The sequence below is a fragment of the Talpa occidentalis genome, unplaced genomic scaffold (assembly GCF_014898055.3).
Source record: "Talpa occidentalis isolate TD23 unplaced genomic scaffold, MPIMG_talOcc4v2.1 talOcc4.2, whole genome shotgun sequence".
In the NCBI taxonomy this organism is placed as follows: Eukaryota; Metazoa; Chordata; class Mammalia; order Eulipotyphla; family Talpidae; genus Talpa; species Talpa occidentalis.
Window position 1 is genome coordinate 70884653 of NW_023602073.1, and position 72089 is coordinate 70956741.

The 72089-nt window shown below is 42.7% G+C and overlaps 1 protein-coding gene across 2 annotated transcripts; it reads left to right on the forward strand.

The window, feature by feature from the left end:
- The first annotated feature begins 5741 nt into the window (after positions 1 to 5741).
- Positions 5742 to 33381, forward strand: TFAP2B (transcription factor AP-2 beta). 2 transcript variants are annotated; one of them, XM_037520913.1, is made up of 8 exons: positions 5742 to 5822; positions 10402 to 10860; positions 15583 to 15643; positions 23137 to 23356; positions 25360 to 25478; positions 27639 to 27780; positions 30759 to 31018; positions 33359 to 33381. In XM_037520913.1, the coding sequence occupies exons 1-8, from the start codon at positions 5742 to 5744 to the stop codon at positions 33379 to 33381; spliced, it is 1365 nt and encodes a 454-aa protein (XP_037376810.1). The 2 variants fall into 2 exon arrangements, with proteins under 2 accessions (XP_037376810.1, XP_037376809.1); XM_037520912.2 differs by lacking the exon at positions 33359 to 33381 and having other exon boundaries at positions 30759 to 31814.
- The last annotated feature ends 38708 nt before the right edge of the window (positions 33382 to 72089 follow it).

The following is a 72089-nucleotide window of genomic DNA, read 5'->3' on the forward strand; positions in this document are numbered from 1 at the left end:
CATGTGGGGGTGAGAGGATTCACCAGATGTGTGGGGGCCAGATGTGTGGGGGTGAGAGAAATAAATCTTTTCAAAAAAGATTTATTTATTTATGTATGCAATAACTGGGGTAGAGGCCAGATGTGTGGGGGTGAGAGGATTCACCAGAGACAGAGTGGGGAGCAGAACAGGCAGACTGACCGAAATACACTGCTGAAGGGAGCAGTGGGGCGAGTCAGGAGAGGTCTGCTGCGCCACGTGGATTGATCCCTGGCTGGCCAGGGATGGAACTGGTGCTGCAGTGGCTGAGGATAGCTTCACAGTTTACATCTTAAACCTTGCACCACCAGGGAGGCCCTAAATAAATAAATCTTTTTAAAAAAGTTGAAGAGAATGTAGGCCTTTGTGCAGTTTTTGTTTTTCATCCTTACAAGTGATATCACTTAAAAAAATCCATAAACGAGGGCCTCCCTGGTGTTGCAAGGGGTTAAGACTCAGCACTGTGAAGCTATCCACAGCCACAATAGCGTGAGTTAGATCCCTGGCCAGGGAGCTACCCACATGGCGCAGCAGACCTCACCTGTCTCACCTGCTGCTCCCCTCAGCAGTGTATTTCAGTCATTGCACCTGTTCTGCTCCCCACTCTGTCTCTGGTGAATCCTCTCACTCCTTCCCCCCGCACCTCTGGCCTATACCCCAGTTCTTGTTACATAAATAAATCTTTAAAAAAATACACAAATGTACCATTCATTTATTATGGTTAAAGTAAGAAATATTACTTCCTTTTCAATGTTTGCTTCAGTCTATATAATCATGACGAGTCAATCTAAAGATTATCTCATCCTCATTTAATTTTTTTAAGCAGTTATGCCAACACAAGTCCCTCCTATTTTGTTTCCTTATACACAATCGCTGAAACCTATTAGTATCAAAGCCCTAAAAATCCGAGGGCAGGTGCTTGAGATGTAGATTCATACATTTTCATACAATTTTTCCAAATTGCCACTGAAAATACATATTCAAGATTCCAGAAAACATGATCCTGAGAAAACTTCAAGATAGAAACAGGGCAGCAAAATTGAGTCAGAGTGTCGCAATAAAAAGTGCAGATGTCAGGTTTTATTAATCAATCAGTGAGTAATAATACTTCTGATGAGCAACAAGGGAGAACATTCTGAGCATGTCACAGTAAGTCAGTGCTCCCTACTCTCTCTTCCTTTGCCTGTTTATAAATCTGGACAAAAATAATTGTAGAAAAATTTAATAATCCAAAAATACTGAGCCCTGAATACCGGAAGGAAGAAAAGGAGGGAGGCAGGGAGGAGAGAATGAAGACAGCACTCTAGCGCTGCGGAGGAAAGCCTCAGAAGACAGTGAGGAGACCTAAGTTGGGATCCCCACTTCCACTTTCTTTCTAAGCAGGAGCTTGTGTAAGTCGCTAGCTGAAGGAAGCCTTCACTTTCCCAACACTCAGTTCTGCGTCTTGAGTCGACAATGAGAAATGAGATTGCTTTACAAAGTGACAATATCGAAAATCCTCCCTTGCATGTGTTATTTTTTTTATAGAGGCATGTTTTATTTATTTGTTTATTTGTTTATACAAGCACTGGGTACAGTCAGAGGTGCAGGAGGGTGAGAGAATTCACCAGAGCCAGAGCAGGGAGCAGAGCAGGCAGAAGGACCGAAGCACACTGCTGAGGGGAGCAGCGGGCGGCAGGAGAGGTCTGCGCGCCATGTGGGACCCTCCTCCAGTGGCCGGGGAGCAGCCGGGGATCGAGCCGGTGCCGCAGAGGACGCGCGCGCAGCTTCGCAACCCAGCGCTCAACCGCTGCACCACCTGGGAGCCCCCCTTGCATGTGTTATTTTAACGATTTATCACAACCCTTCCATTTCATAGCTCGGGACACCGAAGATCAGGCTCTTTAGTAACTTGGCCAGCCACCCAGAACGAGAAGGGTCAGGGTCCTGACTTGACACAATAATCCTTGTTGTAAGTCTTGGCTTTTCCCACTTTATTAGTTTTGTGTTTTGGAAAAGGGAAACCCAATTTCCCTGACTACAGGTTGAAAAGACAAGGTAGTCAGTCCATCAGGCAGTCATAAGGGCAGATAGTTTATGAAGCCTTAAATCATAAGTGCCAGGTTAGTAATAGGGGAATGAAGGAAGCCTGAGAAATTTAGGTAATTCATAATTAGATTTTTACAAGAAAGAAGAAATGTGGGCCTCCCTGGTGGCACAAGGGGTTAAGATGCAACCTGTGAAGCTAGCCACAGCCTCTTCAACATGAGTTCGATTCCCGGTCAGGGAGCTACCCACATGGCACAGCAGACCTCTCCTGTCTTGCCTGTTGCTCCCCTCAGCAGTCCTTTCACCCCCACACTTCTGGCCTGTACCTCAGTTATTATATGCATAAATAAATAAATCTTTTTTTAAAAAAAAAGAAAGAAAAAGTGAGATCTGAGAGTGCTAACAGTTGACCTTGACATAATATTTCTCAGCAACATTAAGAAGTTATTATAAATACTCCAAAAACCGCCAGCAGAGGGCTCCACTCTAGGTGCACTGGATTTGGATTAGTGGCTCTTACTTTTTAGATAGACCTTCTATCCGAGGTTGAGAAAAGGAGAGTATTATTAGCTCCCCACTCTGCCTTTATATACCGAAAATAAATAAAGGGAAAGAAGGAAATATAAGTATCTGGGGATTTCTCCAGCGGCGCTTCTATCTAGGGAAGCGTGTGTCGTCTCTGAGAGAGAAATTTGGGCACAAGGCAAGACGAAATGAAAAATAAAACAATGTTGAAATGCGTATTTTGCTTGCTTAACTTCCTCCGAAACCAGTTTGTTTTGCCTTTACGTTTGCATTTACAGATTCATTGCGGGAAGCTTTCCCCACGTCACGTGATTGGACGTTAACGCGAAATACAGCAACAAAAAGAGCAAGCGAAAACAGCTCAAATTAAGAAAATGTTCTCAGTAGAGATTGAGCTTTTATTTGCATCTTTTTTGAGGCTTTTGAATTTTTGAGATGCTGAGCCAGTTTCGAAAATGAGTAGATAATGATAAGACTTGAACTTTTAAAATGCTCTTAGCAGTTAACAGGTTTTCAAGAACCGAAAGAAATCGCTGTAAAGGAAATTGTGAGGCCGTGCAGGAACTACTTATGCAAAATCCCGACAGAGGGCGCTGTTGCCCGTTCAGTGACTTAAGAGAAGGCACCCTAGGAAATATCCTTTGCAATTTCTAGGATTCTTTGAATAATGCCCACGTTGAAAAATTGACTCGGGATTTAATTATCGCTAGGCATTTCTTTGGTTATAAAGATTATATATGTGTGTACATGATTTTAGATTCACGCTTCTTAATCAAATCAGAATTATTTCTCAGTTTTCCTGAAGAATTTATATAAATTGTTACAAATATTTCAAGACGTTTCTAATCTTAAAAATACCTGGTATTAGTATAACATGAGATTATATGTGCAAAAATTGAATTATACACCAGACTATACAATATTATGTATTTTTATGTTGTTTTACACATGTAAGTATCCATCGCAGATTCTTTTGTCAGGCTTTAGCATTTAGACTAATCAATAATATATCAAAAAGAGATTAAAAAGGCGTTAAAAGCTTTCAGAGGAAAAAAACAAGATTTTCCCATTTTTCTTTGGGTTGGAATGATCTTCATATAAAAAAGATAATGGGGTTATTGATTTGACAGGGGGAAGACAATTATTCCCATTAATAAATTTGTGTCTAGAGAATCTGAATTTCCAGGTCTGTAATATTTATCTTGCAAAGTATTGATCTGGGACTGATTTTAGTTCTTGAAAGGGTGGAAAGGGAGATGAAAACCCATTTCAAGTCCCACCACAAATAAAATTAGGAAGAATGCCTTCTCATGGCCAAACCAACTCTGAGGACAGAAAGAAAATGTTTGCTCGTGTCCCCGGTGGAAAAATCTGTATAGATCTTGTGTGATTTTAAGTGTTAATATTTAAAATCGAGGAAAGAAGAAGGAAGGAGGGATAAACGGAAGAGCAAAAGGGTGGGTGTTAAGGAGGGAGGGAAAGAGAGAATGAGAAAGAGAAAAGCGAACAAAAATTAGAACTGGAAATGGAAAAATGGTTTAATTTATGAAGTTCCTTCTGAAGCACCTTATTTTGTGTTCCTTTCATTTGGCTTATCATTAAACATTAAATTTAAAAATCTATAAAATTATTCATTCTGCCCTATATGAAGCGTCTTCTTGGTTTGTGTGGAGTTGATATCCACCACGGTTGTCCAAAGCCCTCTGCTCAAAGACCGTTGGTCTTTGCTCACGCGGCAGCGCTCAGCAGTCCTGAGATTTAAAGACAATCACCCTTTGCAGATTCACTCTTATCAGGTTTAATAACTTCCACCCAAATTGCCCGAGTTCCTCCTCATTCCCATTTGTCATTTATTTTCTGCCCCAAGGGCGAAGATACTACACTGGACTTCCCTTCTGGCAATAGGGATCCTTCCTTCCGCACCCTGAAAGGTACTAAAAAAAAGAGGGGTGGGATTAAAAAAAGAAAGAGGTGAGTTATAAACTTCGTTATAAAATTCAAAACCCTGTACCTTAAAGGGCGCCCATTTTCGAGGTTTGTTTAATCTTGTTCTTGTTTATTTTCTTGGAAAAAATTATAGAAATCACCTTATTAAGAAAAAAAAGACACCCTCAAAACAAACAAAACACATATACTAAAATATATTTTCCACTATCTCTTTGAAGAACATTCCTATTAAACCTTTCAAAGGTTCAGGTGACGATTTCTTGACTCTCTGCAATTAAACCCACTTCAAAGTTATAGACAACAGATGCAAATATAAAATAACCCTTGCCTTTGTAAAGAAAAGGCACAAAATTAACATTGTTTGAATGTGTGCCCATGTTGTTCTCAAAATCTGAAAAAAAATACTTCATAAAATGGAGACTCTAGCCAAGAATGGCTCATGGAATCCGACGAAAATACACATAAACAACCCCTAAAACCGACAAACAGTACAGACAGAGGTGTATATACAGTATTTAAGTTTCTCAATGCAGTGGCCAAAATAACTAGAAAATATTAGAAATGGTGACAGTGATGAGCTGGCTTCTTTTTGTCTTTCTACAGTGTCAGAAGTACAGTTAAAGAAAAAAGTTGTGTGGCCATCCACACAGAGATAGCCCTTAAAATCTCCCAAATTCAGCTTTCAAAATACCCTTCTGCTGAACACATTTGAATAGGAGCTTTTGTGTTTGAAAATTTCAGAAATAGTCCCCCTTTTAAAAGCTACATAGAAAATGGGGGGCTGTTAGCCCCCTAGTTTCTCATTATAACTGTAAAGACTTTCGTCAGTAGCAACAGTGATTCATCATTTTCAATATAGAGGTTTTTAAATGTGTATATTTGTATTAATCATACTGAACAACTGTCCTTTAAATGCATGTTTGGAGTCTGTAGACGGTGTGACCCAAGGGTGCTTATATAAGTAAATGTGGATGTCTGGGTGTAAATACGTGTTTATGATTTTTATAATATATATGTATGTGGGTTGCATCTAAGTCCTGTGTGTGTAATAATGTTTTTCTCTCTGCTGAGGCTTACTTCTCCAGCCTATTGTTTGAGACAACAGATATAAGTTGCGATGGGAGAGGAGCGTCGGATTTGGTGTGTATCCCCCATTTCCAATTATAGATGGATCATTACAGACAGCGGAGTCCTGAGAAGCCAGACATCTGCTCCTCACATGAATGCACTCACCTCCTAGAGACCAGGCTGCCATCATGCTCTGGAAGCTCGTGGAGAATGTCAAGTACGAAGATATCTATGAGGTGAGCCTACACCCCCAGATGCATCTTAGAGCTTTGCAGATAGAGAATTTGAGCTTCTTGACACCCCAACTGATATATATTTTAAAGATATTTACTCGCAGATTTCCGGCCGGGGTTTTTCAGCTTTCTCTAACTTTTAGAAAAGCTGGTTTGGGGAGACTTCGCTATTCTGGAAAAGGATTTTAAGGTTGAAATCTGACTACTTTAACTTAGGAGATTTCTCCTTTTTTCCTTTATTTTTCTTTCTCTCTTCCTCACCGCCCCCCCTCCCGCCCCCTTTTAGGCTCTGAGGGGGAATGTGGTGCTACTGAATGTGGGCAGAGAAAATAGAGACTTGATAAAGGCAGAAGCTCTCCTCGTTTTGAGTGTGGGAGAGAATTAGATTTTCAAGCCTCATTCGTAACAGACTCGGGCTTTTAATTTTTATTTTCAATAAAATCTCTGAAATCGATCACAAACGGATCCACGTAAAGGACGGAAAACTAGAAGGAGCGAGGTAGAGAGACGGATGGATGGATGGATGGCTGGATGGCTGGATGGAAGGACCGACGGATGGATGGATGGATGGATGGATGGATGTCGATAGAGCATAAGCCAAGGAGCCGTAGCAGCCAATTTTTTTCTTTTCTTTTTTCTTGTGTTTTGCTTCTTTGAGGGTCAGTGCATCCAAACAGAGGTCGCAACCGACTCGTGTTTGGGTGTTCTTAACGAAATTTTCTGCCCCCGTTCAGTGCGCACCGTTCTCGAGCGCCGAGGCGAGCGCAACTCCTCCTCGGGCCAGAGAGGTGGCCCCGCGCCCGCGGGCGCCCGCCGGCTCGGCGGGGCCGGGGCCGGGCCGGGGCCGGGCCGGGGCCGCGCGCGCTCTGCCCTCCTCGGTGTCGGCGCCGGGACGCGGCGGCGGGGCGGCTCCGCCGCTCGCGGGCCGGGCGGGGTCCGGGCGGGGCGCGCGGTCGGACCGGGAGGGAACAGACGGCGGAACCTCGCTCGGGGCAGAAGAGGGCCTGGGGACCCCGGATTAGAGCAGCCGCGGGAAGAGGGCTGGAGCTGGGGGGAGAAGACTCCGAGGAGACGTCGAGGACGAGAAGAAAGAAAGAAAGAAAAAGTTGGAGAAAGGCGAAAAGAAAGGCGAGGCAGAACTAGGGGGAGGGGGAAGGTGGAGGCTGGCGAGCCGAGCTCTGGAGCGCGCAGAGGAAAAGTTGGAGAGGCGGGAGGAAGGGAAACAAAGTCCCGAGCGAAGCGCAGAGGCGGCGCGGGGCCGGGCGAGCCGGGCGGCGGGACGCACGGAGGCTGCCCGAGCCCGTGGGGGTCAGGACGCGACCTGGCGGCCGCAGGATGACTCCGGAGAGCCCGCGGGGAGCCGCCTGGAGGATACTAGGAACCGGCTACGCGCGGAAGCGGCTGGGCAGCTGCCCCCGAAGCCGCGGGCCCAGCCCTGCCGGGCAAACTGGGCTCCGCGGAGGCTCGCGCGGGTCCCGCCGCCTGGCCGCGTCCGGCGCGCGCCCCAACCCCCCAGCTGGGCAGCCCTAAATCCTAATTTTGGGGTGCGGGGAGGCAGATAGAGTAGGGGCCAAGGAGGGGGGGGAGAGAAAGACAGAGAGAGAGAGAGAGACAGAGAGAGAGAGAGAGAGACTATGAATTCGTCTTTCTGCGGAACGATTGGGGTTTTCCTTTCCTCTTTGTGGTTGTGTATTCACTGTAACGAAGAGCCGCGCCTCCGCCTGGTGGGGTTTGTTTCGGTTCGGCCTCCTTTTCTTTCTCTAACAGGCGAGATAATGGTAAAGTCGAAGGCGCTAGAACTCCCTAAAGAATGTGAGCGCCCGACGTGGGCATGACACTGGCGGGGATGGGGCCCGGGTGCAAATAGCTCCGGGGATGCATAGAGGGATTTCAGTGGCTTCTAAAAAGTACGCTTGGCAAAAGTCGATCTTTATGAAAAGTAAATTGGTTTAATGGGAAAGGAGGGAGAGAGGGAAGAAGCGGGGAGAGAAGGTGAGGGAGGGGTGGAGGGGCGAGAGAAGGGAGCCCAGGAGGAGGAAGAGAGGCGAGAGTCAGAAGCTTGCAGGTATTCCGAGCCACCTAAATTTGTGCTCAAAAAAAAAAAAAAAAAAAAAATAGGAGAACCCTTAACCGGGGGAAAGGAGCCTATTTAAGTCGGGAAGGTTGAACTTTAACAGAAATGGCAGTCAAGCCAGTTGAACGGGTTCCTGAAACATCCAAAAAGGTTTTCTGTTGCCCCCGGCTTTGCCTGGAAAGGATCAGTTTAGTGTACCTGAAGATTGATTGGATATATTTTAAATCGAGGTAAAAATGGAAGAGGGTGCGAGCACTAAGGAGAGAAAGGCTGCCACGGGATGAAAAGCTCCCTGCTCCCCTCTGTCCTTTAATAAATAAGCATAATTTCCCATATTCAGTGGAAGTCTGCAAACGTCACTGTAAACAACCAGGCCCACTGGTTTACTTTTCTCTCCCCTCCAAATGATGAGGCAACGCCTTTCTATTTTGCTTTTTAATCTGCACACAAAGCACCTAGGGCGATCAATTCTTCCCATTAGGAAAGTCCCTCTCAGGAACAAGGACACCTACGTTCGCTACAAGCCCCCAGCGATGCTCTCCCTCACTGCCTTGTCCAAAGGAGCAGGGGCTGCTTTACTCGTGTCCCTGGCTCAGTTAATTGAAGTTCTGCCTCTTTCCTGCTAAACTTTTTCCCCAGTCTGCCTTTGCCAGCCCCCTCGTCTGATTACATCTAGTAATTCTCCACTGAATGAACGTCATTTACAATAGTAGGGGAGCTCTGCGCTCGCTGCTGCTTCACGCTCCATTTGTCCTCCATTCTCCCTTTAAAGTACTCGTGTAATATTAATAGTCATGAATATCAATTATTATGAGGCGGTGTAGGCAAGCGGAGGGAGGAAGGGGCGCCGGAGCAGTCTGAGCCCAGCTTCGGGTGGAAGAGGACTGCATCTGGAGCCCCAAAGAACAGCAGAAGAAAAGAGGCCCAAAAAGACAGCAAGAGACCGATGAACAGCTCTGTCTGTGTGTGACAGGCATCGCCAATCTTGTTTGGGGGTTGGGAGGGTAATTTTTTTTTTTTTTTTGATGGCTTGTCCTGGAAACACCTCAAGCTCGGCTCCTGTGTCCAGCTCATTTCTCTGCTGGACTCCTTGATTTTTTTTTTATATCATTGTTTGATTTTGAGCAGTAACCAGGCTTTTTTTTCCAGATGTTAGTCCACACCTATTCATCCATGGTGAGTTTGGATTCACATTGTACCAGAATTGCATGCTCCCTCCTCTTACTGTCTCTCTGTCTCTCCGTCTCTGTGTGTGTGTGTGTGTGTCTGTGTGTGTGTGTGTGTGTGTGTGTGTGTGTATGTGTCACTCTCTCGGTCTCTGTCTTCCTTTGAGCGCCTTTGGCTTGGTAATTTAGCACCATAATTGGACGAGGCTGCAGCTGCTTCTCTCTGCATTGTGTGTTCTCCTTCTGAGCTCCAGGAGTCAGCTGGGGAGGGGGGAGGCCGAACAGGAAAACTTTTTATTTGCCACTGCAGTTTGGAAATTTAGGTGACTTATTTCTCCAAAAAGAACCATGGGGGACTTTACCATGGCTTTTCCACAGAGGAGAGGGAGAAACTTAAACTCCCTTCGCACACACTTCATCTCCCCCACCTCCTTTCACTTACTTTACCACTCCAGATAGGACCAACAATAAGTTGTCTGAGCTTTTTCCCCTCTTGCAAGCCCAGCTCCTTCACTTTCATGCCCTGGAGTACAATGGCATTGGATATAGAAAAGCCACCTCAGAAATAACTCCTGTGAGCCACAGCTCAGCTCATTTTAACATGGGCTCAGGATATGATCTCGAGTGAGATCCTGTTCATTCAAACACGATTTAAATTATTTAATTCCTCTTGGGGAGGGAAGGATGACTGGAAACTCAGATCAGGCAGATTCCTGGGAACTCCCGAAATGATCAGGTTGTGTGGGGAGCTCCAAGTCAGCCCGCTGGGTTGCCAGAGGAGGCAGAAGTTGGTTTTGAACAAGGAGGAACAGCACACCAAATCGTATGAAGTTTTATTTGTTATGCTTTTGGTCCTCTGGAAGCATTAGGAGAAATAGTTTAAAACACTGAAAGGAGTAAGTACCATATGTAAGACTCCTGTATTTTTAATGAATTAAAGAATTAAAAAATTTCCTCCATCCACAGTGACTTTGCCCTCACCCATTTGCTGACTTTGCACTCCCAACAGAAAGCTCAGATGTTGGTTAAGTGGGTGATTCTCCCCATTCCCCCCACCCCCAGCCTCGAGTTTGGAATTACTGAAATCTTGTGCCCTCTGAGTCAACTTGGGAGTCTAAGTTTCAGCCTCTTGCTTCCCCTGTTCCAAGAAGAACCTACCGGCTTCTCCATTTGTCGCTTGTATTTTTTTTCCTCTCTCTCTCTCTCTCTCTCTCTCTCTCTCTCTCTCTCTCTCTCTCTTCTCTCTCTCTCTCTCTCTCCTCCCTCCCCCTCTCCCTCCCTCCCTCCCTCTCCCTCTGTCCCTCTCTCTTTCCCTCTGTTCCTCTCTTCTCTTCGCTCCCAGGACCGGCACGATGGCGTCCCGAGTCACAGCTCCAGGCTCTCCCAGCTGGGCTCGGTGTCCCAAGGACCTTACTCGAGCGCCCCGCCGCTGTCCCACACCCCATCGTCAGACTTTCAGCCGCCCTACTTCCCGCCCCCCTACCAGCCTCTCCCCTACCATCAGAGCCAGGACCCCTACTCCCACGTCAACGACCCCTACTCCCTGAATCCACTGCACCAGCCCCAGCAGCACCCTTGGGGCCAACGACAGCGGCAAGAAGTGGGTTCAGAAGCCGGCTCTCTCCTGCCCCAGCCTCGGGCCGCCTTGCCCCAGCTCTCCGGCCTCGACCCCCGGAGGGACTACCACTCGGTCCGCCGGCCGGATGTGCTGCTGCATTCCGCGCACCACGGCCTGGACGCGGGCATGGGTGACAGCCTCTCGCTGCACGGCCTCGGGCATCCCGGCATGGAAGACGTCCAGGTAACCACAAACAAACAAACGAAAACGACAATAAGTAGCAAATGTCCAGCGAGGGGGAGGCAGCTCTGTGTCCTTTGGGGCAGGTAATTTTCAGGTTTAGGCCAGGACCAGCTGGACACGACATATAAACCTGTCTGTGTATACGGAGGTGGTTCTACAGAGGCGGTTTTTAGAGGTCCAAATATGAAACCCAAAACCACGAGAAATGAAACCATGAAGGAGAAATATATATGTGTGTCTTCATAGTTTAGGATCAGAATCAAGGCTAAATGTTTTTGTCTTGCCTGAGCCAACTTCCTGTTTGCTTGTGCTTTGTGTGAACAAGCAGGGTACCCTTCCCAGCCCTCCCCAAGCGACAGTGTCCCAGAGTGAGCCTGACCCACTGACTTGGCACATAAAGATGCAGACACCTAGGGGCTTGGATTGCAGCAGCAGCATGGAGGCAGCGTCCTCAGTAGGCTTTAGGGGTTTCTGCTGGATTTGCAAAGACTTTGTTAAGCATGACAATGCACATTGGGGAAAAATACCCATACACTATGTTTGTCCCAGCCAGATCTCACTTTGAATGTCTCATAAACTGTAGAGACCTTTCCCAAGATAATTGAGTGCCAGAGTCATCACCCAAGAAATGGAATATTTGTGGGGAGACACCCAGAAAGCCATAATTCTGTTTGGGAGCCCATGAGAATACATACCATTGGGGAGATTCTTTTCACCTTTTGGTCCATTAAACAACTCTGGAGCAATATTTTCTACATCCCTCTCCAGACCTTCCCCTCCATTAAAACCTTCCTCTCCCCTATGCCACCTTCCCAGTTGAAGAGTCATCTCCTGTTTATATCTTAAAACAAAAGGCTCCAAACACTTCCCCCACCCACCCAGTATCCCATCTGCAACCTACACAATGGAGCCTGATTTGGTTGAGAATACTTGGTTAAACTAAACAAAGAAACATCAAAGAAATGATTTCTAAAGACTGTCTGGGTGATTCTGAACAGGTCTCCTTTTGTTCCCCAATTTAAATAGTCTCCAGAAAAGATAAATACGGTTGAAAGGTATTTAATTGAGACTTAAGTCACATTGGCATAATTGTATATATTATGCATCATTTTAGACATACCTCTGAAGCAGAGGAAAATGAAATGAAACCGGGAAAAGGGTGCCTGAGTCCGTCTTTATCTTGCTGGGGGGGGGAAAGGTATTTTTGAAAAGTTAAAATGTGGTGACAGCAGCAATGCTGTGTGTGATAGTTTATTGTTTTAAAGGAAATTCAGTTGTTATTTCCAAAAATGACAGAATCACCTGATTTGTGGCTGGATTTACCCGGAGTAATAAGAATGATATTTTTTGTTGATTTAACTGAATTTGACTGTCCCTGTCTGGAGATATTGCTTCTTTCAAAATATGACATGAGAAAGAAAATATTTAATAGTTTTTTTTAATGCATTCGGATAATGTGTCTGGGGGAGGGGAGTTTTTAAATTAACCTTTCTGAGTACGGTTCAAAGTGCTAGATAATGAAAGTGGATCAACTCATCACCATTGCTGTTGGCAATGTAACACTGGCCTTATCACCACCACCCTGAGGGCAGAGGGGCTCAGGAGACCCTACATAGGAATTCTCCCCAAAGAGGGAACAGATTTCTTTAGTTTTATATATTTTTTCAAGTTAGAATTGTGAACGGTTTTGAGTGTCTGGTCAAAAGGCCAAAGGCAAGAGGAAAATAGGGCCAGGTCAGGGTGCTTTTGGGAGAACACTCTTGTGGAAGCTTCCCGCAGCCGCAGAGTTGTGCCCTGAAAGTGGACAGAACCCACCGGGCAGGAGAAGGTGCAGGCCCAGGTGCTCGCATCTGCCCGGCTCCGCTCCTGTTCACCCCATAGGCATATCCCAGACCATAGCCTGGCTAGGTAGGAAAGCCAGGGCGGGAACCTTCGCTGGACCACTGTCCAGGCTAAGGGATCCGGGGGGACTCACCCCGCGCCTGTCCCAGGACGTAAACTACTGGGATTGAGCTGATCTCTGACTCCTCGGCGGTGGCAGACCTTCTGAGGGCCGGGTGTGCTTGAAGTGACCTGGGGCAGGTGATAAAGACGACTCTGAAGAAGTACCTAGGACTAGACCTCTGGATGGGGAGGCTACACCGCCCCATCCGCGAGGATCCACTTCTGAGTTAGGGATCTGGAGCGGCGGGGGAGGGCGGCCTAAACTTGCAAGAACCGAGCGGGGGTTTCCTGAAGCTACTGACTAGATCGGTTGTGCCCGACTGGTCTGTAAAAAGGACTGAGCGTGCCTGGGCTGGGATCCTGGTCAGTTTTCCATCTCGCAGCCAAGGGTACTCACCTGGGAGGGATGTTGTGCGACCCAGACACACACGCGCACACACACACACAAACACACGCACACACGCACGCATGCACATGGCCACCGCCCGACCATGAGAGAAGAGGAGGAAAGCTAATTAACCAAATGCTTCTAATATTTTTTAAATGAAACTATAAAACCCTGTCAATTTCTATTTCAATTTACTCACAGGGGCTATTAAACTAGCAAATCGCTGTTTGGGTTCTGGGTATGCTACATTTCACTCATTGTGTGTGTGTGTGCGTGCGTGTGTTTGTGTGTGTGTCTGAGTGTGTGTGAAAGTGACTGTGTATGGTGAGGGGAGCAGCGGTAAGAATTCAGAAGAAAAAAAACAAAACAGCATCAGAAAGAAAGAGGGACCGAGCTCACACCTCGTTTGGAGTTTGTTTAGTTGCCGTGAACACCTCTTTCTTCTTCCAAGCTTTGCTCCCTTACCTCTCATAACCTTTACCACCCATGAGTATAAACCTAGCGTTTTATTAAGGATGTTAAGTCACCCTCCCCAACACACACACACATGCACACACACACATACACACACACCCTAGTGTCTTAAAGCAACCCCTGGTATCACTTTTAACTAAAGAAGTCTAGTAATTACGAGTCTGAGTTGTTTTTCTGCGCTTCCGCATGCAGTCCTAATTAAATCTTTACGATCCTCCCTGTGACGATTAAGCGCCAGCATGCTGCGTGAATATCCTGTACAAGAACCCAGCAGGCGGCCGTAATTAGATAGAAAATCAGACAAGAGCCTTCTCATTAACTACCACAACTACCCCACGTCGCTGATGAGGCGTATATACATATTTACGCAGGGACGTGAGGGTGAGGTGTGGGGGCACACCGGTCCCAGCCGGTGAGATCGCGGGTCTCCCCGCCCACAGGCACAAGACAGTGTTTCTGTCCTGCGTGGACACGCCACCACTGTAGACACGTGAGCAGAGACAGTAGTGAATCGTGTGTGTGTGTGTGTGTGTGTGTGTGTGTGCACGAGTGTGCGTGGCGGGGTCTCTGCAGGAGTTTCAAAGGTACATGAAGTATTTTATTGAAAAGCTTTTTACTGGTTTCTTAAGAGGTCCATGGCATGTTGCAACATGGGAAACCGTTCTTATGGAGAATAACAATTTTCCTCACCTTTCCTAGAACAGAAGACTGACTATTAAAAGGAAAAGAAACAAATTAACATGCCCCCTCCATGATTAGATCATCTCATTTCTAATGTGCTGCTTGTTTGGGGTAGACAGTCTCTTCCTTGTGATGAACACACACCCTGTCTGGGGCTACAGCATGAGTGGGTGGGAAATGCTGTGAAAACACAGCCTCACTCTCAAACCCTTTGCTCTCTACTCCTCTGTAGAGTGGATGACAAATTGGCCCAACCTTAGGTTTCTAAGGGTCAAAGAAAGCAGCTGTACTTATCAGAAAGGCCTAGCATTTATTTTCCTTGTGGGATGAGGGGAGAATCCATTGCTTTTGGATGCCCTGGGATGCACAGCCAGAACTCTGTTTTCCATGCGTCCTGACAGTCGGAAACTCATTCCAACAGTTATTTCCCCTCAGAAGTGCTGCCAACACCCAGGGTTGAAACTCTCTTTCTCCGGGATGAAACTGTAGCACAGAGGATGAATACTCCCTGCCATTACCTAGGTGCTGACTGAGAGGATCCCAGCCTCTCTCTGTCTGTGTTTACTGCCTTCCTAACAGGTGTGCTCCTTGCTGGGAAGCAGCAGCAGCAGGGGTGGGAGGGGGAGCAAATTGCGCAGGTTCCCCCAAGGGATTGTCATTGTGCAGCGAGAAGTTCATAGCACACCGGGACCTGTGTGGACTGCAGTGGGTGTGCTATCCTGGCGCTTGCAAGCATGTTCCTATGTGTTGCTGTTTGCATTCCATTCCAAATTGCTCAGACTTTAATTAAAATCCCATAATGTAAACTATTATGTATTTGCAAAATGACTCTGGGGTTAAGATGCACTGGGATAGAATTGAAAACAGAAATTGCTCTTACTAATATTGGTGAAAATCTTTCAGCTGTTGCCAAATCTTCTCAATTCATAAGAGCAAATAATATAGAAGTTTATGTGTCTATGTAATATCTATGGTTAATATAATAACTAAACCAATACTGCATCCCAGATGTCTTCACAGTTTCCTTTTTTCCTCTTCTTCCATTGGAAGAATTTATAATTTGGGTGAATTTCATTTCTGTGTCGATTTGGAGGTAATAATGATAATAATAAAACCTCCCTTTGTGAATTAATATAAATGGAAATAACAGAAACTCCAGTTTGGAATGACATGATTTATGTGTGCGATTCTTTAATATCCAGTCAATTTGAATAGTGATGTTTTTATATTCACAGTCAGTTGAAGATGCCAATAACAGCGGCATGAATCTATTGGACCAGTCTGTCATAAAAAAAGGTATGGATCATCTTCCCACCACCCCTCAAATATGCAAAGTTTTCTTGTGCAGTCATGTCTTTGTAATTAGTTTTCACTTGGGGGGGGAATTCATTATTTTATAAGATACAAATATTTGTTTAGAATCACAGGACAGAGGCTCTCTGAATAGGTGAAAGGGCATGTCAAGCAGAAGGAAATGAGTGTGGGGAGGGAACACTACAGGCGAAAACCCAGAGGAGAAAGATTAGAGGCATAGCAACTTGCCATTTTTCTTATAGTACCTTTGGTAACAATCCTAGATGCTTCTTACGCACTTGAACTTCCATTACGTATGAAACTGGTTGGAAAGCACTGCTTTCAAAAAGGTGTTATAATTATTTCTTTGATAACTGGAGTTTACTGAGTTAAACCCCTGTCATTGAGAAAGGTCTTTCCTTGTTTTCTTGTATTTGATTTTTTTTTTTGGTGGTAATTTTGTTCCCAGTTCTCTGTGCTTTACGAGTTGTTTCTTCTTTTTTTAATTGTGCCAAATGTGTTGCTAAATATGCGCATCCTGAGAAGCTGAGACAGCCTATGCACATTTCTAAATCTTCCTACATATGCATTCATGATTTAGTGTGACTGTGGAATCACCCCATACTGTTAAAGGGCATGTGATATTAACAAATGTTTGCAGTCTCTTGTACAGCTGTAAGCAAAATAATTAACTAATTAAACTAATTAAATGTAATTACAATAACTCATTTCGGGCGTATTGCAGCTGCTTAATTTTTCCCCCTCTTCTCTGACAGTCACTGAGAGAATGCCTGGCGATTAGTGTGGCTGCCGAAAGGCCCGAATGTCACTCACATGCCACAGATTTAGGAACTTGAATGTGTAAACTGTGCAATCTTTAATTATCACAAGAACTGGTATTTGGAGATACACTTGTAACTACTGTAACTCTTTCCCATCACTGAGGGAGAAAGTCTGTTTGGTGTCATCAACCCCCAGCTTCAGTCATTTATGATTCACTTGAACCACTTGACATTCCCAAAAACAATTACAAGAAAGATGATTTGGAAAGTAATCCAGCGTCAAACCGGTAGAGTAGGGGGGCTGTGGAGTAAGGATTCCAACCAGTGCAAAGGATTCTAAATTTTCTTCTTTCATGAAGGCAGAAAAAGTAGCTTTGAGGGGCAAGCGGTGGGAGGGGGAAGCTGTACTTGAAGTGTTACCATCTGAATTTGGAATGGAACATCCTGAGGAAGAATTGTAGAAGGTTTGGGGCAAAACTGCTTATTTGAAGTGTTGCTCCAAACATCTCCCCCTCTCTCCCCTTCAGATGATATCTTTTAGCTTTGTAATGCCAGCTTTGGGGTTTGCTGGGCCACCCTGGCTTGATGCTTAGATGTGCAACTGTGCTGACAGCTCACTTTCTCCATTTCCCCTGGGGTCTTCCCTTTAGGTTAATTGCTGTTTGATTGGTGGATGGGGACTAATCAGTAGGGAGGTGCTACTCCATTGACATTTTTGTTTTAGTTCCCTCTCCCTTTTCATGGAAACCTAGAGCCTCCAAACTCAGGGCTCTGTATCCTAGAAACAGCATTTGGGCTAATGGTGGGCCATGCCCACCAGAGGCCCAATCAGAAATGTTAATAATAACGAGGCCAATGAAAATATTTGGAACTTAGCTTGCCTAACAGAATGGAGTTGAGAATATTCTTAGATGTGGGATATTTTGGTTTCAGAGCTTGTATATGTTTGTCAGTGAAATATAAATATTTATGTGTAAGGGTAACTCCAGGAATAAGAAAAGGAGAATATTGACAGCAATTGCTGGCTCCGTTTTGGAGACATGGAGTATTTTTTTTTAATCACCCCCAAAAATCTTTTTAAAAAATGTACAACCTAAAACATTTATGTGACACCCCATCCATCCCCAGGCACTTTATTGATTTAGGGGGCATAATAGGAATATGAAGTGTTAGGTCAACTCCACCATTAATATTTCAGATATTTGCCTTATTACATGAAGAAAAGATCCTAATATCATATTTTTGTCTTTAGAGAGCCATGGGCAATATAGGAATAAATGGTTGATTTATTTTTCTAAATTACTATGAACCACTTAAAATAAGGTCATGGGTTCATTCATTCCTTTCCACCTCCCTGGTGCCCCATCTTTGTCCTCTCCACCTTTAGGAGGGATATGTCCAGGAGATTAATTTCATAAAAGAGGGGGTGAGAAAGTTTTCTGAACTAAATATTCTAAATTCTATTGCGTGTTTTCCAGTGGGATTTTAGAGATTTTTTTTTTTTAATTCTACCTTCTTAATAAATAAAAGTGTAGTCTCCAACTTGCTTTTGGACATCTGCCTCTGTGTTTATGAAGCCAGAAGCCTTCAGCATAAAGGGACTCTCTCTCTTTGCCTGTCTTCCATGCTTTCTCTCTCTTCCTCTCCCTCTCTCATTATGGAAAACCTAAAATTTAACCAGTCTAATTTTTCACCGGTGTTGATATCACCCCATAGATTATAGGGTAGCTCGCTTGTTATGTTTGCTATCTGGGTTTAGCTGACATTTCTGAAGTAATTTAGTTAAGAGGAAATGAGTTGTTCCCAGTAGAGAGAGCAAACGAGTGGAGTGAAGGTAGCCAGCGTGATAAATGGCTCTTTCATTTGAAGATCTCCAGAGCTCGTTTACGGCTAATTTTCTGTATTGGCCCCCTTTGAGCTATTAATGCAATCGGCAGGGACCGTGGCCCCTCTCCTCTTAGCTGCCCCATTAGAGCTCCCATTAAGCTACGAATCTCAACTCCATGGCAGAAGTGGGGGGAGTAATGAAAGGTGCTTTTTAAACTCTCCTAATCTAAACCGGCAGAGGGTGGTTAATACGATTTGAAGGGGGCTGGTCAATGAGCAATCAATAAAGTAATAATGAGAAGGATTCGGTACATTAACAGTCTAAAAATCCAACGAGACATTAAAAAATCATTCTTAACTCTCACTTCCATTAAGATTAGGAATCTGGGCTGGGGGCGGGGGCGGGGGCGGGGTGGTGCCCAGCTAATGTAAATGATGACTGACACCATTCTGTATATAGCCTCCCTTAAAAACAGGCTCACCTAGGCATTAAGAAAAAGTTTTTGGTGCAATCATAGGCCAATATGCCATCAATTTGACACCTTAGACAGCAAAAAATATGCTGGGATTTCTTGGAAAGGCTAGCGTGGCTGGAGTCCAAGGTTAAATGTTGTGACTGTGGGGCATTTTCATTGGTCTTAGGGATATCCTGTTTGGTTAGTTTCAGTTCAACCTCCCTTCTCTCCCACTTTTTTTTCCGTTAGTTCTGGCCCCTTCCCCACATAAATACTAAAATTGGTGTAGATTTACTTTGGGGGAGGGAGTAAAGAAATGGCCAATTTCAATTACAATGGGTTCAGTTGGGATTCTTCCTTCTAACCTAGAAGGTAAAAACCAGGTAGAGGCAGGAGTTTCCTCTCAAAGGAAGAGGCTCATTTTTTTTTTTCCAGAGCTGAACTGGATCCCAATAGATTGTGCTCAACTAGAAGCTTTGAGATACATACCAGTCACCCAGGGAGTAATCAGAGTTCATAGAATTTCAGTGCTGTAAAGGTTAGAAACCCTTCTTCAACCTTCACATCCAACCTACCCCCCAGTGGGGAAATTCCCCAGCGTGGAAACTGAGACAAGAGAAGATAAATGACTTGCTCAGTGTCCCACAGCCCAAATGATGGAACCCAACTCATTTTCCAGCCTCTGAGACTTTGCCTGTAAAGTATGCCAAGACTGGGTGTTTGTAGCTTTTCTTTTCTTTTTTCTCTCCTTTCTTTCTTTCTTTTTAATGTTTCAGCTTTCTTTGTGGGAGCCCTTTTATTTTTCTTCCCAGGATTTCAGGGCTCATGTTTATACATGACCATATATACATGTGGAATAAAATTTGGTCCCCAGGTAGATGAGAATGCAAGTGTGAGGAAGTAATGTTGGCGAGAATTATTTCCAGCATGTTCAGCCTTATGGAGGCTTCCCTTTCAGAGGGACATACTCTTAAATCTATTAGATGGGTTCATTTCTTCTCTTTTTCTTCCCACCAACACATCAGACCCATGGAGGGTCTGTTCCCAGTCAAACACAAAGATCTCAAAGCTCTGGTTTCACATTTAAGTTAATTTTATGGGGAATACACAATGATGTAAAAGATATAAATAAAAATAAATTATTAAAATAATAAAAGAGTGCAGATGAGGCACTGGCTTGTTAACACTTTGATTCCATTGTTCATCTACTAATGAATAATATTTTATCTAATCGGTTGTCTTTTCTCTCTCTTGAATAAAACTCCAGTTGCTGTAATGAAATGTTCATTAGTTTTTCTACCTTTTCTCTTCTCCCCAATATAATGCAAGAGAAAGGGGAGAGAAGCAAGTTACATCCAGAAGTTGGTCCTGCTATCCAACTGAGAACTAAAGAGAAAAAAAAAACAGTTTTAATGTATGCACAGAAAATTGTAAACATGTAAAGAACTGAAAGCTTCACACTGAGTTTTGCTATGCTCCATTTCCTTACCATTTCCTGCTGCCGCTTTAAACCTATCTTAGTCATCTCTGGGATCTGTGAGCAGGAACAGTGTGCTCATAATTACTAACAAATCAACCGGGCCCTGTTGCTCTCTGGGTTTATTGATAAGCTGGAGCAAAGCATAAGGGAAAAGACAAAGAGAATAAAATATGGGGTTAATCAGCTGAACTAAGCAGGTGTAAGAGTGGAGAGGAAAGTAGGAAACAGTGCCATGGACTTGAAGGGAAGTTGGACCAAGAAATGTGTAGGGTCTAATCTAGGGGACCAGTGCTAAGGCCAGAGTAGGAGAGAGGTTTAGAACCTGAGGATGAGTAAGTAGAGAATGGAAACATGATTGATACTTAAATTAGAAAATGGGAATATAACCTAAAGCATGCCTGCTCAAATAGTCTGCTGGGGGGGGTGGGTTTGGGGACTCCCCCAGGCTGCAGTGTGCTGACAGAAGCTGACTGGATTGGTGCTATTTCGGTGATAATGTATATGCAGAATGGTATAGCCCACCGGAGGGAGCAATTTACATGCCCCAAAGGAACTAGCTCTTGTCAGGTAAATCAGGCAATTAACAATGGTGAAATTAGAGGGCAGGTTATAAAGTGTCTCCAAAGGCCTGGCTTTTCAAGAGATTTGGCATCAGGGACAGCAGGTAAAATTCTAATCCTCAGGAGACATTCAGTTATCCAGTGTGGGATGCAGAAACTGAATTTTCTACTTCCAACTTTCTTTGGTTTCTTTTAAAAAATATTCCTTCTAAATAGCATTTCAGTATACAGATATTTTGGCAATTCAAGGATGAGCGTTTTATAAAATTTATTTCTATAGTTCGTCCCATGTAAGAACTACTAAGGGTCATCTATATCTGGGGGAAAGTTTTTTTCAAGGTATCTAATGCCAGTTACCATGATCATAAATTGTTTTATAGTACTTGACTATGAATCTGAAATATGGAAATGACTGCTGTGAAGAGTAAGATAAATTAAAATAGATGCAAATGTTGTGTAAGGGAATTAAATAACAGGGTGTTCCCACCCCAATCATTGTCTAGTCACTTTAACTCCATATTTTCCTCAAATTTAATTAATACTCACACTTTGAATTTTCAGTGGTTCACTGTCCAATGGGAAGGAGCTTCATTGATGAGAATATGATGAAGGGAATTAACAAAAATAACCCTTTCAGTGTGTGTCCCCACCACTATATGGTGCAGATCCACTTTGTTATTTTATATCATCATCTGTCCTGAGACAAGGTTTTAAGACTCCATGGACAGATCCAGAAATCTAAAAATATCTATTGAGAAGCAGCAAAAGAGAATGCTTGAGTCTCCCTATCCATTTCCCAGGAAAGCCCTTTTATTAACAAAGAGTTTGTAAAGGGTTGAATACAATTCATAGTAAGTAAAAGATTGGGAACCTACCTAGCTATTAGGAGTCTCTAAACAATCCAGGAGGTCTAAATGCTGGAATCTGTGCCAAAGAGTATAAGGTGTTACAAAAATACTCAGTGTTGGTAAATCTGTTCTATCCAAAGGAGATTATATGATTTGTTTGACATGTAGAGTTCTAGGCTCCAGATGGTAGAAAGAGCATATCATTTCCTTATCAGGGTTATGGGATGAGACAGTGCTTATTTAAAAAGGAGGAATTAAAGCTTCCTTTTCCATGCTAGATGTGTGTTTCATCTCCTGGACTGGTGATCAACAAAATGTTTGAAGATTTGAGGGATTCATATCTGAATTAAAGAAGCTAAGGTATAGGGCATGGCAGAAGTGGCCAGCCCAGTGGCTTTTAGAGCCTGCAGATAGAGAATGGGCTTCAGAGGTATAGAAGTCCAAGGGAGTGAGACTGCCAGGGAACCAAGAGGCTGACCATTCATTCAACTGTTCCTCATTCCCAGCCTTCTGATTCTTCTGAGACCCGCCTCTTCCTGAGGTGCAGATGACACAAAAACACAATTAAACAGAAATACAGGCTGGAGAGACTGAATGCGCCTGGGTAGCAGTGGCAACCAGCTGTCACCTCTTATTAACTCCTGCATAAAACATACCTTGAGTGCGGTTTGTTATCAATTACTTGCCGAAATGAAACAACTGGGGCAAGGCAAGACCGCTGCTCATATGAATTAGAGTGATTGGTTGATTGATCAGGGCACCTGTTGTAAATCATAACTGCTCCAAACAATCACCAGCCAGTGCTTTATGTTAATTTGTAAACAAAATTCATGTCACTGCAGAATTGCTTTCACTGAAGAAAAGCATTTGGGTTCATTTCTAAATGAATCATTGTTAAGATGTAGGGGGAAATGGGATCCACTTTAGAGAGATGAGCAGCTCTTCCCATCTTAAAGATAGTACTTGGCTGTTCTTGGGCGAAGTGCCTGATAGGCTCTATCCTCCTGGTGCTCTCCCACAATGACCACAGATTTGGGTCCAATAAAAGAAGAAAGACGGTTCCCATGAAGACCATGGGTATTCCCACTTTATCACTGGTGGTGGGCGATCACCTTCAGGCCTTACCAACAAATGTCATTATCTTCAGGAGACATAAGAAAACTAGGATTCAGAGAGGTTCAGTGAGATGACTGAGGTCACACAGCTCCACATAATGGAATAGGATTTGCCTGGCTTCACAGTAAACTCTAAGTTCTAGATTGTGTGATTTCTTGATTTGTGTAATGAGAGGAGCTGTGGCAAGCGACACTCATGTCTACTATACAAATGGGGTAAGTTTCCAGAGGAGTGATGGCTTTTCCATTTGTTTGTACACAGTGCTCTGAACGCACCGCGGTCTCACTGGAACAAACACTTCCTCCTCCAGCTTTCCACTTGGCGCCTGTCCTGTGGCCTCGCCCCTGCGCACGCACGGACACATTCTATCAACCGGTCACCAGGATCGAAACCCGGTCACCTTTATGGCATATTTTTTCTCTCTCTAGTTCCTGTTCCTCCCAAATCTGTGACTTCTCTGATGATGAATAAAGATGGCTTCCTGGGAGGCATGTCCGTCAACACTGGCGAGGTGTTTTGCTCGGTGCCCGGCCGTTTGTCTCTTCTCAGTTCAACTTCAAAGTACAAAGTAACTGTGGGGGAAGTGCAGAGACGGCTTTCGCCCCCCGAATGCCTCAACGCATCTCTCCTCGGTGGCGTCCTCAGAAGGTAAACACCCCCTCCCCCCAAAAAAGTCTTTTAATGAGTGTGTGTGTGCGCGCGCGCGCGCGCGCGCATGCAGGAGCGTGTCTATGGTGGGGATTCGCGCTGATACCCAAGGCGCAGCCAGACGCGGTTGCCTAGCAACCGGGCGGTCGGAGCGCGCCCCCTGAGCTGCGCGGGCGGAGAGAGTCGGTCGCCAAGTGTTTCTGCCCGCGCGTGGAAACGCTGCCGCCAAGGGACCCACGCACTGCGGACCCGCGCTGCGCACGCGCCCCCTCCCGCCAGCTTCGAGACGCTGGGAACTTGCGCCTCCCTGTCCTGCTCCTGGCGCCCCTTTCCATGCATCCCGCGGGACACCTTCAGGGCATTGCCTAGCCTAAGCGTGGGGCCTAGAACCACACACACTGAGGAAAAAACACGTTTCGTTGAGCAGCCGCCTTCCTACCTGCACTGTACACTGATACTCGTTTGTACACTGTTTTGTACAGTTTTATTGTTTTTAAATGTTGTTGGCCGCCAACCAGGTTGATCTCACGACCTACCAATGAATGAGTCGTACGTTGAAAAACGGTTCTAGATCCGTAAGCTTACTTCAGTAACACCACCACCAGTAAGCACACTGATACAACTTTGGAAGTATTAATAATTATACCTCAGTACCATTCAGATGCTCTCCCATGTTGAAGGAAGATAATCCATAAACAAGTAGTGGAAAATGATTGGGGAAGTTGGCTTTCATCTTGACATTCAAAGTCTCCCCCAAAGTTCCTGCAAATGTCTGAACAGTTGTTAGTGTCCCTAGAAGAAGGTGACTTTGTATGAGATGAAATTTCCAAGGTAGCCTATTTTTTTTTAAAGATTTATTTATTTATGCATACGTGAACTGGGGTACAGGCCAGAGGTGTGGGGGTGTGAGAGGATTCACCAGAGACAGAGTAGGGAGCAGAACAGGCAGATTGACTGAAATGCACTGATGAAGGGTGCAGCAGGCGAGTCAGGAGAGGTCTGCTGTGCCATGTGGGTTGCTCCCTGGCTGGGGATGGAACTCAGGCTGTAGAGGCTTGGGGCTGCAGAGGCTGCAGACTGCTTCATAATGCTGTACTTAACTCCTTGCGCCACCAGGGAGGCCCGGTAGCCTACTCTGGGCATTGAGAGTCCTTTCTTTCCTAAAAGTGCCTATGTGAGTAGTACAGCAGGAGAGGGCAGAGAAATTTTTCTCCCTGTATTTTTGCCTGTATCCTCCCTACAAGGGACAGCCTTGGGCGGAGTTAAGGGTGTGACCCAGGAACGTTGTTCATTTTGAATCCTCTTGCTCTGCTCTACTTCGATTCAGTTTTCAAGTGAGTCCTTTCAGCTCCAGAGTATGCAAGTATCTTTCAATCATCCCCTGGGTATTTGAGCACCTGTGTATAAAACTTAGTATGAGATTAAGTGAGATAATCAGTGTAAAGTGCTGATCACAAAACTAAATTCCCTAAATTGTTTATACTGTTGTTACGATTTTCAACATCATTGATTTCATGTTTCACTGGAACAAACACTTTTAACCTGACTCCATTTTGTAGCAGCTCTTGACCCCTTCTGAGCAAAACCCACCTGTTTCAATCTGGTGCCTTCTCTCTGAACCAGTCTTTCTCCTCGCTCCAGCTAGGTTGTGTTTGCCCAGTTTCTGCTCACCTCATTGGCTCCATGACAAGGAAAGTGTGTGTGCATGTACAACTTCTACTTTCTCTGGACCCACAACCTACACTCTAATTATTCCCATCTGGTATCATTTTTTTTTCTCACGAGATAAAAAAAGAAAGCGACTCAATTTTTTTTATGCTCTGTATTGCAGAAATTAAGCAAACCTCAGCAAAGTATCAGCAAATAACTAAAAGGAAGGGGGAAAATGTGCTAACCTCAAGTTAAAACCTCTTCAAGCTCCACTGGGCTTTAGATTGCTAAGTCTAAACTTTGTTTCAGGAACACTCTGAGGTTAATCAGAATGTTAATTCTTGCAATTTCAGAGCCAAATCGAAAAATGGGGGGAGATCTTTGCGAGAAAGGCTAGAAAAAATCGGTTTGAATTTACCCGCGGGCAGACGCAAAGCAGCAAATGTCACGTTACTCACCTCCCTGGTGGAAGGTAAGCAAGACGTGTGGCCATTTCACGAAGTGGCTGAGCTTAACTGTAGGCTGAAGGCTGACATTTTACACGTTTCATGATTAACTGGAAATCATTGCGATTGTCGTGCCCTTATGAGTTGGATGTCAAGCGGCTGCTTGAGAGAAGTTCAAAGGTCCTTTTACTTAGAGGGAGCTGGCAATTGTAAAGAGGCCAAGGGACATGAAGTAGGGTCCCTAAGCTCCGACTAATGTTCAGGTCCAATCTCCAAGCCAGTGCAGGGGTCACCTCTGCAGCCACCTGCTGGACACTATGTCTGAAACACCCTCTGTATGAAATCTTGCAAAAGTCACTCTAAGCAGATCAACTCTATCTGTCCTTTCTTTCCAAAATTTTCACCTGAATCTTCAGTAATAGAAGAAATCTTCAGGAATAGAAAACACCTTGTCAATTTCTGAAATTATTATTGCATTTGTGACCCCTAATGGTTATTTTAAATCTCACCACTCACAGTTCTCAGTCTCCTACTGATTACCTGGGACTTTTTGTTATTGAAATGTACTTAAGAAAGCCAATAGGGCCTAAGAGAAAAATTGGAGGGAGGGTGAGGAAATGTGGAGAGGAGTCATGTGTGATCTTCATCATAGATTCATCAATTGTGAGTTAGAGTGCTCTACTTATACTAAGCACATTCTAATTTGTTCATCAGTTTGGAGTTGGAGATGATATTTATGGTATAATAAACAGGATCCGTTATACAGTCTAGAAAAACTAGATCTGCAGTTGAATTTGTGGGATAAGGAAGGAATGGGAAATTAAAGCCAGTAGGTTCTAATGGAGGAAGTTGTAGAATTTCATTTATTGTGGTTTTCATGTATTTTTATGGATGTGATATTATGACACTCCTGTGGGGAGTTGGCTTTTGGAGGTGGGACTCTTAGAATATTTATGCAGCAACCATAAAGTCATCACATTTATAGGCTTTGCACTTTGTCATCATTAAGGCAAAGTTGCCTGGCCAGACCTTACCCTCTAGTAGCAGCAGTCACCAAATCTTGCAGACCACACTTACTAATGGTTGACTCTTAGCCTGGGGATTTTACTTTTTTGCCCTTCAGGGAATTGCTAATATCACCATCCTCATTTTGAAAAGCAGTCAAGGTAATCTCAATCCCAAACAGGGATTTGGATGGGGCATGGAGGAAACCAGGAAACCTACAGAAATTCCAACATTTGGTTGACAGTTGTCAGCTTTCTGAATCATTTAAGCACAGGCCTGAAGTCTTTTGTTGTTAGTATGATAATGATGATTAAAAGGAAGTCATACGCCTTAAAAATAATGAAGCTTTGAGGTAATTCAACATACCTCTCTTGTGTTCAGGATCTTCCCTTGAACCCCTAAGGCTGTGCTTTAAAGGGTCATAATGCTTTTTTTAAAAAAAGACTGCTGAGTCCCTTAACTGAGGAACCCCTCGGATGCCCAGGTTTTTTATAGCTGCTCTGTCATCTTTGTGCAGTAGAATGTCCTCAAGTAGGAGGATGATGACAGGAACTTCCGAAGAGAAGAAATCTGAAACCTAAACAGCAGTGATACTGACAAGAATAATAAGTATTTCTTTGCTAGATAGAAATATATACTTATACGTACATATATACACTTGTATTAAGATTTTTTCCTGAGAAAATTATAGTAAAAGAAAAGATCATGCAAAAAATAGGAAGACTTTAAAATTTGATTTTAAGCAGGTGTGACAGATGCTTTAAAAACGGGGGGGGGGGGGGGAGGGCGCGCGGTATCTGACTTAGAATATCCAGCCATGACAACAGTTTAGGTGCAGTTGTAAGTTGGCTCCCCTGAATCTCTATGACCACCTTTCTCTGAAGGCAAACCTTTGGGTGTGGGAGATCTGAAGCTATTCAGGGAATCGAGCTAGGACTTGACTGGAATGATGATCAAGGAGAGGCTGGAAAGGGCGGGCAGCAGAAGCAAAGTCTGTGCCATCAACTTTAATTGTGACCTGAGAATCATTTTTATTTTGGGCATCTGTCTCACCTTTGCTTTTGCCCTCAACAGCTGGTCTCTTCAGTAAATTATAGCAGAGTTGACTGGGGCCCTTTTCCTGGCCTGGGATATTTAGGGACTGGATGCTATCATTATCACCTCTGCTGCTACCTTTTCAGGAGAAGCTGTTCATTTAGCTCGGGATTTTGGGTATATTTGTGAAACGGAGTTTCCCGCCAAAGCTGTTTCTGAGTATTTGAACCGGCAGCACACGGACCCCAGTGACCTGCACTCCCGAAAGAACATGCTGCTGGCTACCAAGTGAGTGTCCCACACCCCTAGACCTCACCCCTGACTCCTGTCCGGCTGGGCCATTTGCCTTGGGAGGAAGTGATGAAAAACAGCAACGCAGAGAAGGAGCTCAGTGGGTCCTCTGGAAGTGGCATTTCCTGCCTGTGGATTGCTGGCTTGGAAACCCTCCTAACTCCACCCCGTCCCTCTCCTGCACCCTCTTCACCACCCTTTCCCCCAGTTGATTACAGGCTATGGGTTTGTTTCAGTGTCTTTTATTTCCAATTTCTGGGGAGGATGGCTTCATTAATCTGAATCCAGGCTTTTTACAGTCTTGTCCACACCCCTCAGGGTGCCAGGCTGACATTTCCCTCCTGGGTCTCTGTTCCAGCTCTTCCCTTCACCTCTAGGTGTGTATTTCTGCCCCGGTTTCAGATCACCCCACCATATTCACACAGCCAGGGAGTGCTCACTCAAGGTGTCTATATGTCACCACGTGTACCCATCTCTACCCACAGCTCTAATTACTCCCTTTCCAACGTTGCTGTTTGGCATCTTCGTAAAATTTACTACAACTCCAGAGGGGAAAATAGTAAATCTCTAGCTAAATTTAGGTCTAGAGCTCATTTGAACTTTTACAGTGGGTTTTCTATTTATTTGATTTACTCCTGTCTTTGGCTTCGGTGTCATATTGTTGGTGTTTTATGGCCGGCTCAGGCCTGCAGTGGGCGGCGCTGCGTGCGTCCGCACGTTTCTCTTGCAGGCGCGGCCCAAACAGCGGAGCTCATTTATTTAGTGCTGCAGGACGCGGTTTGTTCCGTTGACAGCGTAATTTAAAGAAATATATGGAAGGCTGAAAAATCATTTGCTCAAATTTGTCCAGATGTTTTTGAGACGTGATTGGAATTTGATTGCCCCTTTCCGCAGGGTCAAAAAATATTAATGTCCCAGAACTTTAATTGCTTACAGACCCTGGTTTGGGCTTTGAAGATTTAAAATGTTTGACTCTAAGCATTTGTTCTTCCCAGTTCAGAATTTCCTTTTTGGCACTTTGGTAATGAGTACAAACTTAAGTAAAGACTTTAAGCATCTCTTCCAACGATCAAAACCTGGCATCCACCCTCTTTTTTAGAAGATTTCCCTCTAATGTACTAATTAGCAATATAATAGATCTTTGTCAGTAAATCTTCCTTCTGTCCCTTGCCCTGCTGCTGTCTGGTGGTGGGGGCCTTGCCGGTGCTTTCTTTATAAAAGAGTGAAGGTACTTTGGGGACAAAATAGAACCAGTGTATAAATTAGATAACAGGATTGCACAAATGACTCTGTCATTTCCCCCTAAGGAATGTTTGTAACTTCCTCCTTGAATGAAGCCTTGTGGCTTGTCTTAGGCCCGCATTTCTGAATCTGGATGTCAGAATCATCTGGCGGAGCTTTTTCAACGTATTTATAGACCTAGCCCTAAACCCTCTGAATTGGAATAACTGGAGGTGGGAGCCTGGATGTGTGCATTTGAACCCCACAGGTGATTCTGGGTACTTCTGGCTTAAGAACTGACCTAATGAGGTCAGGACTGTTACATATTTACACCTGGTTGTGAGGATGTGTGTGCGCATTTCAAATGGAGAAACCAGTAGAGAGAGGATATAGAGGGGTTGTCTATTTCTGTTTTCTACCCACTAGCCTTAAAACAAAAAATCCTTTCAGGGGCTGCAGAGGGTGTGTGTGTGTGTGTGTGTGTGTGTGTGTGTGTGTGTGTGGTGTGTGGGGGTGGGGTGGGGTGTGTGTGTGTGTGTAGCTAGGAGGTATTTTCCAACTAGTTAGGTACTGCTTCTCCTGGGAGTAATCCCCTAGGAAAGGATGACCCAGGATCTTTCACATGACCTGGTCTCCAGGTTCCTACCTCGTTTACCCCTTGGCCAGGTCAGGAAACACCAAGTTTGAGACCATCCCAGAAGAGCCTGAGGCTGGCATTCCATAGTTTTTCTTTTCTTACCACTCCAAAGGCTAGGTGGAAGCAGGCTGACAAGACATGTCTGCCAGTCTGCAAAAGGCTGTGGCTTTTGGGATACCATACCTCTGAGTGCCAGCCAAGCCAAGCCATTGGACCTTCAGGCTTAAAACGCTTCTGTCCACCTCCTATATTAAAAATCTCTCAAATAAGCTCAATCTATAGTTAGTCATGCAGGATTTCTAAGACTGGGAGATACCTCTAAATTGTAGGTGCCTTGAGGAAAGAAAAGGCTTCAGCAAATAAAAATCTGCCCTCCCCAGTGTCTTAACTATCTACCTTTAGGTTTTATTTAAACAATGTGGGGATCCTTTTATATTGACAGCAATGCTGTTGTACAAAGATTTTCAGTAGCCTACACTTGAAAGAAAAAGGTGGGGGTGGTGGTGAGGGAAAAATACCTCCCTCCCAAATACGCAGGTAAACAGATTTTTGCTTTGAGTGGAATCAGCATTCTCTCCTGGAATAAACAGTTGCTTGCCCTGGGCCATGCAAGGCTCCAGCAATCTGCTTCTGTGCCAGGGATAGGCTTATGGCCCAGGGGCCTAAATCTTTCAGGGCTTTTTGAGCCTGATCACCAAGAGGTTGGAGAGGCAAGGGAGAAGAGGGGAAAGGGATTTTAAAAGAACTGCCAGGTAAGCGTTAAATTTTACTAACTATTCAAAATCAAACGTTAAAGCCTAGCAGACTTCCCAAAGAAGAGTACCCGTGGTTCTGGAATAAAAGGGGAAGAACTAAAAGGGGGTGGGCGGAAGACAAGGCTTTGGGATGGAAGGGAGGCATAACCTCTCCACCTTCTTTCCGTCCAGTCCCAGCTGCTCTAGTAGGGAGAGCGCTGGGAAAGCAAACAGAGCGGAATCGCCCACATTAGCCTCGCTCTTCGGCTCTTGGGCGAGCGGGAGCCTCTGGGCCTGTGTGAGCGTCTTCTTTCTAATGCCAAAGACTGCGACTCCCAGCGTGATTTTTTTTTTTTCCCTGTCCTCTTCCCACCCCTTTGCAGGCAACTTTGTAAAGAATTTACGGATCTGCTGGCGCAGGACCGGACGCCCATTGGCAACAGCCGGCCCAGTCCCATCCTGGAGCCCGGCATCCAGAGCTGCCTCACGCACTTCAGCCTCATCACGCACGGCTTCGGCGCCCCGGCCATTTGCGCCGCGCTCACGGCCCTGCAGAACTATCTCACCGAGGCGCTCAAAGGCATGGACAAGATGTTCTTGAACAACACCACCACTAACAGGCACACGTCTGGGGAAGGCCCAGGTAGTAAAACTGGCGACAAGGAGGAGAAACACAGGAAATGAAAAATTTTTTAAAAAAAGGAAAAATGTTTTAAATACAAAAGGAAAACAGAAAAATTTAATTTTAGCTTTAAAATATTGGATTGGCTTTGGAAGAATTATATTAGGTAGAATACACATACAATCAAAATTTAAAAAAAAAAAAGCTAAATAACTTTAAAAAAAAAAAACTGAGGCGTACAACGGAGCAACAATACCGGTTCTCAGTGTCTATTTCAAGATACACTTGGAGACAACCGTCCGGATTTTCCACTTCGGTTCTTACGAGCTTAGTAATACTGATAATAAAAGAAAACCATGATTTTTTTTTCCCTTTGGAAAATAAACATAAGACTTAACATGAGAAACCGCTAACTTATTGGAAGAAATCGGAGAAACATTGTTGGTGTCGATGCTTTGAGAGCTGGTTGACTGAAACGCACGAACTTTTTAATTTTTAATATTTTTTTAGGAAACTCTCGCAGTCCCCAACCTTCCACCTCACCTCACCTTTCTCCCAGCCACCCTTTTCTACGTTACCCTCCCTTCCTCAAGCTGTCACGGGAATCTTCCGGGATGAAAATGAGTGTGGTTAGCCCTTTTGCATTGTGTTTCAGCCTCCTTGGTCCTCCTGCCCCCGCCCCTCCCTGCGCTCTTAACTCACCGCTGCCCAGCGCCCGGGCCCTTTGCATAATTAGGGAGGGTGAAGGCGGGAGGGGCGGGCGGCTCTCAACGAGAAGCTTGTCGTGGCTGCTGCTTTTGGTGCGGGCAAGCTGAGCTGAGGCTCCGGCGGCTGAGGCTGAGGCAGATCCAGACCAATAAGTTATAATTCAGACTCATCAGTTCCTCTCAGAAATGTTAAGCTCCCAGCCTTGCCAGCATCTGATACAGAGCATCTTGCATTTGTTATATTTGTGTCATCTGCCAATTTTAAGAACTATAGTAAAAAAAAAAATCACACTATGAATACGTTATTAGTATGTAATTCCTTCGGAGGGGTATGTACCATTTCATTCTCTTCTGTTTTCCAAAGCTTTGCCCGCATGGTTTATGAGCTTCTTCAAAGAGGACTCGGGCTTCCTACACAATCTATAAGGTACAGAGGAAAAAATCCGATCCCTTTTTAATCAAAGCCTGTGTGTCAGAATTCTGCAGGTGCACTTCTTTAAAGAAGCTCAAAGGGAATAATTTAGAAAGTGTCCAATAAGATACTGAAGCAGCTTTGAATCTAGTTCCTAACAAATACCTCACCATGGAATTCTGGGGGAGGAAGAGCTGCAAAAAAAGAATTCTAGGGGAGAAGAGTAAGGCATCTTATAGCCCAATATTTTGACAGCATTGCCTTCCCTTTAAATAGATTGCACTTCCTTGGGCTCTTTGGCTATTGCTGTTTGAACTTGAAACAACTTTGTGAGTGGTCATGGCAAGGAGGGTGGTTACCAGCTCCCCGCATTTCAGCAACAATTGCTTTCTTACAAGATGCTTTATGAATGAGGCACTCCCCCCCCACCCCAAGCCTTGCACTTGTTTTGGCATATAGTGGTAAAATAATGCAAAGTGAAAGGAGATGTATTTTGGCTTTGAATTTTACTGTCTGGATACGCTGGGACTATTCCCAGTGGATAAAGTTTCATGCATTTAATATCTCTCACTTCTGGCAGCTCAGCTTCTTTGGCGGGCTCCATTTGAGCATTATCATGAAATAAGATCTGGAACCCTTTGTCCCCACCCTCCCCAAAGAAGTGGGAAATCCCCTGGGGTAGGGGTGGGTGAGATAGGTCTCTAAATTTAGTGTGGATACACGCACCTCTTAAAGTAGACATTAGGACTTTTGCAACGTCCCTTGAAGATAAAGATCCAGATGTTCTGGAGGATTTACAATTAGGACTGGGACTCTCAGCTTTGCCTCCCCCAAGGGCCTTGGCCATGGCGGTGGGGGAGAAGTTGGAGGGTTGGTGTTTAGGAAACTGCTAAGAGCTTTGCGCGAACATTTATTTGAGGGAGGGAGTTAGGGAACTGGTTTTAGTTGCCCAGAGGGACCCATGTAAAGCTTAAGGTCACACCCCAGCCCTTCTCCTACCGCTAGATCCTCTGGGGGTCGCTGTGGGGGGTGGGGTGGGGTGGGGTGGGGGCGGGGAGGCGTGCAGGGCTCAGTCCTAGACCAACTGAGAGGAATACAAAGGCCTGGAACTAGACCTCCACTTCTCCCCAGCTCAGACGCCTGCGCCTTTGTCCGAGGGCCTGACCGCTTGCATTAGATGTATTCTGATTGCACAAGGCCAGGAGAAATCACACTGAAAACCATCGTCTCCTTTCCTTGCAGGGCAACGCGCCCCACGCGTGTGAAGTGCGAGAGACGCGATGGACGCGCCTTGCTCTTACTGTGCAGGTCCTGAGAGCGTGTGGGCCACTCGCGCCCAGTCGTGTTGAGGACATAGAATCAGCCGCTGGAGGGGCCGCGGGTCGCGGGGGCCCTTGCCGCTCTCGGTCTCACCCTAAGGGCTGAGGCGACCGAGAAAGCCCCATTCTCCAGTAGGTAATGGGGCGGCACCCCGCGGGCTGCAGGCGGGGAGGGAATCCTGCGCTGCGTAGGCGCTTTGCAACCAGCGGGCACGCTGGGCGCCTGTTCCCAGAGGGCGCGTGGCCTAGAAATGTCCAGGGAATCGGAAACTCCCCGCATCTTTGCCAGGAGGAAAACTCTGCACCCTCAAGCTCTTAAAGGCGGGCGACGGGGCAGGATTTGTCTTACTTGGCCGCTCAGGCTCTCTCCGCCGCCCTTGGCTCGCATTCGTGCGCTCCTCCCGCGCCCCAGCAGAGTAGAGCTCCTCGAACCCCTCCCCAGCTCTGCCCCCCGCATGGTGAGCGCCCACCGACCCCTCCTCTCCCTCACCGCTGCTTTCATGTACGACCCCCGCCCTCCTTGCTTTCGTTAGCCAGGCCCGCTACGTTTATCTGATAATTGAGTTATTAAAAGATTTGGTTTCCTTGGGCCCATAAATCAATAAACAGTGGGATTAACGCAAGAGTTTGCCTTTTAAGTCAAGGGAAACGTTTAAAGCAAGTCCCTTTGAGCTTTGTTTTCAAACCAAATAGGTGAGTTGTAGCTCTTCCCCCACCCCTGCACTCTTTAGACATTTTATCCAGGCTGTGTGCCCCCCTCCTAAATGCTCGTTCCCAAACCAAAATAGGAGAGAAAGGAGGAGTCTGGATGTGGCCGCGCTGTGCTCAGGCGTTCCACTTTGCAAGTTCCTCTGGAGGTTCTAAAGGTCTCTAGACCATTCCATGGCCAACCCTGTCTCCTCCTCCTCCTCCGTGTATTGTGGGTTTCAGAGGAGGGGAAAAAAAAAATGGGGGAAAAAAAAAAAAGTCTGTTCCGGGCTAGGATTCCATCATCGGAAGTGATCTTTAACTTTTAACTTTTTCACGGAACTGGGAAGGTAACACCCTCCCGCCTCCCCCCCAATATCTTGCATTTTCTTTCTTCTCTGGCTTCACATCCTTAGCTTTCTCCACCCCCACATACAGAACCGAAGAGGCTTTCAAAGACCTGGATGTTTTATTTTCTTTGGCCAAGGAAACCACTTTCTCTCAAGCAATTATTTCACATCCTATGAAAACTTTGGTCGAATGGAAAACCCGAAACCCCGAACTTATCTACACGTTGTTCCTCCAGTACTAAGCCTTACTTAAAAGGGCAACTCGTTCCTACTTAGAACGTTTTTAGAAAATTTGTCATCACATCTGATATTCTGTATGTGTACTGCATTATGTGGAAAGAAAATAATAACCTTAAACCATCGGATGCTGCCTCAAGAGCCCAGTTTTCCACTCCTGTGCAGATGGATGTTAAATTATCTGGGTTAAAATATCTATCAAATTTCGTTTTGTTTTCTTTTAAAAAGTGGAATGAACATGATTCTTCTTTAAATCCCCAAATCGACTTCTCTTTTGAGTTGGTCTCTAATTCACTAACATTGTTTTTTTTTGCCACACAATCGAGAAATATCAAGTAATTGTCTCTTCACAGAAAGAGCTCTGGAGGGTATCCATGTTACGTTTGTATATATTTATTTATGCTTAATTTAATGGGAATGTGTAAATATGGCGAGCAAGTAGTTTGGGATTATTTATCTGTGAATCTATACCTCTGTGAATGGGTGGTAAAAAAAAAAAAAACCGCTTGACCCTAGGTAGAATCCTATCTGACTTTTTCTGTTCTTTATAGACAAGCTGTTATGGTAATGGGTAGAAATTGGTTTATTGTCCAGTGTTGATCTGATTTACATAAATAAAAAGATTGTTGTGTTTTTGTTGTGTTTTTATCTTCAGTTTCTTGATTATGGATATTGTTTAATTCAACAGAGAGGAAAAAAAAAGTATAGGCAAGAAGTATTTTTTTTTTCTTTTTGTCCCCCCTCACCAAACACAAGCAGTGTTTTTCACTACAGTATAAATACAATAAATTTTGCATCTTGGAAAATCTGACACTTTTGTTTTCACTAGGAGGTGTTTTTAATTTTTTAAATTCCAGATTGACCTCTTCTCTCCTATTTCTAACCGGATTTGCAATAAAAGTTCATGTTAAATGCATCCTTTGATTTATTTTGCCCTTTAAAAAATGAGGCATCAAATTTACTTTCCAGGTAACTAAAAGACTATCTCCCATAACTAAAAGGCTCTGGCCCTTGTCAAAGATGATGCTCTCCTCCCACCGCTAGTGGAATAGCATTCTGGCATGGTGTTTCTTGAAGGAGATGGCACGGGAGAGATGCCTGCAGAGCCAGGTATGGGCTCTTGCACCCAACCCCTTGGGATCTGGAGAAGCTAACTGACTATTTTCAGGACTGAACCCAGCCCTGAACTCACCCATAGTGCAAGACCCTCCATGAATAAATCAGGAAAATTTCCCCTGACCCAGGGGAGGAAACAGGCATAGCTGTCTTAGGAGGTTGGCTCTTACCTTAGGCTCAAAGGCTGCCTGGAGAAGCTAGAGCTTTTCTCATTTGGGTTAATGGGCTGCAGCCCTGCCCTAATGGGCTGCAGAGATCACACATCTTCTCAATCTGTATTTCATCCCAAAGCTTGGGTGTCTTCCCCGAGGCAAGGAAAATAAAGTCGTCCAAGATGTTAACACAGTTTGGACGAGTCACTATTTCCTTTTGGACCTCAAGGTCTTTATCTGTCAAATGTGTGCTTCCTAAGGACCTTTCTAACATTCACAATACTAGTTTAATTATAAAAAGCATAAAGAGCAAAATATATGCATATATATATATAAGGATGAGCAGCAAAATCTCGATAACCCCAAATTATGAGCATGCTTAGCATATAGTTGGTGCTCAGTTAATAATATACCTCCCTATCAATTTTCTGTTTTTCAGATCAATCACTCCCAGTTGGACTTCCTTATAGGGAAAGACAGAAGGGACAATGGAATCTGCTTTATGTGAGATTTTCCACTTCTTGGCTTCCTTATTAATTAAAAAAAAGGTGGGGGGCAAGGTAGAACTATAAACAACTGAATCAAAGGGAAGAACCCCTTCCCCCAGAAGGAAGGAAGAAAAATATCCCAAGGAACTGTGATTAAGAAAGCATGCAATTCATTTTTTTCTAGAGAGACAACAGGTATATATGCCTTTGTCTCTGACTCAACTGAATTGCAATGAGTTTCCTTTCCATTCTTTGGGTGAGTGAGGGGCTAGGCACCACCGAGATTACACATAGGTGACTAATTTTCAAAGATGATGGCAATTTTTCCTACCAAAGGGTTAGCTCTGGTTCTGGAAAAACAGATCTGCTATTATCACATAGGTTAATTCCAGATCCACCACCACGTGACAAGGAAAGGATCTGTGCAAATCAGCCAAGGTGCTGAGGGGTTGATTGGGGGAAACGAACTGGAGGAAATGCCTGGAAGGAAAAACTGGAAAGGGAAGGAAAAGTGTAGAAAGCCAGAGACAGCCTTGCCTAACAGTATGGCCCTGGGCTGCTTGTCATAGTTCCACAGTCCCTTTGTTACTGTTTTACCAGGCTGTGAGGGCAGTAAGGAAAGAACCACAGCTGGAACCTCTAGGCCTTGTACCCTAACCTAGTACTGGGACATCAGGTGACCTTGGAGAAGGTACTCCCAGGAGGCGGGCAGCCTGGGTGTACGGTTTACAGAGCCCCCAGGAGCGCGCTCACCCATCTGAATTAGCGATTTAGGGCCCTGTTAAACAAACAACAACAACAACAACAACAACAACAACAACAACAACAAAAAAAACCCAAAACTCTAGGAGGAAGACCCAATTGTTATTTCTTAAAAATCAAACCACATTTTCCTTCATTTGCAAACAGCAGTCCCCAGGGAGGGGTCCCTCCCGGGCGGTCAGAGTTAAGAGTCACTGGAGAGGTGCTGGCCGGATGGGACATGTCGCTTCCCGAGGGCGCTCCCCACTCTGCGATGCAAACTGCCTTCCACGCTTAGACTTCGAGGGCGGTTGTCTGTCATGTTGAAGCCTCAGAAATTAAACGTGCAGCTCACAAGTCCATTAATTTTAGCTTCCCATTAATCTATTTATAAGTGAGCCAGCACTGGCTCTATAAATACAGTCCTATAAAATTGAACTCTTTCCCATAAATCTTCCAAGTTGTTTATTTACATGTATTCCCTCGCCCTCTAACGAGCCTCGTTTAAACTTGGGGAAGAGCCTGGAAGACCCGACCTGCGACGGGGTGCGCTCACCCCCCCCCACCCCGGATTTCCCCGTAGGAATCGCGGGTTCCGGGGGAATAAAGGACCGCCGGGGTGGTGATGGTGTGTGGGGTGGGGGGGGGAGAGAGGGGAAGACGTGGAAAATAAGGGGTGCAAATTCATTTTTCCTTCTTGACTTTGTTTCCTTGTTTCTTCTATCCCAAACTCATGCTCTCCATATTTCCCATCACAAGCTCCACGTTGATTTATATCGTCATAAACTGCATTCTGGAGACGATAGCTTCTCTCATAGCTTGGGGTGAACTCCTTTTTCACTTCCCTGGCAGCTACTACTTTTAAATCAGGCCTCATAAATAATCCCTTGGCTTCCTTCGGGAGAGGTCAGGCCAGCGTACCCCCGGGTCTACTTTCTAGGGTTGGGCCCCTCCCCCAGGTCCCAGGTAGGCGCGCTCCCGCCTGCTTTCCTCCCAGTTTGCAGAACGCAGCAGCGAACAGCATCCTGGAGAGCCGGCAAGAGCTCAGCAGAGGCACTGACACCCCGGGCACCGTGTCTGCGTGCGCCCCGCCACGCCCCGCGCGCCCCGCGCGCCCCGCCCCAGCCTGCGCCGAGCGCGAGCGCACGCAAAGGCGCCGCAGCCCGAGTCCAGGCACGCTCTTGGGGTGCCGGGCCAGGAGGCGGGGAGCACGCAGGCTCTGACGCCCACGCACGCGCACACTCGGGCCGCGGCGCCGCGGGGCGTAATTCTGGCCTCCGCCATGGCCCAGGGCGCGGCTTGCAGCGCGCCTTCACCATCAAGTCGCCAAGTTTGCAAACGATTCCAGCGTGGGCGACTTTTTTTTTCTTTACAGGCAGTTTATTCACAGATTGAGGGGGCAGTTTTGTGACATAACTTCAGCACGTTCCACGTGGATCACGAGCTAGCAAGGTCAGGCAGCTCATTTTTGCCCACTCATTCCAAACTGTTGGTTCCTGCCACCCTGCTTCAGTTGTCACCTTTCCTCATCTCTCGAAAGGCTGCACCCTTCAGGGCGTCCAGACCCAAATAGGGGTCACACCTGCTGCCGGAAGAGGCCTCCGTAGAAGAATGTTCTTTAAATTTCTCGAAAAGCAGCAAAATAGCTAGTGGACTTAGCGAAGCGTGACTTGCCCAGGCCGAAAGGAGGGCAGGTCTAGCAGTCATCTGTGACTCGACCACCAGTTAAAGTCTTGGACGTGCCTGGCGCAGAGATATTAGCAAACGTTTGTAGGACGTGGCTGTCAAATGTCGTTAGCCAACGCGTTTAACAGAAGGGCATGGCTGGGGCATTTATGTGTAGATTGTTTTTTAGAGATCAGAGACTGCCCTCTGCAACAGCCAAATGTCCTGACCTGTAGAGACATTATCAAGTGACTGGAGAAAAGAAGCTGACACATAAGCAGTGGGGTACAGAGACGCCTCTCTGGCATGATGCTGGGAATGCAAGTCTTTCCTGGTGGATATTTAGACCCAAATCAGATAGTTTACTGCATAGGCTCGGGTGGAGGATTCAGGCTACGCAGAGTTCTAGCGTCCATGGTGAAAATCGTGGAGTCCTGAGCGCTAGAACCCAGACCCTGTATGTGCCATTAGAGGCCTGGCAACAGGACAGCACCTGTGATAGGACAGGCCAGGGGCTGTGCAGGCGGCAAAGTGAGTGCGAACATAAACCAAGCAAGTTTCCAAGGAAATAGGATTTTAGTTAGCTTCCACACCGCGGTGGGTTTTACAGTTAACCTGTCTAAACGGGTAAGGAGAGGCTGTCCAAAATAGCTCAGAGAACTCCAGTCTGTACAGAGAGAACCAGTATGAAATCAAACCAGTGTTTCACCAGCCAGCAGTCAGACTTCATAAAAATAAAAGAAGAAAGGAAAGAAAAAAAAAAAAAGAGAAATGAAGAAGAAAGGAAAAGGAGGGACGAAAATATAAAGGTGCTGGGCCAACTTCAAGATGGAAGTTTCAATCTTGGATCAGGAAACTAGGTGAGAGACCTTTCTGGGAATTGTAGTTAATGCTATTCACACACACATAGACTTGTAACATCACAATACGGGAACTCCCCCATACCTGGGCTAAACAAAAGTCAGCCACAACAAAGTCAGCCACAACAAAGCAACTTTTTACCAGGGTGGTTTTTCTGTGCGGTGAGAAGTTCCCATATGATAAGAAATGAAGGACATTTTTTTTTATTTCTTAGTACTTTTGTTTCCAGAATAGAATTCTTTTTGTCAGAGATTCCTACAACTAAGAAACTGCCAAGATTTGAGGCAGAAGCACAGTTTAATCTTTTTGTGGGTTGTTTCACATATTTTCCTTCTTTCTGTTTTTAGGAAGCTGAGGTGCAGGCATAAGTCCCACTGAGTAATTCATTCACTTTATGTTCAATCTAAATACCCCTTTCTTATTCAAAGATAAGGGCCATTCAAGACAATGGGATCAAATAATCCAAGGAAGGATCAAGCTGATCCTGGTCCCTCTGACCTTTTAGCCTTCCTTTAATTCTCAATAGTGAACATCTGTGTTTGGTGGCCAGTGTCTGAAAGTAATAAAGACAATTAGAGCATTTTATTTTTTCTTGAAGGACAGGGGTTTGGATGTCAGTGTAGAAGGTACAAACTTCATCTATGTAACACTGCTTTGCAGGATGAAACTAGGGTAAAACAGTCACTAGGCCTAGCGTTTTCGTAGACCCAGGAGAATTGAGTTTAGTAATCATATACACTGAAGCTGTAGGTAATTCATATTGCTCCTTTCTTTATTAGTTGGTGAGCTTTTAAGAGCTTTCTATATAATCCTATTATTTGTCACCTCTACATCAGGAACAGAAGATAATGTCCACCTCACTCTCCAGCCTGTTCTGAGTTTTCTTCCAACTGTGAGGATTATTAAATTAGGTTCCTGCGTACATTCTCACTCTCCACCAATTTTATGAAAACTCTTCTCTCTTCCACATAAGAACAAAGTAAAATCAACATGACAAAACACAAACACTCACCACTTACTAATCAATTTATTGAAAAGTATTTGAACTTACAATGTGAACAACTATGACATCCACCAATGTTGAGGCCATTTAAAAGGATCAGAGTCCTGAAAGATTAGTATATTCTAGAGATACCAATTAGGGAAATTTATCTCCAAAACAAATGTCACAAGTAAAATAACACATTTTCTCTGTACTAGTTTCTGTACATGGCAATCTACTGTGGGTCTTTGATGATCCCAGGTTTATTTCTTAGAAAGCACATATATCGGACCTTGAATGAGCAAATCTATATATTACCTATACATGTGAGGAGCTACATAACACTTTAACACTCTTGAGAGTAGTTAAAGTTGTAATCTCTATCACCTAGCTGTCTGTCTGTCTGACTTGGAAGCTCAGTGGCATTGAAAGGTCATTTGGAAAGAACATCCTATTTTTAAGGTTCTAAAATTTGTAGAAGGGGCGTGTGTCTAAGAACCAGAGCATGAAATCATAAAATGAGGGTAGAGTTTCAACTGGACACTGGATGACTTCTCTGCATGTCATCACTCTATCGTGTACACAGAAACATGAGTTTGCAGTTGATCATTCTATATTTAATCACATATGTGCACAGGCACACACAGAAGACTGTTTTCATTCATCATTTCTCCTTGATGTTAAACATGTGTTGGGAATTTTGGAACTCTGACTTCTCCAAATCATATTTGTGACTTTGTTCTTACACATGCAGTTTAGAAACCTACAAGGTGATAACTAGGTTATTCTCTCTCTCTCTTTTTTGTGCTGTTAATAACTCTGTCCTTCTTCCTTCCCTCTCCCCCACTGGTCCCCCCCCCCAACATTCTGTCAAGCAATAGGCTGTAAAATAGTTATCCAAACCAGCAGCCAGGCAAGTGCCGTTTGAGAGTAATTTCTGCCCCAAGCGTTTAGCCGAGGGCAAAGCAAGCGTGCTCTCTAACTGATCAACCTGGATATTTCATTATTCATTAATTTACTGTTTAACCAAATCCCACTCATTATCAGAGGCAACGCTTGGCAGAGCCCAGCGAACAGTAGCAGTTGGTGTCAGGCGTGGAGAATTGGCCCATTTGATCCTGGGCTGTTTTATTATTCAACACCACTGACTGAGAAAAAGGTCCATGAATAATAAAGAGCCAAAGCGTGTTTGAACTGAGAAGCATGACACAGCCTTACAAAACAGCAGTTAGAAAATTAAAGGCAAGGTGGCCCAGACTTTGCATTTTTTATCTTGGCTGTGGGCACAGACATTTATATCCCTACATTGTTTTCAATGATTTTTTTTTAAGTCCTTAAGACAGAGGCATTTGTTTTAGTCAGTCTCACCCTTTCAAAAACAGACCATTGAAGAACTCAGGAGCAAACTTACACAGCAAGAAACAAACATGCCTCCAGATGGGAACTTGAAAATATAATTTCTAACCTTATAATCAATTAGGTCCTTTGTGGCCCTTCTCAGCTATGGGGGAAGATTTCGGTGCTTTTAATTCTCCTTTGGACCTGCCATCATTCATGCGGTGGGTTGGTTTAATAATATAATTCACGATGCTGATCAAACACATGCTATATTCATTTTCGATCTAACTGGTTTCTTGACAAATCTTTTGGTCCACTGTATCTGTCCATGAAGGGCAGATAGCAAGGACTCGAGGGATCCTGTAGGTAATACCTAAACTCTCAATATGAGAGAATAGCTTATGAAATGTGAAAAAGGAGTTGTGCTGTCCCCAAAGAACCTTTTTGAGTTTACACAGGCAATAGTGGTGGTGGATGTCTTTTGGGCTCTGTTAGGTCTGTCAGTGCACAGTTGAATATACTTGTTGGATCCACTGGTAATGGGTCTGTGTGACCACCTTTAAGACTGACCTCTCTTGTCTACTCACTATCTTTCTTATTCATTGATTGATAGTCCTCGAATAAGAACTATAAATGATAATGATAACAGTATATTATATGTGTTGCTTTCTACTACCTGGAACCCCTTCATATTATCCATACAAACCTTACTTACTTAGAGACGTAGAGCACTAGAGTGTGACTTTTTTAATAAGATTTATTTATTTTTATACAAGAACTGGGGTACAGGCCAGAGGCGCAGCAGGGTGAGAGGATCCACCAGAGACAGAGCGGGGACTAGAACAAGCAGATGGACCGAAGTACACTGCTGAGGGGGGCAGCGGGTGAGACAGGAGAAGTCTGTCCTACAATATGGGTTTCTCCCTAGCCGGCTGGGAATTGAGCCGGCGTTGCAGAGGCTGTGGACAGCTTCACAGCGCTGTGCTCAACCCGCTGGAGCACCGGGGAGGCCGTGGAGTGTGACTCTTTCATTTATTTATTTTTTTTTTTTATTTTTTTTTTGATAGAGGCATGCTTTATTTATTTGTTTGCTGGTTTGTTTGTTTGTTTTGTTTATACATGCACTGGGTACAGTCAGAAGCGCGGGAGGGTGAGAGAATTCACCAGAGCCAGAGCGGGGAGCAGAGCAGACAGAAGGACCGAAGTACACTGCTGAGGGGAGCAGCGGGCGGCAGGAGAGGTCTGCGCGCCATGTGGGACCCTCCTCCAGTGGCCGGGGAGCAGCCGGGGATCGAACCGGCGCCGCAGAGGCCGTGGGCAGCTTCGCAACCCAGCGCTCAACCGCTGCGCCACCGGGGAGGCCCCGACTCTTTCATTTAGTTGAGCAATAGCTGCATAGAAAATAATTTATAGGGATCAGTAGAGTCCATGTGTGTGGCTATATCATCATATATATGATTATATATATATTTGTTTATAGACATAGATAGAAAGTAAATATATAAAAATGTGGCACCAAAGATGATGGTAGTGAAGACCCAAAATTTAAATGATTTTTAATTCTGGAATCTGTAAACAAACGTTGAAAGGCTAGGGGGAGGCTTGTCTTTTTCTTACTTCAGGATATTTTCTTGCCCGCCTTACTTATATTTGGAAATGGTGATTAATGTATTGAATTTAAAGTGGGAGCTATAGTTAGCATGGGAGAGTTTCTTTTAGCACATCAACTGACCACTTCATTTTGCTGATGTTTGGAGAAATAGTTCACCTTGCCTCATGCAGGTAGTTCCTCGCTGAACTGCAACTAGAGTTGTAGTTCCAGAATGCTCATCTCCCTACACTAGCTCTTGATACTTTGGTTTTATTCTAGGTTATTAGTGTCAAACTTTTTTCTACATAATTTTTAGTGGTTTCAAAGAAGAGACCTTAAAAAAAAAAACCTGATCCCCTGGGAAGGAAGTATAGTATTTTTTATTTTTTTTTTTATTATTATTTTTTAAATTTTTATAGAGTCATGTTTATTTATTTGTTTGTTTGTTTGTTTGTTTTTTGTTTATACATGCACTGGGTACAGTCAGAAGCGCGGGAGGGTGAGAGAATTCACCAGAGCCAGAGCGGGGAGCAGAGCAGGCAGAGGGACCGAAGTACACTGCTGAGGGGAGCAGCGGGCGGCAGGAGAGGTCTGCGCGCCATGTGGGACCCTCCTCTGGTGGCCGGGGAGCAGCCGGGGATCAAACCGGCGCTGCAGAGGCTGCGGGCAGGTTCGCAACCCAGCGCTCAACCGCTGCGCCACCGGGGAGGCCCCAGTATAGTATTTTTTAAAACAGACCTCCTAAGGTGACTATCCCATTTAGCATCACAATTCTTGTCACTAGTTACAAAAAAGAAAGTGAAAATTGTTCCTCCTACTTAGTAGGGATTATTGGATAATAAGATAAAGAACTCTGCTTTCCTTTCTATTATGGTTGAGGAGCTTCACTTATTATTAACAAAAGTGAGTGTAAGTCAACATAAGTAAGTGTGAGCATGATTGAAACTTATGACTGATAAATGCCTTGACTTCTCAGATCATACCAGCCTTCATTAAATCTTAAAACCGCATATCCTTGAGTATGACCACATGTGAAGAACCCCCAAAGTGAAGAAAATTATACAACACAAGGAAGTTCATTCACTTGAGAATCACAAGGTTGCTGTTCTCCCTTCCAGTCTTGCTCCAGCTTGAGAAATTGGATCTTTCTCTTAATGGGGTGTGATGTAGGGCTCTTAAGACTCGCTGATGCACCTTTTAGTCTTGGCATTTGGAACTTCAAAGGGTCTAGAAGAGCATGTAGGAAGAGCTGGTCTCCCGTGTCCCACGAGAGGAGACACTGTTGGGAATCTGAAAGGGATAGAAATGTAAACATGTCTCTGTGGTAAATGGATCATAGGGACAGAAAGGGCCAATATAAATAGCACTTCATGTGAGAAAACATCCTAACTCCTGTTATAATTACTTTTTTTAGACTTCTCTGTCCATAGGTCTCAAAGGTTGTCTCACATAAAATCTCCTAGAGAGAATTCTAAAATATATTGATATCCAAGCCCCTTCCCCTATGTTATTTGATCTGCGACCCTGGTATTGCTTCCAAGGGTCCCCAGGTGATTCTGAAATACACTTGGGAGAGCAAATCAATGCTTTCTGTTCTCAGAGCACTTTTCATAACATGACATCACTGTGCTTACCCAACACTTTGTTTTAACTTAAAACCTGGCCTGTACAAGGTGCTCATTTGTTCAACAAATTCTTCCTGAACAATTAGGAAGTTGCAAAAAACTGGGAATAAATCAGTAAGACAGACCTGGTCTTTTACCTTGTGAAACTTAATCTCTTGTCATTGAGGGCAGGTCTGTTGTACCATTTGTGACTCTATCTAGGATTAGCTGATAATTGGCCGAGAAGCATCTTACTACAGCAAATAGTTGTTGAGTGTCTCCCATACGCTAGCCATTGTGCTAGGTACTCTCTACCTTAGGGTAGATGAATCTGGCTGCAGGGGTTTTGCTTGGGACATGCTGTTTTCTACTGTGTTAGATTAGCCCATCCTGTGCTTTCTAAACCCCCTGTACATATGGGACTTTTCACGTAAGCCCCATTTATCTACAGGATCTCCTTGGTGGCACAGGGGTTGAAGTCAGCATTATCAAGTTATCGCCAGCCAGTGCAGCATGAGTTCGATCCCTGGCCAGGGAGCTAACCCACATGGCACAGGAGTTCTCTCCTGTCTCTCTCACTGTTCCCCTCAGCAGTGTATTTCAGTAGATCTGCATGTTCTGCTCTCCACTCTGTCTCTGGTGAATCCTCTCACCACCCCCACAACTCTGGCCTATACCCCAGTTCTTGTGTGCATAAATAAATAGAAATCTTTTTTTAAAAACCCATTTATCTGTACAACAAATCTCATATTTTTAAAACTTGAGCAGTTTCTACAAATTGCTAAAATACCTTATTGTTTCAAACCCTATGAAACCAAATGCTGCATTCTAGATAGCATGTGTTTTAGATTGCTAAGATTTCCCTTGCTCTAGTTTTACTCCAAGCTAGAACAAAGTATGTTTTTCAGGTAATAATAAATTGAAAATTTGTATCTAGATATTTTCATATGGTATGCCTTAACATTGTCTTCTTTTTTTTTTTTTTAAAGATTTTTTTTTTTTTATTTATGTATACAAGAACTGGGGTATAGGCCAGAGGTGTGGGGGGTGAGAGGACTCACCAGAGACAGAGTGGGGAGCAGAACAGACAGATCTACTGCAATACATTGCTGAGGGGAGAAGCGGCCGAGTCAGGAGAGGTCTGCTGCGCCATGTGGGTCAACTCCCTGGCCCACTGAACTCATGTTGCAGTGGATGCAGATAACTTCATAGTGCTGAGACTTAACCCCTGAAGCCACCAGAGAGGCCCGTAACATTCTCTTCTAAGATAAGTATTCTTTACATAGATAACATAGGGCCTCCCCTGGTGGCTCAGCAGTTGAGCGCTGGGTTGTGAAGCTGCCTGCAGCCTCCGCAGCACCGGTTCGATCCCCGGCCACGGGCGCGCCGGGCAAGGGTCCCACATGGCGCGCAGACCTCTCCTGCCGCCCGCTGCTCCCCTCAGCAGTGTACTTCGGGCCTTCTGCCTGCTCTGCTCCCCGCTCTGGCTCTGGTGAATTCTCTCACCCTCCCGTGCTTCTGACTTACCCAGTGCTTGCACAAATAAATAAATAAATAAATCTTTTTAAAAAAATAAATAAATAAAAAGGAAAGTTTTTTAAAAAATAGATAACATAATTATAACACATTTCCTTGCATTTCATGAAGTACTTTCATTAATTTAAATAATTCCATTTAATTTGACCCTTGCAACAAATTTGAGATACAAGTTGAGTATAAAAGCAGCTCTTAATTTTATAGGTGAGGGAACCTAGGTTAATCCCTAAGCTTACCTTGCAGGAAAGTGGCCGAACTGATAAATTGTGCTCTTTCTATCATTTCATATTGTCATACTTACATTGTGAATGTAAATATGTAGCCACACGTAGCGCACAGAAATATGGAAATACAAACTTTTATCACAGTATGTAAAATGCAAAACAACAAAGCTATCATACTGATGTAACATAAGTATTTTAACAGCTGAATAATTCACATCAATGTACATACATTTGTGAGAAATTTCAACTATAGGATACTTAAAAAGGATACAGCCTTATCTCTTTCAAGTATATGGAAAGAAGTGGACCTGCAATAATTAAAGATTCCTTTTAGAAGTCCTTAGAGTGCCTACTTTGATTAATACATAAGATTGCTTTGTAATTATACTCTCAATTATTTGTATGTAAATGGATGTTCCTCAAGTGCTTGAGGATACTAAAACCAGTGTATTCTCTTAAACAGTTTATATACTCTACCCTAATCTTTATTTACTCCAGCAATTTCTCCAGCAAGTCTTTTCTCCATTGATATGTAAAGGCAAACTTCAGCTTAGTTAGACCCTTGTTAGATCAGAAATTCTGATTTAAGTGAGTCTGAACTAATGAGGTTTTGCTTTATTTGCAACTTAATAGGTTTTATATCATATATTTGCTTTTACATACACATATAACCTTATTAATATATGTTTTTATACATTAAAAATATTCTGCAGAGCTACTTACTTGATTTATCAATGAACCTGACACGTTTCAAATTACTTTATGGCTTCTTAACATAGATTTGCCTTAGTCCATCTGTAGCAGTGGAGGAAAAATTCTGTTTCCTTAAGTCCTTTTATGAGGGTGCCAAAAGGTATAAAAATATGAAGCCATTTAATAGCCAGGCTCTTTGAAAGTACCAAGCACACACAGTGTGCATGCTAAGTTTAATCACACTGATGGATTTACATGTAATGTCTCAATTCCAGACTCCCTCATTAGTGCAGTCAATCTCGAAGTTCTCCCCGGTGAGTGAAGGGTGAAGGTGACTTCGACACCCGTGAGAGGACGGCTGGATATTGCCAACACCCAGAAAAAGACAGTGGGAAAAAGCTCTACCATATGAGGCTATAATCCTAGCTGTGGTCAATGTGTTGAAAGCTTTATATTTCCTGACCACAGGATCTTTCTATAAAATGAACAGGGAGGAGGGATATTCCCAGGATTAGCCAGCTGGCTATTTCTATATGCTTATTAAAATTTCTGTAAGAAATGGTGGGGCCTTTAAACCCTTTTAAAATATATCCGCTTGAGAAATCATGAGCTTCCATCTCACCCGAACTATTTAGTGCAAGAGGGCAGGATAAAATATTTGCAAACTTAAAATTTGACAGTTGTGGCGAAGAAATGGGAATATAGAAAATGGTGGTAAAAACAGCAGTAGTAACAGAAGCAAGGAGAGAATCCAGATGTCACCTTCATAGGAAATCTTTTTCTCCTCTAAGGACCCGCAGGTCAGGCTTTTTAATTTTGGACAAAACAGTTTCATTCCATCCCATGCAGGGTACAGGGACAGCCTTGTCTTTGGAGGCTGCATTTGGAACCCGCTGCCTCTTTGTATTCCGCTTCCACATGCTATTCCCCTAGCTTGCTGAGTGGATCCCTCCACAATAGTGGCATTAAGGAAAGTGAAATACAGGCAATGCATTTGGTTCTTTGTTTAGGGGGAAAAAAAACAAGCAACTTAACACTGGATTATCAGTTATACTATAGAAGTGGCGTTTGCATTGGGACTGTCACTTCAGTGTTTAGTTAGAACTACCAGGCTCAGAGATAGTTTGTCTTACAGTGATTTTTTTGTTTGTTTTGTTTTGAGAGAGATTTAATAAGTAAATCCAAGATATTTTCTTTCTCTCCCCTCTCTCCTACCCCTCTCACTCCCTCCTCTCTCTTCCTGCCCTCCCCTCCTATAATGGCTGTTGAGAGAAAGAGATAAGTATATATACTTATATAGAATGTACTCCATTTACTTCTCTTTTCAGTTGTAGGGCTTCTGGGATATAACTAGAGGACTTGGAGTCCTCTTATGTACTTATGTACTTGTAGTATTTTCAAATTTTATTATTTCAATTGAGATTGTCTTTTCCTTCTAATTGGTATCTTCAGACCGCTGCATAAAAAAATCATGTTATGGGCCTCCCCGGTGGCGCAGCGGTTGAGCGCTGGGTTGCGAAGCTGCCCGCGGCCTCTGCAGCGCCGGTTCGATCCCCGGCTGCTCCCCAGCCCCCGGAGGAGGGTCCCACATGGCGTGCAGACCTCTCCTGCCGCCCGCTGCTCCCCTCAGCAGTGTACTTCAGTCCTTCTGCCTGCTCTGCTCCCCGCTCTGGCTCTGGTGAATTCTCTCACCCTCCCACGCTTCTGACTGTACCCAGTGCTTGTATAAACAAAACAAACAAACAAATAAATAAATAAATAAAAACATGCCTCTATAAAAAAAAATAACCCTTAAAAAAAAAAAATCATGTTAGGTTGGGGCCTTAACTCAAGAAAGAATTTTGTTTAAAAATGCTAACAAAAACAATAGCTTATATTTGCTGAACTTTTCACATATGTCTTCACATATTTTGTTTATTTAATCCCCCACAACAAGTTCTCTGGATGTTATGGCCTGCGTCAAGTTTGTTGAGTAAAGGGAGGATGAGGAAAGTTAAAAGACTCATTCAGGGACAAGCATTGAAGAGATTTTCAGCTGATTCTCTGGAAGTCTAATTGGCAATGGACATCCTGCATTGCCAGAGTTCTCTCAATTGTGATAGAAAAATATACACTAATTAATTTAACTGCAGTAATTTAGGTGAATAATGAAAGAATGAATTGGATGACTTTAACTCTCTGTGTGTGTGAGTGTGTGTGTGTGTGTGTGTGTTTCCAATTATTTGGTGCCTAAGGAAGGCCTGTATGTCCAGAGCAAGAGTGGTGGTACAAGAAGAAGAGAGGGCAGTGATTTTTTTTAGATTTATTTATTTATATAAGAACCGGGGTACAGGCCAGATGCACAGTAGGTTGAGAGGATTCACCAGAGACAGAGCGGGGAACAGAACAGGCAGACTGACGAAATACACTGCTGAAGGGAGCAGCGGGTGAGACAGCAGAGGTCTGCTGCATCATGTGGGACCCTTGCCGGCTGGCCAGGATCGAACTGGCGTTGCAGAGGCTGTGGACAGTTTCATAGCGCTGCTCTCAACCACCTGCGCCACCAGGGGAGGCCCAGTGATTTTTTTTTTTAAGATTTATTTATTTATGCATAAAAGAGCTGGGATACAGGCCAGAGGTGTGGGGGGTGAGAGGATTCACCAGAGACAGAGTGGGGAACAGAACAGGCAGACTAACTGAAATACACTGCTGAGGGGAGCAATGGGCGAGTCAGGAGAGGTCTGCTGCGCCATGTGGGTAGCTTCCTGGCGGGGATTGAACTCACACTGCAGCGGCTGCGGACAGCTTCATAGGTTGTGTCTTAACCCCTTGCACCACCAGGGAGGCCCTGTCATATTTCTTTACATTAAATACAAAAAAGCTGGGCAGCTTTAAAGTCTCAGTTTGGTCATATAGCATAGCTCACACATTTACAATATATGAGATAATGTTACATCCTTAGCATGAAGGTATAATGTAATATATTCACAGAGGACTAGACCTAGGTCAGACATCAATTTGCTTAGTATGTTTACCTGGACATAAAGATCTTGACTGAAAAACTAATTTGGAACATTTTGTTTGTTTTTTCTCTTTAAAGATGATCAAAAGGTGGGAGCCTCCCTGATGGTGCAAGGGGTTAAGATGTGGCACTATGAAGCTATCTGCAGCCACTGCAGCACGAGTTCAACCCCTGGCCAGGGACCCACATGGCCCAGCAGACTTCTCCTGACTCACCCGCTGCTCCCCTCAGCAGTGTATTTCAGTCAGTCTGCCTGTTCTGTTCCCCGCTCTGTCTCTGGTGAATACTCTCACCCACCCCCACAACTCTGGCCTGTGTCCCAGCTCTTTGTATGCATAAATAAATATATCTTTAAAAAGAATGATCATCTTTATAAAGGTAAAAAGAAAGGAACAATTAAGTACTTAGAATAGGGTAAAATAGATGTGTTTACTAAATCATGAAATTAAGCATAGTTACAAATAAAACAAATTCTAAGTAAGATCAAAAAATAATGATAATGTAGTTTTCTGTTACCTGAATTTCTTCTCATGGCTAGGAAATGTTTCGTCATGGTTCTGGTCGATTACTTATTTTTCCTGTTATCACCTGGTGCCCCTCTGATTTGTGCTCCATTCTGATGCTTTCCATCCTATATGGTCCATCTAGGCCTGGTTGTGTCAGAGCTGATACACACGTTATGGAGAATTCTCAATCTCCCTATCTGCCACAACAAAGTCCAGCATTTGAAGTGCCAACTTCCTAAGTACCGATTTTAATGATTTTAGCTATTTGTTTCCTATCACTATCATATAGATTCATGCAAATGATGGAAATGTAATCAGTCTCCCACTTGATACCTAAATATCTTAACAGTAGCAATGGAGAGGTTTGGAAGATTCTCTTGGATTTTAGGGATGGGAAATTGAACAAATATCAGGCTGAGCACTGGTTAAAAATATCTTCCCCACTAACTCAGAAGTCATTTACTTTATTGTTGCTTCCTGTGTTTTGCTATCAACGAGCCCCCATGACATCAGCAGCCTTTGGTTAAAAGCGGTTCACTGGCTGCCTTGACAGGCTTTTGCTGTTTAACTGTTTCATACCCACTTAAATATGTCATATATAAATGCCTCCCAGTGATTTCAGTGTGTTTTCCCATGACTTGGGTCCTAGATCCAAATCGCTATCTTTAAAGATATGCCTGTGTATAAAACATTTAAAATTGAGCTATAGGAAATAAATGGCAAATGTACAAATACATAGGTTACTTGAAGTTATTTACTGTCAAATTTTCATCATAACACAGATACAACTGGTTAGTAAAATGGCAGTGGGAATTTTGGGGTTTGGAAATGGGAATGTGAGGTTTGTCTCCTGTATAAACATTCTGATCCCTGCTTTGTTCCCAGGGAACTGAGGATTTTACACCTATCCAAGCCTCCATCTGAGAGTGAATTCTGCTGTGCCTGAGTTAGCCCTGTACCAGCATCAGTCAGAAGGCAGCCATCAGCAGGAACTGTCAAATGTGGGGGCACCAACATGGTAAGAGCGTTTCCCTTCAGTAGCAGCAGTTCTTGGGGTCTCTGTAAACACAGCCTCCTATCAGGTTGACTTACAGATTGGTATAGGGTGTACAGATTGTCCTGAAAATGAGATGTCATGTGAGGGGATCCCAGGTTGCAGCTCTGGAAATAATTCAATATGAACAATTAAAGTGATGTGGGATCTTAGTACAAGTCAAAAACCTGTGCGGAATTGTAGATGAAAGGAAGTTAGTACTGTAAATTATGTTATCATGGATGGGGGACATTTATATCAATCATTAGGACTGGAGAATGAATTTATATAGGGGTAATTGATGAGTCACATTTATAAAAAAGCTAATATAGATAACAGGTGAGTAGAGTGTAACACCCCTGGTGTTTGGGCCTGAAGCTGTCCTCTGGTTCACAGCGGTGAACACTCTGGAAATGATTTGTAACTGTGTGGTGTAAGAAAATGCTGAGTACCTTTTCCTCTAGGTATCCCTGCACATCCTAAGTCATTACAGGTGCTAGAGCCATGTAAGGATTTTAAAGCACTCCTTACAGATTCCAGAAGGCCTGTGTGGTCTGTTTTACAGCTAGCACAGTAAAAATTAGTGGACCCTATTTATTCATTAATAATCTGGTGGCAGAGATGTATCTTAATTCCTCATGTGCTTGAAGTGCTGCTGCTACTATTTGTTGGGAAATTTTCTCTTTTTTTCCCTATTAAATCTTCATTCCAGGAGTTGTGTTTATTTGGCACTAAGTTAAAAGGAGAGGATGTTGTTAAAAGAAGGGACCACTTTACTGTTCCTATTAACACAGCATCTCAGTACCTACTGCTACTAAATCCAATTGATTCAGTCTCTGAAGTCTGTCATCAAAGGGTAATTTGTAAACTATTAGAATTCACAGATTTTTTTTTTTTAATCTAAAAGTATGTCATGGTAAAATGGTTGAAATTTTGTACCATATGTTTTCTTTCTTTAGCTTTTATTAATATGGTAGTAGTCATATCATACTTAAATTTTATTATTATTTTTTAGTATACATAGAATACTTTAGAGATTCCGTCCTAGGCATATAAATACATTTTATAAAAGGGCAGAAAAACTATCCGTGAAGAGTTCTGTATATGCTGACATGCCCAAGTAAGAACATTTCAAATTGGAGCAGATAAAGTAGCAAATAAAGGTATATCTGACTATGTTTTAAAGCTGAAGTACAGAACACAAACAGAAACCATAACATGCAAAGAAATACTAAGTAGTACATCCTCTTCCTAAAGAGTGATAATTTAATTCCTGAGATACTTTCCTTTTCCCCAGAGAACTCAAGCGATAAATGTTAAGATCATCTAAAATAGTTTAGGGCCTCCCTGGTGGCGCAAGGGGTTAAGACACAACCTGTGAAGCTGTCCGCAGCCACTGCAGCATGAGTTTTATCCCCGGCCAGGGAGCTACCCCCATGGCTCAGCAGACCTCTCCTGTCTCACCCACTGCTCCCCTCATCAGTGTATTTCAGTGGATCTGCCTGTTTTGTTCCCCACTCTGTCTCTAGTGAGTCCTCTCACCCCCCTCACCTCTGGCCTGTACCGCAGTTCTTGTATGCATAAATAAATAAATCTTAAAAAGAAAATAGGTTTAAAAATAATAGTTTAAAATTCATAATATATAGGTATAATTGAATGAACACTCCCTGTTTTCTAAATCATGTTGAAATGGCAATGCTTATGTCCCTCCCCTCCCATTCATATGTTGAAGCTCTACCCCGCCCCTTTCCCAGATGCTATTACTAGAAGTAGGGTCTTTGGGAGGTAATTAGGTTAGATGAAGTCATGAGGATGGCGCCCTTATGCATAACATTATGGCGCCTCTTTTTTTTTTGAGAGTCCTGAGAAAGTGTTCTTTACCCTTCTGCTCTGCCATGTGAATCCTTACCAGAATGCACCAGAAAGCAATCATACTGGCACTTTGATCTTGGACTTCTGGCCTCCACAACTGCAAGAACAGCCCATGCGAGCACTGAGACACTCCCTGAGATAACTCCCTTTCCTTTTAAACCTGGAACCAAATCTGTTTCCTTCTGGTACAGGCAAATTTGTACCTAAGGCATTGTAACACATAAACTTCTTCCTATCTTACCACTGTTCTGGGCCTATTTTGATTTCAGCTAGAGTTTCAGATGTCTAAGAAAATTGAAATTTAGAACTGGACTATTTTGAGGGTATCGTATCATAGTTGAACACTGTGGTTAGATGGTGTCCTCTTATCTTGCATACTGGAGGTTAGAAGCAAAGATCATTTGATGTTTCTTCAGCAACTCTAAAGAGAGAACTACTTGATTGTTTAAGGTAGAAGGCTATTTTTGATTAAGTTCCAGTACATCCTCCATTTTCTTTGGCTGCCAGCTCTTTTCTTTACCAAGACTTTCAATGCTAGTGCAAAAACAGTGCAACTTGGTTAGTTGTTTTTCATTCATTTAGCCATCTTTATTTTGGTTTTGTTCCTGGGTCATCTGAAATGGGCTCTCCAAATTGGGCTGCTCTGAAGCCCAATGAAGAGGTTACTGAACTCATGGCTACTCTAAAGACTTCCTTGGCCTTGTTATACTCATGGCCTTGTTATTTCCTATTTATTCTGATGTTCAAACACTCACAGATGTTCAAAAATATAGAGACTTTATTTTTTTCTTGCTTATCAAGGAAGTCTCATGTAAGAATTCAATATATTTTTAGGAAAAGAGCCTATTACAGGTCAAGGATTTATGCACACAAATGGCATAAGACAGGGAGCCTACCATACACCATGAAAGAATCAGAGCAATATGAGAGTAATGGAAATTAGACACTGATATGGCTCAATATATAGTTTCATTTCCTTCACATGTGCATTTTGGAGAGAGTATAGACGAAGCCTGATGATTATGATGTCAACATCTTCTTATCAAGAATCTGGGACCATACGCTTTTCAGTAGTCACAGACTCCCCATTAGAACATGCCTCATGCAAAGGCTCTCCTGCATTCCTCTCCACAAAGGAAGAAGAAGAGGCATGCGAATAAATGACTAGTGCAGAGCCTGAATTCCTGCCATAGCCGTGAAATGTCCAGGATGCTGTAAAACCACCACTCTCTGAAACCAGCCACAAACGACAGTTTTGTCTGTTGGCTGCTGCGCTGTACTCTCCCAGCCTACAAGAGGAAAAGCAAGATTAGAGAAGTATGCCCCTTCAGATGGAAGCAGCACTAATAGCATCCTGAATTAGGATGAGTGGAAAATCATACCCTCAAAAACAGTTTGGATAAAAGAGAAAATGGGACCATCATATTCATATTTCAGTGACATTATGGTTATTTCAGTGGGTATCTGAAAGAACAATGATGTGTAATAATCAAGCTCCTGAGAAACACAAAACAAACCCGTATACTGAGTCTCTATGCTATGAGACTCATAAGATATCATTTTTTAATCAATGTAAGAAGAACCCTAGGTTAGTGATTAAGATACTTGGGCACAACTGCTGGCCTTGTTGCTAAGTAGCCATGTGTCCTTGTAGAGCTCTCCTAACCTCCTTGAGCTTCAGTTTCTTCACCCCTGAAATGAGAGAGTTGGGGTGTATCAGTGGACTTTATGTGGATCCTTTCAGTTTTGTGATTTCACACCTTACAAAGGCATGTTAATAACTAATTATCATCTGGTCTTCTTGATTTTATTTCTTATTCTCCTGTTGGGGTTTGTACCCAGGTGACAGCTGGGGGCTCTGTTCAGTCGATTTATTAATGAAAATATTACTGAGTTTGTTCAGAAGATCTACAGATATGCTAATTGGCAGCTGCTCTGTTCTTCTCAGGGAGTGATTCCAAGTGAAATATTTGGAATTGGGTTTGAAATACTGCTTTATTCCTGCCTGGGGGATTTATGTAAAAGAATAAAAAAATTACCCTAAGTCAGAAGATCCTCTGGTCTTATCCACCTCTTCTAGGACTTTATGAGCAGGAGGGAAGGTTATGGCAGTTTTTCATTTTCTACAAGAATGTCAAAGCTTGGAACAATAATGGAGTCTGGAATTGCTCTTCATAAAAGTATGAAATTATCAGCAGAATGGAAGGGAAATGCGGCAGGTGAGATCAGATATTTAAAAATAATTTTCCTATTACAAAGTAGTTTTCTTTCTCTAAATGGCATGCAGGTCTAATCCGCCCTGATATCCACGCTGGGTATTTATCTGGTAATATATTTCTTTGCAAATAACTTCATACTGTATTATTACTTTGATAAATTCTCCCCTATCTGAAGCTTTCGCAAGTGGTGCAACACCCTAAACAAAGTTGCTTCTGTCAATGATGCATGTGACTGCGCACATGCTTTAGAACTCCAGACCATGGATGAGGCATTATGTAAAACATAACATCTAAAAGACTAATAAAAATCATGAACTTTAAAAGTCTTGACTAAGTTTGCAAGAGAAATGGGGATAAGGCAACTCAAGTATCCCAGGACAAGCCAACCACAATGCCTGCAAGGAACTGGCATCCATATAACCCTAAGAATGTAAATTGAATAATAATTTTGTAGACTTTAAAGCCACAGAAGATGCCTGGGGTCAATATTAAATGCAGAAAAAAAAGATACTGTGCTTAAAATTCTGTTACAGAAACTTGAAGACTTTGTCAGATTTCCAAGGCTTTCTGTATGTAGAAAAAAAAATACTCTGTTGAGGAACATACATGATACATTATACATACAGACATTCTAGGGGTTTTTCTGGGTGGTGGTAAAGAGAGCAATTAAGGATTTCTGTTCAGAAAAAAATGCAAGAGGAAAGACAGAATTACATTTTAAAGTCATAAATATTTCAAAGACAAGCTGAGACATTTTTAGAAAGGGAAGAGCTGAGCAGCAAGATACAGAGCCGTCACCAAAGAGATATGCTCAGAGTGAAGAACCCTCCAGATCATTCTCTGGAGATTGGTCTTGGAGTTAGAAAGAATCATTGAAGACCTGGAGCTTAAATTTCATTCCCTATTCAGCCTCTTTCTGAAAATAGCATTGTTGTTTGTTTGTTTTCTTTCTTTTAAAGAAACCATATCATTCTGGGCTATTTATTCCTCTACCAAGAGTTTCTTTAATTTATAAAATTAAAAATTATGTAGTTATTTAACTCCAGATTCTTTGTAATCACAAATTATTGTTATACCTATTCTAATCAATTTCTGTGTGGTTCAATTCAGAAACAGGGTCTGCATTCCTAAATGTAGTTGTCAAAATGGGAATATACAAGAATTGTTTTAGTTCCTAAGCTAGCTTCACTAGATATTACCTATAATACCGCTAGCATCCTTGTGGAGAAAATACTTTACTTCTTCAGAGATTAAAACTGTGATGTAAAAGTATTGCAATGATTTTCCCTGACAGCAAACAATCAAGCAGTCTGGTGTACTGATAAAAACTGCAACTCTGAAATCAGACAGGCCTGCCTGTGGAGCTCTACCACTTACTAATTTCTTGGTCTTGGGGAACGTTCTGCTTTCTCATTTGTAAGATGGGTTTTTAATATTTACTTAATAGGGAAATCCTGCATGGCTAAATGTATAGGCAAGGTAAATCACTTGACACAAGGCTCAGCAGTTACAGAACGCAAATCTATATTCGTTTAGCATATTTCTCCTACTCTAATCCCTCCCTCCCTCAAGTAAAAACTGCACTCACATGAAAGGGAATATGTTTGGAGTTGTGACCTTCAGCAATTGTTGAATCAAGTAGTGTGTTAGAAATGCAGCCCTATTGGGCTCCAAACTGGCATTCCCATTTTGGTGACATCTCCCATGTTATTGTTTATTATCATCTTCTCATTTTCTTCCTCAGGACCACAGACCTATGTCCTGAGGAATGTAAACTAATTCATCTCCTGTTGGTTATGACCTATAAATGTGGGTGACTTTTTACAAAATGACCTCAATTAGTAGTTCAAAAGGGTAACACAACCCATTAGCTGCGGATCCATATGCTTTCTCATACTTTTCTGCCTTGAATCTTCAATGTTACTGTTCTACTCTGTTATCTAAATCATTTAATTAAATATGTTATTAGTCCTTCATGTACTTTTTATGTTAGTAAGTGTAAATATTTAAAACTATATGCAAGCTATACTGTCTAAGGAATTATATTGGTCTTGATTTTTTTCATAGTTATATAACTTGTTTTGTCCATTCAAACACAGACCTGACTCGAGGTAGGGATTTAATTGATAGGTGGGAAAATAACACCTCACTAAAGCAGGGGCTATTCCAGACAAATGCCACTAATAATGAACTTTTTAAATTTGGATAATATAAATGTTGATGCAGCTCAATTATAAAATGCAGCAGTTTCAGTATGGGGCCTATGCTGTCAGTGTGATGGTTGCTATATATCTTCTGGGAAAGTGACACTTCATGGACCTGGTCACCTTAGGGCTCCCTCCAACTGAGTAGCAAGTAAAGCCTCTGGGGCAGCCTGAGGCCACGCCTGATTGCTCCCAGGGTGTGTTTGTTGCCTCTGTAATCTGCAGACAGATGTTTTTTTAGCCTAGGTCCCCCTTAAAGGGACTGAGAACAAGTCTTTATGTGGGCCACTTATCTTGGAAAGTAACCCCAAGGAATAGGAATGAGGAACTGGAAGGCTTAAAGCCAGGAAGGAGGGACAACCAATCACAAGGTGCGTCATGGAACCTGTGTGCAAGCTAGAGGAGAGGAGTGCATTTCCTGATTGGTTGCCTGTGGAACATCGCCTTCTCCTTTTAGGTGTGCACCTGTATCAGAGTGGGTGGGAGGGAGCACCGATAGAGAATAGAACTTGGTACAGCTGACCTCTGCTCTTCCTGGCCCCTGGGGAACATCTGGAGAAACAAAGTATACTGAAAGGCATAGGAAGCATCTAATCCAGAAGTGTGCTTTCCCTTGCAGCCAATTGAATAAAGACCTAGTTTCATAGGGCTCTCTAGTGAGAAACTGAAAAGTTTTGACTTTATAGTTAAGGTCCACAGGCTTCAACTATTAGGTTTCTGTATTAGCTGGATTCCCCTGAGAGTAGAGCCTGTGACAAAAGTTTGGATGGAGGTAGTTTATTTGGGCATTTTCATCTCAGAAATGTGGAGTTCAAGAGAGAGGGTTGTTATAAGGAAAAGGGAGAGTGAATTCAAGAACACATATGATGGATTATTGTTTGTCACCCCAGGGGCTACTGGGCTTGATCCTGTTGGAACTTTTGAGGACCCTTATGAAAAATGTCTGTTTTATTATCCTCCAGGCTTAGGGTTTAAGTACATCACAGGGTCACAGGGCTAGTAAATGGAAGAGGATGGAATTTAATCCAGGTCTGTGTGATTCCCAAGACCTTCCGCTTAAGTAGTGGGTTATAATGCTTGCATATTTTTCTTATGATAATCTCATGCCTATTCAAAACCCAACATTGGAGATGATATTTACAAGGTTGGTAAGACCAAAATCCTCACACATTCTTAGTTATCAGACACAGATTTGATCTCCAATGAAATATTTTGTAAAGATTGGCAGTCATATCATTATGTCTATTTCATCCTATCTACCATTAGATTGGTACCAGAATTTAAGCTGATAAAAAAATAAGTGTTCCTGCTACTGGTCATTTCCAGACTAGTAGATATCAAGGTTAACAGTTACCGTCTTTTGAAAGAGAACATTACTTGTCCCATGCACTGTCATGTTGTCGCTTGTTTGTTTACCTGAAGAACAACTGGGAAGTTGCCCAGAGAATACCTAGAGAGATATATACCTATACAGTAACTTCAGAGTGTTTGAGATACTATACACTTGGATGGTTTTTCTGTAATGAGAATGATTAGAGCCATCAAAATATTTTTGATTGAATACAATATCGCCAATATTTTTGAGATTGTCTAGGAGTGTGTTTGTGGCTTTGTTGTTTATGTTGTTGGCAAGCTTACTCACTTGTGGATAGTGTTTTTGATGTTAGTGGGGAAGTTGTTTATCTCTATCTACAACTGCTTAGGACTGGCCTAACCAAAATTACAAAGGAACAGTATCTGTCTTTAATGTCTTAAGCTTCTTTTGGGTACTGATTTTCCCGTTCTCCACATTCTCAGATGCCAAGTACATCTATTCTATCAAGAAAAAATTTTTTTCCATTCATTTTATAGTTCAGTATGGACTTAAATCAAATCAGTGTAATGGTGTTTATTACCCTTTGCCACTTCTTGTCTCACTCCTTATAGTCCAACATCCCTGAATTATCTGTAGCAGCCAAACAAGCACACTGGCTCTGCTCTTCTTTCTGCCCATGCAGCCCATTTTCTTCCTTCTGTCTCATTGCCTGGTTGTTTTCTGCTTATCTTTTGAGATTCAGCTCTGGGATAACCACTTTGGAAGTCACCCCTGGTACAGTAGGTTGACAGGCCCTCTTTTCTGGTCCCATAATATTCTGTATTGAGCTCTGATATACTTAACACATTGTTTCATAGCCATTATTTATATTACATGGAGAGCATCTCTTTTTTTTTTTAAGATTTATTTATTTATGCATACAAGACCTGGGGTACAGGCCAGAGATACAGGGGGGTGGGGTGAGAGGATCCACAAGCGACAGAGTAGGGAACAGAACAGGCAGACTGACTGAAACACACTGCTGAGGGGTGCAGCAGGCGAGTCAGGAGAGGTCTGCTTCGCCATGTGGGTTGCTCCCTGGCCGGCCGGGGATCAAACTCGTGCTGCCGAGGCTGTGGTTTGCTTCATAGTGTGGTGCTTAACCCCTTGCGCCAGAAAGGAGGCCCCATACATGGAGATCATCTTAAGGGCAACAACTTTGTTTCATTCACATTTATGTACTCAGCACCTAGTAAATAGTGGGCACTTCATATATGTTTGCCAAATTGAATTTGAACTAAGCTTAATATTTAGGGGGTAGGAGTTTTTTTCTCTCCTACAATAATATCTTTAAAAAACTACCTCTCACTTTCTGAGGTGGGATATCAGTATTTCCATTCTATAACAGCTTATATCCAGGGTTAATAACTTGGTGAAAAGTTTAGCTTGACCTATGTGGTTTCATTTGGTTAAAACAATTTTACATAATAGTGGGAGGGTAGTATGAGGCTGGCATGGAGCAGCAAATGTATTTCTGAATTTTAACTGACACAAGAAACCAATTTTCAAACCAAAAGCATATCCTTTGGTTTTAGTGACATTGTGTGCCAATTCTGAGTCACTGCATAGCTAAGTGGAAGCTTTAAAATATTGTAAAAATGTACGTGCACACTAGGTAGTAGGATTTCTATAAAGTTATCACCTTGAACTTCTGTACTCACTGCTCTTTTCTTTGCTCCTTGCAATTCCTTCATATATGGAACAATTACCATATATATGTAATCGTTTATATTTGAATGTTTGAATCTAGTGTTTAGGCAGCCTACATAATTCTAAATTTTAAAGACTGCATAAATACATGCTCATGGATATTAAGGGAATTTTCAATTCCCATTTCATACATAATCATGGCATGCATTGTAAATGCACAGTGTTGGGGGAAAATCACAAATCAAAGTCATTTTTATCTAATACCATTAGTGCGAAAAAACTTTAATATTAAAATGGTAAATATCAATTATTGCAAGCACTATTACAACTTGGTAGAATGAACCAAAATATTGAGAACCTAGAAAGAAAAAAATACATATTTGTTGCATTTTCATTGTTTGGAACTCTGTTAAAGCACTTTATGTAACCGTTTACTTGTGCTGATAGTGTTTCAGGAATATTTTTCTTTTTCTCTTATCCATAGGAATCATTACCAGACTACAAGCAAAACTTACTCAGTGGCTTCAAAGTTTTTTTTTCTTTCTAGAAGGTCCATGCTAGCTACTCATAAATTTTTTTTTTAGCACTCAACATTTGTTTATCCAATATTCTGCATATTTTACCATGCATACAATACTTTGTCACAATTTTAATGAGTTAGGTTTATTCAGTAGTATTAAGTAGATACTGAAACATGGGTATGTGTATGCTGTGCATGGTGGGAGTTTATAAAAAAAGAGTGTTTCTTTCTGTGTAGCTAGTCAAAGTTCAACTAGAGAAGTAGAATCATTTGGATGAATGTGTGTGTGTAAAATAAATAATTGACTGACACAGTTGTAAGGTTTGGGTAAAGTAAGATCCAGATCTTCAGGATAGGCAATCAAGAAGGGGAGCACAAAGGCAGTCTAGAACTCCCTGGGCACAGAATTCCATGGGAACAGGCCAGAGCAGTTGTCAGTTTGTCAGTTGTCTACAGGAATTTCCCTCTCTTTCTCAACCTCTCTGTCTCTGTCTCTTTTTCTCTCTGTCTCTCTCTCAACTTCCTTCTTTACACCCTCCTTCCCTCTCCTTTCTCTAATCTCTGAAACTTTAATTCTTCTTTTAAGGCCTCCCAATTGATTATCTCCGGCTTATCTAGATTATCCAGGATACTTTCCTTTACTTAAACTCAGTTGATTAGGGTCCGAAATGTATCTGCAAAATTCCTTTACTGCAACACTTAGATTAGAGTTTGATTGAATAATTTGCCTAGCAAAGCAATAACATTTCCTTTACACTGTGATGGGGCATGGATGGAAGGAGATAAGATGTGCTTTAGTAAAGCAAAAAAATAAGTGTCTAATCCAAACTATGCGAGTGCTGTTAGAATTCAAAGGATTTGAAAGGTGTTGTTTACTGAGGCTAATCTGGGAAGGTTCATGCTAGGTCTTAAACAGGATTTGAATATGGTAGTTGATCTGGAAAAGAGGCTATGGAGAAAATTCCAGAGTAAAAGCAAAGGATACATTTAGGCCTATGGGTGAAAAACAAGGATTAGAGACAGGAGTGAGATTTGACTGATGGACAGGAATTGCAAACTTAAGTGGCTCTATGAGCTACTAAGATAGTGCAAATTAGTGAAGTGGGCAGGCATAGAAGTTAGGAGTTGTGGGTCTATGCTGAAGACCCAGACTGTAAGTAATTCAATACAGTTAAAACAAACAGCATTGTTTGAGCCAAATAGAACATACTAGGGGTATTACTATCAACAAAATATTATGTCGAAACCTAGTTCCCAATGTAATAATATTTGAAGGTGGGATCTTTGGGAGGTCATTACGGTAGAACCCTTCATTAATAGGATTAGTGCCCTCATCAAAGCTACTCCAGAGAGCTCCCCTTTCCCCTTCTGCTGTTTGAGGTTTCAGTGAGAAGACCATCTATATACCAGACACTGAATCTGACAATGCCTTTTTCCTGGACTTTTCAGCCTCCAGACCTATGAGAAATTGCTTTTTGTTGTTAATAAGCTGCCTAGTCCATGGCATTTTGTTATAGCAGACTGAGTTGATTAAGAAAAGCACCTAGCAGAGACATCTACAAATAGGATATGTCTTATTAGCTGTAGGACTTTGGGTAAATTATTATATTTCTCTGTTTCTCAATTTTCTCACTTGTAAACTCAAAGTAACAATGTTACCCACCAGATAGTTTAAAAAGATAGTACATGAGGGCCTGTCCTGGTGGCACAGTGGTTGAGCGCTGGGCTGAGAAGCTGTCCTCAGCCTCTGCAGTGCCGGTTCGATCCCCGGCTGCCGGCGAGGGTCCCACATGGCGTGACAGACCTCTCCTGCTGTGCCCGCTGCTCCCCTCAGCAGTGTATTTCGTCAGTCTGCCTGTTCTGTTCCCCGCTTTGGCTCTGGTGAATTCTCTCACCCTCCCACGCTTCTGACTGTACCCAGTGCTTGTATAAATAAATAAATAAATCTTTAAAAAAAAAAAAAGATAGTACATGAAAGTGCTTAAAAAGGGACATGGCACATCGTAACTATTCAGTAAATGTAGATGCTATTGGTTTTAACACATGTATACAACCAATTAGCTTCATTTAGCAGGTTGAGTTGATAGGGTACAAATAGAAAATATTTTTTCCTTTTACGACATCATTTTCAAATATAAGTGTCTCTACATCCTGTCTGTATCTTGAGTAGATTCCATTCCTTTCCAAGTCATTTATATGTATTAAGTCGTCTAATTTTCTGATATTGAAAAGTTCAGCCTAATCTAAAACATCAGTCTCTCCTCTCCTCTCCCTCCTCCAACTCAAACTTTTCCTTGCCTCCTAATTCATCACTGATTTCTGAGTGTGCAGACTAGGGTTCAGAAAAACTGAGTTTTCTTTAACTGTTGCTTCACTTTTCCATTCCTCCTTCTCTACTTATTAAGTTGCTCCTGATTTCTGCAGAGCAAAAAGAAGGGATCAGGGAAAGGGACAAATGACTTTTAATTCACATGGTGCTATTCATAGACTCTCTTGCCTACTGTATGCACTCTCATACGGGGAGACTGTGAATTCATTGAAGTTTTGCAGGAGTACTCTGTATGTACCAAAAGACCTTTTTCTCTCCAGTTGTGTACTTCTGCAATCTGCTAGGTAGCCATGTTGAGCAATGCCTTAGGTCTTTCATTTTCAGTACCACTGAAGACCCTGAATATGTCAGGAAGTCTTGTTAGCTTCACAATCCAAATTTATTTAGACTCTAACCCTTCTTACCGCCTCTACTGTTGTTTCTTTGATCCAAGGCACCACCATATTTTACCCAAATTACTACAGTAACCTCTATCAGGCTGCCTGCATCTACCCTTTCCCCTCTAGACTTTATTTGCAATACAACAATTAGAACAGTTTTCTTTTTTAAAAAAATATTTATTATTATTTTTTAAATTTTATATATTTTTTTACATCATTTTTCACTTTTGCACAATGTATGCATTTTCATCTTGGTTATAGTCCCTATACAATTTCCAACCCCCCTTGTTTTATTCCTACTCCCTCCTCCCCCCCTGTAGTGTGTCTCTGGCTTATAGTTGCTTGTTGATTTTTACTTTATTATAATTAGTCTTTCTCCTGGTCCCTTATTTAGGTTTTCTAAATTCCTGCTATGAGTGAGACCATCTGGTATTTTTCTCGTTCTTGCTGGCTTATTTCGCTGAGCATGATCCCTTCCGGCTCCATCCATGTTGCTGCAAATTACATGAGTTTATCTTTTTGAATGATGAGTAATATTCCATTGTGTATATGTACCACATCTTCTTGATCCAGTCATCTATTTTTGGGCATTTGGGTTGCTTCTATAGCTTAGCTGTTGTAAATAGTGCTGCTATAAACATAGGGGTGCAGGTGCCCTTTGGAATTGATGTTTCTGTGTCCTTTGGGTAAATACCTAGGAGTGGAATGCTGGATCATATGGAAGCTCCATCTTAAGTAGGTTGAGGAATCTCCACACAGCTCTCCATAGTGGTTGGACCAGTTTGCACTCCCACCAGCAGTGCAGGAGAGTTCCTTTTTCTCCACATCCTCACCAACATTTGTTGTTGCTAGTTTTTTTTTTTTTTTTAAGATTTATTTATTTATTTATACAAGCACTGGGTACAGTCAGAAGCACGGGAGGGTGAGAGAATTCACCAGAGCCAGAGCAGGGAGCAGAGCAGGCAGAAGGACCGAAGTACACTGCTGAGGGGAGCAGCAGGTGCAGCAGGAGAGGTATCTGCGCCATGTGGGACCCTCTTCTGGTGGCCGGGGAGCAGCCGGGGATCAAACCGGCGCTGCAGAGGCTGCGGGCAGCTTCACAACCCAGTGCTCAACCGCTGTGCCACCGGGGAGGCCCCTGTTGCTAGTTTTTTTTTTAATATGTGCCATTCTCACTGGTGTAAGATGGTATCTCATTGTAGTTTTTGTGTGTGTGTGTGCGCGCGCGACCTTCGCAGGCGGCGGGGGAATGAACCGGCTCTGCAGAGGCTGCAGGCAGCCTTGCAGCCCAGCGCTCAATCGCTGCGCCACCAGGGGAGGCCCTCATTGTAGTTTTGATTTGTATTTCCCTGATTGCAAGAGGTGCTGAACATTTTCTCATATACCTGTTGGCCACTTGCATTTCCTCTTTGAAGAAGTTTCTTTTTAGTGCTTCCGTCCATTTTTTGACTGGATTATTTACTTTGTTTTTGTTGAGTCTCAACAGCTCTTTGTAGATTTTTGTGATCAGTCCTTTATCATTAGTGTTGTGTGCAAAAATTTTCTCCCAGTCGGTGGGGTTTCTCTTTGTTTTGGTTACTGTCTGTTTTGTTGTACAGAAGCTCTTTAATTTGACATAGTCCCACCTGTTTATCTTTACCTTCATTATCACTGCTTTGGGTGATGTGTCTTTAAAGATGTTGCTGAGGTGTGTGTCATGTAGTTTTTTGCCTATATTTCCTTCTGTATATTTTATGGTTTCAAGTCTTATGTGTAGTTCTTTAATTCATTTTGAGTTGGTTTTTGTGCATGGTGTGATGTAGTAGTCAAGCTTCATTCTTTTGCATGTAGCGATCCAATTTTCCCAGCACCAGTTATTGGACAAACTTTCTTCGCTCCATTGCATAGTCTTTGCTCCTTTGAAGAAAGACAAAATTTTTGCAATGGCTTGCACAGCATTACATCATGGCCCGCTTTCCTTGCCCTCTGATTTTATCTTCTACTTCTGTAACCCTTCAGATCCAGCCCTTATCACCTCTTTGCTGTTCTTCAATCATGACAGGCAAGTAACATCCTTAGAATCTTTGCTCTGTCTATTTTCTTTGCCTCGGGGTGATCTTCCCCAGTTATCCATGTGACTAACTCTTTTCTTCTTCAGGCCTTTTTTCAAAGGTCATCTTCCCAGTGAAGACTGTCCTGATGATCCCTTTAAAATTACAGACCCACAGACTCCTGTCACTCCTGTTAGTCTCTATGCTTCTGCTTTATTTTCCCCCAACACTCTTATTTTGCTTAACATACTATGTAATTTGCCTATTTATCATGCTTATTTTTATCATCTGTCTTCTACTTATGAATGTGAGCTCTACAAGGGACTTGGTTTTGTTTGCTGATATATCCTGAATGTCTGGAAAAGTGCTTCTTATATGAGATATAGATACAGTAAAGCTACATATTTGAATGACTGCTTTATGATCAGTTAGATCATTCATTGTCTTGAACTAACAGCCTCAGCTGAAATTTCCAAATTTCTAGAGAACTGGAAAAGTTCTACTTCATATCCTTGTACATAAAATGTTTCAATGCTTTTCTAAACATTGTCTTTTAAAGTTGGTCTTTTAAACAACTGAAGAAATAAGGGCAGTTATCCTTTCCCCTGAACAAGTTATTCTTTCCTTTACTTCTTTATTATTTGTCCTTCCATTTCTTTTTCCTTCCTCTGTTTGTTATTCTTTTCTTCTTCCTCTTCCTCTTCTTCCTCTTCCTTTTCTTCCTCTTCCTCTTCCTCTTCTTTTTCTTCTTCTTTCCCTGAATGTTCAGTTCATGCCAAGTTTAAAGAAGTTTCCAGTGGAGGACAAGCTAGAATTTTGGTTCAGGGAACACTGAGATGGGGATCTATAGAAGGTGGATGTACACCAACATCAGACATGAAGGATGTCTTGTGGGTGAAGTAATGTGTCGTCCGAAACATGACACATTTCACAACTATGCGCTAGCTCAGAGGGTGAGGATGAGCACCTTGAATTTGGAATGGTACAGAAAGCATTTCTGGCAATTGGGATAGTAGAAACAAAACCGAAAAGTAAAACATGGTACTTTTTGGGAACTTTAAGTAGCTCACTATAACTAGAAGAAAAGTGAAAGTTTTGGAGGGAAAGGAATGGAGAAAAGTGGGACATAGCATGTACTTTGACAATAAAGAAATGGTCAGGTGGGTTGTACGACTAGAAGTAGGGTCTTCTCTGTCTCTTCCCTGTTTCATAGATGTCAGATTTCAGAACCATCCTGCCTCTACTTTTCCAATACTAATGAGAGAGAAAGGCAAATAACTCTGTCCCTTAAATTAGAGACTCTATGGTGGGGAAGAACATTTCCCCCAGTTTTTCCTAAGTAATAGCTTTCTGAAGAAATATTCCACAAAGTCCTTTCAGGGGAGAATGCTTTGGCTGTGTGGACATAATCCACAATTTTTGGCCTTCTGTGGCTTTTTATGTTATTTAACATTTTTGATCATTGGATTCTTTTGTTAGACACTTATGAATTTTGCATCTTAGGCCTCCACCGTATTGAAGAATGACCTAGCTGAGGGGAGAACTTTTATTTTTGGCTGGGTCTTCACCTTATCACCTCAGTGCAGACAGTTTTATGGACGTTTGTCTGTAGTCTGATGCACTGTGGGACATGGAAATCTTGCTACACTTCCGTTTTAATTTCTTTTTTAAACATAAAATATTTTGATGAAGTACAACTATTGTCCAAATTAAAAAAAACATAGTGAGAAGAGCATCATTTTTTACATTTCAATTTTTTTCACCATGGCATTATACCACTGGTTTCTTCAAACCTGTTTACTGTATTGTATTTTATTTGCTGTTTTTATACCTTTCTTTTGGAAGGTTAAATATGTTGTAACAAACTAAGAATGAAATAATGACATGATTTAAATATGTACTCTGGGTCAGGCTTTATATTCCAAAGAACGAAATGTTCTTGTCACAAAATAATATCTTTCAACTGATACAAGAAGTCATTTCCTTGTCGCATAGAGGTGGCTTCACCTGTAGAGTGTGTGTATTGCTGAAAAGTTGGCTTCTGCATTTTTGGAGAGCTGTGAAATTTGCAGAAGACTGTTTATTGTAGAATATCCTGTAATTTACCTTTCACTCATAGACGAAATTTGAAGTCAACTTTAGGGAAACTGGAAACAAGATCAGGAAAAATGGAGTTTTAAGCAATTTATGTAGATAATTAATTAATTAATGGTTTTATTTATTTTGTGTAGAAGAACTGGGGTGCAGGCCAGAGGCTCAGAGGGTGAGAGGATTCACCAGCGACAGAGTGGGGAGCAGAACAGGCAGATTTACTGAAATTACACTGCTAAGGGGAGCAGTGGGTGAAATAGGATCAGTCTGCTATGCCATGTGGGTTATCTCCGTGGCCAGCAACCAAACTCAGGCCAGTGATAGTGCTGAGACTTAACCCTGAGGCCACTGGAGACGCCCTAATTTATTAACTTAAAACATCACCACAGGGCCTCCCCAGTGGCGCTGCAGTTGAGTGCTGGGCTGCAAAGCTGCCCACAGCCTCTGCAGTGCCAATTCGGTCCCCGGCCACTGGCGAGGGTCCCACATGGCACGAAGAGACCTCTCCTGCTGTGCCCGCTGCTCCCCTCAGCAGTGTACTTTGTCGGTCTGCCTGTTCTGTTCCCCGCTCTGGCTCTGGTGAATTCTCTCACCCTCCTGTGCTTCTGACTATACCCAGTGCTTGTGTAGATGAATAGAGAAATATTTAAAAACAAAACAAAACACATCACCACAATTTTACCATTCATGGGCAAAAATATATTAAAATATTTAAAGAAATTAATATTTTAGATTCATAGAAAGAAACTCTAGAATGAGATATATAAAAGAAGAAATAACAGTCAGTTGAAAAAGGCTTTTTTATATTTTTGAAATTTCCTATCATGAATATGAGTTACTTTTGTAATCAAAAATTACTTTTCAAATAAAAATAAATGAGTGTGTATTTCACTTTAAGGGCAGAAAACACATTCTTGTGCTGTGAATTAAAGGCATTTTCTTAGATGGGAGTGTTCCAGTTAGGGTCTGCATGTTGATAACAACCATGAACCCATTACCATATCCACAGTATTGCTTGCTGGCAAATTAGTTAAGTTGGGACACTTTCCCCCCTTTTCATACAAGCAGTGTAGTAATTCGCATTTTAGGGCAAATTCTTTGTCAGAGGACTTCTATTGGTGTCCAGACCACTTGTTTGTAAAAGATTAGGAAAACCTCAGGGGACTTCTACTTTTTCAGACTTTAGAGATGAAGATGGAATTAATCTAAAATTTCACTTAGTAAAGTATAGATAAAAAATTAAAAAATATATAGACTATTTTAGAGTAGTCTCAAATTTACAGAGTGGAAAGCACATGGAGATCCTGTATACTCTCCCACCTCACCACATATAGATAGCATCTCCTATTAACATCTTGCATCATTGTGGTACATTTGTTACAATTGATAAGCCATTATTGGTTCAATATAATTTAAAAAATGTCAACAGTTTACATTAGGGTTCACTCCTTGTGTTCTACAGTCTATGGATTTTGACATGTATATACCATTACAGAATCATATAGCATAATTCCACTATCCCCTAAATCCCCTTTAATTTTTTTTTTAAAGTCTATGAAATCTGTATTGACTTCCCATTTCGGTGCTCCCTTCCCATTTTTCTCCTTTCATTTTTTTGATTTTCATTCTAATTAGATTTTGAGTCTGTAGAGAGTTGCATAGATACTTCCTTTATGATCCATTAGGAAAAGTAAAGCACTAAAACAAGTATCTTAGTCTAAAGGAAAGTTTTAGAGTTTGAAAATTGACAGATCTAGGGACTGTTCATGGAAAAGTATCCTCCCCAAATGGGGACAATTCATGGAAAGATATCCACTGAAACTTCCTCATTTCAACCATGTAGTTTATTATCTTGTTTGTTACCCTCCCTTCTTCCTATTGCATTCTATCAGTCCTGGTGTTAAGCCTATGTCCTCTTGATTCTCTCAAGTCCTCTCAGAAACTGATGACCTATCCTTTTCACTCTTTCTGTACTTACGTAACACTTGATGATCTGTAGCCCTCATGTATTATTTAATTATATGGTATTACTATTTGCTGATGTTTACAGCTAATTGATTTTGTTTCTAGCTCCCAACGTGTAGTATTTAGAGGGGCTGGAGCCATCTATATTTATATTTTGTTCATCATTCCAACATATAGAGGAAGTCTTCAAAAGTACTTTTTTTAAAAAAAAAATTATTTTATTCATATATACAAGAACTGGGGTACAGGCCAGAGGTGTGGGGGTTAAGAGGATTCACAAGATGTGGGGAACAGAACAGGCAGATTGACTAAAATACACTGCTGAGGGGAAAACAGGTGAGTCAGGAGAGGTCTGCAGCGCCATGTGGGTAGCTCTGCTGCCCAGGATGGAACTCATGGTGCAGTGGCTGTGGATAGCTTCATAGTTTGTGTGTTAACCCTTTGCACCACCAGTGAGGCCCCAAAAGCACTCTTTTTTTTTTAAAAGTGGTTTTAAAAAAAATATTTATTTATTTATACAAGCACTGGATATAGTCAGAAGTGCGGGAGGGTGAGAAAATTCACTAGAGCCAGAGGGGAGAGCAGAGCAGGCAGACTGATGAAGCACACTGCTAAGGGGAGCAGCGGGTGGCAGGAGAGGTCTCTGCGCCATGTGGGACCCTCACCCGGTGGCTGGGGATCGAACTGGCACTGCAGAGGCTGCGGGCAGCTTCGGAACCCAGCACTCAACCGCCGCGCCACAGGGGAGGCCCCCAAAATCAATCTTAATGCATTAATCATTACAGGATCTCAGATTAGGTGGTACGTAGAGACACGCCCTGCACCTTTCAGACCAACTGTTTGCGTGTTTACATTTAGTCATAAGTTGTCAACTCTTTTATTCTCCACAGTCTTTCAGACCTAAGGATTTAAGGTCTTTAGAATGGGCATTTTTTAATTCTTAGCATAAGTATTTATTAAATATTGAGTAAACTGAATTTATTTGAATTTAAAAATGATATGAAGAATCAATAGTTCCATATTTGGAAAGAAATAGCAGGGAAATAGTAGAAATGTAAGAATAAAAACAGGTTGACAAAAACTATTTCTGAACCATTTTGACTTTTATAGGTATATGATAAGTATAAATAGTAAAAAAAAATTCTCCAAAGTGTTAAATATGTTGATAGTGCAGATAAATGAGTATGTTTACATATAAATGTTCTAGAGATCTATAAATTGGGGCAACATCCATT

Coding starts and splice junctions, on each gene's coding strand:
- TFAP2B (XM_037520912.2), top strand. CDS start 5,742: ATGCACTCACCTCCTAGAGACCAGGCTGCCATCATGCTCTGGAAGCTC. Junction 23,357..25,359: donor CTCGGTGGCGTCCTCAGAAG/GTAAACACCCCC, acceptor TTGCAATTTCAG/AGCCAAATCGAAAAATGGGG. Junction 27,781..30,758: donor AACATGCTGCTGGCTACCAA/GTGAGTGTCCCA, acceptor ACCCCTTTGCAG/GCAACTTTGTAAAGAATTTA.